The sequence below is a fragment of the Aulonocara sp. 'chitande type north' Nkhata Bay genome, unplaced genomic scaffold, assembly GCF_057382095.1.
Source record: "Aulonocara sp. 'chitande type north' Nkhata Bay isolate Kocher_YH1m ecotype deep benthic unplaced genomic scaffold, A_spYH_male_GT1.1 unmapped_scaffold_20, whole genome shotgun sequence".
NCBI lineage: Eukaryota > Metazoa > Chordata > Actinopteri > Cichliformes > Cichlidae > Aulonocara > Aulonocara sp. 'chitande type north' Nkhata Bay.
Window position 1 is genome coordinate 652,216 of NW_028234352.1, and position 72,089 is coordinate 724,304.

Here is a 72,089-nt window from a genome sequence, read left to right on the forward strand (position 1 = left end):
CTCAAACTCACACAGCTGGTCAAGAAGGCTCAGCAGCTGCTGTATTTCCTGAGGAGGCTGAGGAAATTTGGTATGTTGGCCAAGATCCTCAGCAGGTTCTACAGCTGCACTGTGGAGAGCAGCCTGACAGCTGCATCACTGCATGGTACGGCAGCACTACTGCAAACCGCAAACGCCTGCAGAGAGTGATAACAACTGTGGAGAAGATCATCAGGACCCCGCTGCCCTCTCTGCAGAGCAGCTACCATCACAGAGTCCAGAGGAGAGACACACCTCTGCCCTCGAGACGAAGGTTCAGAAGTGTGAAATGTAGAACATCCAGACTCAACAACTCCATCTTCCCCACTGCTATCAGACTCCTGAACAGCTGACCGACCTCAAACTGCAGTTTGCACATCAGGTCACTTTGCACACTAAGTTCATTTTGCACATTAAACTCCATGTACATCCATGTACATCGACATCTGCAGACCACACGTGTCTTCAGTTACTTATTTGTACTTATTTGCAGTTATTTATCTTTTTATTTTATTTTTTTAAGTTATTTCTTATCCTTATTTTATCTTTTTATTTATTCTTATCTTGTTCTTTTAACCCTTATCTAACTTGGCATTGTGCACGGTGTGTTTAGATTCAGTTTAAATTCAGGGACACGGAGCCCCTGTTGATCCTCTACCTAATCACACGAGCCACGGTGTGAGAACGGGTGTGGGTCACAATCAGCCAAGGTTTTGGGTGAACCCATTGTGAGATCTAGCCCCACCCCATCATGTGATTTCCTGTGATCAAATGTCCCAGGATGTGAGTGGGCGTTAAGACGTCCATGTCCCTCATCAAGCAACTTAAAGAAGTCCAGACGCTTTTCTTTCCAAGCTCCTTCGACAACATCATTCATAGAACAGCTTCCAGCTTCTTTTGCTCGGCTACAGTTTGGATGGATTTGCAGATGCAACAAGACTAAAATGGTTAGGGTCAGGAGGTCAAAGGTCAGAGCTCCTGTGGGTCTGAGGGCGGCCTCACGCTGGAGAAGGATGAAGGAGTCTGACCTGAGCCAGTGTTTGACATGAACACATCAGCACTGCTGTCAGTGAGCCTAACGACAGCCGTTAGCATCATTTCAGTGTTTCAGTCATAAAAACACTTCCTGTCTCTGTGGTGGTTACAGTGACATCATGCAGTTTGTGCTTTGACCTCCAGAGGGCGACAAATCAGCACAGACAGAGAGCTCCATTCAAACTTTGCTGCCATCAGGAATAATTCTTCAAATATAATCATCAGTGTTTGAGCAGTTATGATATCAGGGACAATCTAGACATGTGTGACAATACTGAACATGTCACATGACACACCTCAAACATCATGTGATCCACTCTCAGTCTGCACTTTCATTCATGACTTCAACAGGTTGAAATGAGCTTTGAAGAAACATTCAGTGAAATAAATCTTTCATGGATTCATGTGAGCAGCAGATGAACTTTGTACCAACAACATCTTCAATAACAGAGTCTGAATGAAGCTCAGGTGTTGATGCTGCTCACTGATTGGACGCTTGCTTTCAGCTCTGCTCTCAGTCTTTACTGCACATGTGAAGGTAGAAAGTGTGACTGGATCTATAGACTGGAAACAGAGAAACATGCTGAACATTTGAAGCTTTGCAGCAGAAATGTTCATGTTACAAATACAGCAGAGCTGATCTGGGATCAGTGTGTTCACACCTGCAGCTACAACAAGGTTTCATGTCTCCACACGTCAGCATGTGAACTTTACTCTGACTCAGTCTGAGCAGTCAGACGGCATATTTTTAAAGTTAACACATCAGCACACACAGAGCTGAGCCCCTCCCACCTGTGCTGAGTTTCAGGTGGAGCCCCGCCTCCTTCCAGGAAGCAGCTCACCTGTGTGTCCGTGTTTAGTGTCCAGGTGTGGAGTGGAGCTTGTTGTTGGTGTGAAGAAACTGTAAGTTTGCTTTGTTTCCTCCTTTAACAGTTTGTCTTTAGGAACTTTACTGTTTGTTCAGCTCGTGTTTGATTTCTTCACACAACAAACTGTGTGTGTTTGTATTTCCGGTCTCTCCATTAAAGTCAGTGTGTAATGTTTCCTGGCTAACATCAGCTGTGTGCAGCTTAGTTCAGCACAAATCTGCCGCTCCATAGTTCACGGTAACGGACTCACAGCTGGACCAACGAGGCCGAGTGTGTCCGCCACTCTGAGCTACGTTCGTGTTTGTGTACTTGTAGTTTGTACTTTGAGTTCAGTCAGAGCCCACAGAGGACGCAGCGTACGTGATGACGTCACAGCCCTTTACCTCCTTTACTGTCACTGTGATTAATATTTACACACGAGACACCTGCAGAGCTCTGACGCTAAGCTAGCACACAGCATGCTAACACTAAGCTAACGCTAAGCTAACACTAAGCTAAAGCTAAGCTAACACTAAGAGTTCTTACAGACACGAGTTAAAAAGCTGCTTTTAGTTTGTGATCAGAGTCCAGGACTGAGAGCAGCAGCAGAGCTGATGGATGATGAATTACTGGATGGAAGAAGCTTCTCATTAGCAGTGAATCAGTGTGTGTGCAGTTCTCTGCAAACTCAGCAGCAAGAATTAGTGTGAAGCTTTAACTCTGCTGATCCTCTTTGAATCCTGGATCAGCTGAAATGTTTAAACTGTTGTTCACACGTGTTGGACTGACTGAAGCTTCCAGTCACAGTGAATCAGTGTGTGTCAGTGAATGCATCGTGTGTGCTTCAGGCTCCATCTAGTGGACTGATAGCAGAGCAGCTGATGGCAGCTTCCTCTGCCTCACACTGCTGTCTGACTGCATCCAGCTGACACTGAGATGAAGCAGGAAAGAAGCAGCTGATATTTGGACAGCACACATGATGAAAGGAGGATTTCAGCTGATGTGCACATGAATGATTTGTGTTTCCTCTGCAGGTAGAAAGTGTGTGTGAGCTGAATTGAGCAGCATGGATCAGTGTGAGGACAGAGAGGAGGGAGTCCCTCCCTCTAAAAGCACTCTGTGTGGGGAACATGAGAGTCAGACCAAAGCTCAGAGGTGAGATGACCATCTCTAACTGTCCATGACTCTTCTCCATGTCACAGCTCAGCACTCACATCACTGCTCCATCATTATTCACAGGAACCCGCCTGGACCTCCACCCAGCTCTGTGTCCTCTAAGAGCAAACGGGTGAAGCATTTCTTTCGTAATTTAGGGCAAAAAAAGTCATCTGACGAAAAGTAAGTTCATGTCAGTATTAAAATGTTTGAAATTTTAATCAGCTTTTACTATTTAACAATTTATACTTTATTTATACTTTTTATGTAATGTATTGGACACATTGGATGTGACACATGTTTCATGTTCACTTACTTTTAGCGTCAATCAGAAACCACCCAGCTCTGTGTCCTTACAGAGTGATGCGTCTGCTGGTCGCTTCATTGATTTTAAAGTCCAGCCTGTGTCTGCTGCAGAGAGGTGAGCTGTTAGCAACATGAACTCTTTGATTAAACTGCTTGATGTTGTTGGATATAAACTACAAACACGTCGTTCCCTCAGTCCCATTTAAACTGTCTTTTAAAACAAGCCTTTGGTTTCTAAACAACTGAAAACCCACTTCAGCAAACAGGAAGTGATCAGAGCGTCCGTCCACTTCCTGTCAGGCCCTGCAAACATTTCATATTGAAGAAAAGTAGCTGACATCTCACATTTTTACTCCACCACATTCAACCATTTTGACATTTTACAGCATGAAACTCTTGTCACATGACTCCTGTTATGTTATAGAGTCATGTGACCACCAGGGAGGGATTTGTATGGATGAAACACATTCAGATCAATCTGATTCATCAATGGAAACATTTTTGGTGTAAATGCAGCAACACTGAAAACGCTGAAGATAAAAACACAACAGATGAAATATGAACAAATCGAGGCTTTGAATACACGTGTGTGTGTTTGAGACACAGAGATAAATGGATTGTGTGTCTGTCCTATTGCTGCGTGAGGGTTTTATTGTAGATTTTGTGCGTGTACACTTTTGACCACGAAGGTGTTGAAAGGGCGTAAAACAGTTGGAGGCACCAGAGTGAACACTAGTGCTGTCAGTAGATTAAAACATGACTAATTAATGACACAATCTTCTGTCATTAATCCTGATTAATCACAATTACTTGATCAATAGCTGCAGTTACATTTTCCAACTTTATATTTAAGCCTGTAACAGACGTTTACACCATATAATGAAGTCAATGCAGAATAAACACAAAGAATGTTAAACGCTTCAATTCAAAGAGACTTTGAATAGTTTTCAGTCTTTAACTCAGCTTCTCTGCTGTAAATACAACTTTGTAACAAACATATATACTAAAAGCTAAGTGTGCACTAATATATAATAATATATAATCTATATTACTGCTGTTAATGAAAATGTTTAATCAGACTCATCACAGGGTTACTGTGGATTCATTTGGATTAATCACCATTAAACATCATTTTTAATGTAAACGAATCAAAGTTCATTTCATGAGCAAACAGACTCGAGAGAAAAGGGCAAATTTACACACTTAACATGTTTATTGAACATGTAAACATTGATTAAGCTCCTGAATGAGCCGACCCCCCCAGGGACAGTCCTGCATGCTAATGATGGGCTCTGCTCTGTACCTGCAGGATTCTGTCAGCCACAAACTCCTCAGCTGATCCTGAATCTGAGCCCATCTGTCAAACAATCATTTTCTTCACAGGTCTGTGGAGGTGGCACTGATCCTGCAGCAGTCTAACACTCTCTGTCACTCTTCTTCAAGTCTTTGACACGAGGAACCAAAACTATGTTATTAACAACACTAACAGGTCTGCAGTTTGTCCACTTGGCAGTTGTGTCATCAGTGCTTTGCATTGTTGTGATATTTTAAGCTGGAAGTGCTTCGGTGAAAAGAAAATTCCTTCTGTCACGATGTGCAGAGTCCTTCATGTTGGTCGGCTGGTCCGTCTTGTTATTTTTTTAATACTCAAACTTTCCATCGAGAGGTCAGTGTGTGTTTGTCATCTTCCATATTGAGCTGATTGGTTCAGCTGCCGTCACTAACAGATGTGCTGCACATCTGCACGTGTGCAAAGGTAACTCTACTCGGACAAACTGCCCGAAGTGCGTTGATAGAAACATTTCAGGGATTTTGAGTCGTTCTGCTCTCCAGATGTGTCGTGTTAAAGGTTTTTATCATGTTAATCATGATAACAGATGAACCCCTAACCCTACATGTTAATGTTGACAGCACTGGTAAATCCTTTTTAATGTTCTTCTGTCAGATCATTGATTAGACTCTACTCCAAATACGAGACTCAGAAAACTCAAATGAAAACTCAAATCAAAGCAATGAGAAAAGGACTTCTTGTGTTAGAATGAAAACATGTGGAAGTGGTCAGGTTTCAAACACTCGTTGAATCTACTGCACAGTTACATTCAGGGACCTTTGGCCTCCTGAGAGCATTAGTTGATGGTTCATCACAGTTTTCTCAAAGTTTCCTCTGAGCTTCTGCAGCATCATCACTTCCATCACTGATGAAAGAAAGTTCATAGAAAACAGAAAATATATCTTCAGAATCTGAGAGTCTAAAACTTGACAGACTTGATTCAGATGAAGTTATTTGAGCAGAAACTCCTGGATCTTTATCCTGTGTTGATCTAATCCTTCATGGTTCCTCCACAGAGTGGAGCAGCAGAGCTCAGAGGTTCCCAGTGGTCAGTCTGCCCAGCAGCATCAAACACAGCTGGACTCCATATTTATGGTCTGTACATGTACAACAACTACTTTATTATTAATAATAATGCATTTATTTATAGGTCCCTTTCAGAACACCAAGGACTCTGTGGACTAAATGACCAAAAGAAAACAAACTTTGAAATCAGACGGTGCAAATGTGATCACAGGGAAACGTTTTAAACATCGAGGCTTTAAACAGAAACCAAAGTGAAACAGTTTGTAGTCGAGATCAGTGGGAATGAAGCTGAATAACTGTTTCTTCAATAACTTTGAGCTCTTAAAAAAGAAAAACTAGCTGAAAGTCTGGCTGCTCTTATGAAAAGTACAGAGAAATTATGGGTCGCTCAACACTTGTGCACAATATAAGAGTTTAAATAAATCTGAAGAATAACTCAAAGTCCTACAATCATACTGATAAAGTCATCTACAGCTAACTATCCAAGTGGATTTGTTTAAGACAGCTCCATCTGCTGGTGGCCCTCTGCAGGTGCATGAAAGGGGCGTGTTTATAGTGAAAGTAGTAGAGGAAGTAAACCCCACGGGAAGGAGGAGGACTCTCAGCGGCTTCCAGCTCATATTCAGACATTTGACTTCTCACTGAAAGCAGCAAGTTTGAGTGTCTGTACCTTAGTTAGAAGAGATAACATGGTCATAGTAATTAGAGTTGATTGAGCAATGCTGTCCTTGTAATGTTGTTTATGATTTTTATGGACAAGTCCAGTTTTTCTGTAGAGCCTCTCAAGTTGGTGACAGCAGCAGTGGAAGTTCACGTGTAAACCAGAGCAGCAAATCAGGTCCAAATGTGTTGTTCACAGTGAGTGGGATCATCATTGGCTGCTATGTTAACCTCCTGCAGCAGGATGTCTTTGGTCAGAGAATGGATAGATCACGAAGTCATTGTTGAGTTTAGGGAGACAGTAGACAGTTGCAGTAGGTTCAGCCAGTTGACACACAGTAGATAAAATAACTGAAGGCAGGAGCAGACACCTGTATGACTTTCCACCTCTCACATAGATTATTTCCCTGGGCAGCGCCACAGGGCTGGTAGATGTAAACAAAGCTGGAGGAGAGGATTTATTCATCTGAGAAAAGTCACAGAGTTGTGTCTTGATGCTCAATCATCCAGGTACGTAAATCCCAAAAAGCTTGATTCTGTTCATCTGGATGTTTTCAGTGGGAGAAACGTTTCATCATCATCAGGTGACTTCTTCAGTCTCAGCTGGCTGCAGGTTTCAATCTCATAAACATGACATTTGTATGACTGAAACCAGCCCACTGAAGGAACAATGGGCTGGGAGGTCAGTTCATTGATCATTGGTACGCATATTGTCAGGACCATTGATCAATGGTTGTTGATCAATGTTCATGAGTCCAGTTCACAGAGAGCTGGGGAATGGCTGCAATCACAGCATGTAAGATGGTGACAGTTGTACCCTTAGGCCCCTCCTCCATTCAGAGATGGTCTTTCCTTTTCACATAAATGGCCTCCTTGACTCCGCCCTCAAACCAGCGTTCACATTTACTCAGGACCTTCTTGATGTGAAGTTCTTCTGCTTCCCTGGCTGCTGTGTCTGTGGGGATGGTGTTTGTTCTGTGTTGTAGTGTCCTGATGACGCCCAGTTTGTGCCCCAGTGGATGATGAGAGTCAAACCTTAAATACTGATCTGTATGCGTAAACAGAGTGAACCTTTAAGACCAGTTGTCTGTACGATCAACTCAGTCACCTGAAACATCTCCAGGTTTCTGGCTTTGATCATCAACCTGTTGGTAGTTCAGCTCTGAACACCAGTGAAATGTTTCTCCCACTGAAATCGCTGCATTCATATGAACAGCATCAACGTTTTGGGATCATGGAGTTGTGGACAAAGTCTCAGTTAATCAGATAAAGTCAAACCTATAATTGGTAAAGAGTTCGTGGATGATATGCCCCTTGATCGTAAAGAAGTGGATGTTGTGTGGACTAAAGTTCAGAGTGGTGGGTCATTCATAAAGTATTCTGTTCCAGCTGCTGGAGGACAACATCATCACTTTTGTGAAGAACGAGCTGAAGAAGATCCAGAAGGCTCTGAATCCAAATAAGCCCCAGTGCTTGGAGTTTCAGAGGGAGGATGATGAGCAGAGGAGAAACAGCAGAGAGGCATTTGTGAAGATCACAGTGGACTTCCTGAGGAGAATGAAGCAGGAGGAGCTGGCTGACCGTCTGCAGAGACGTAAGAGGATTTATCTAAAGATTTAAGCTGCTGGATAAATGAGAGACTTGTGACACCATTGTGTTCAGTCATTTCTCAGTGGGTCAGAAATTGTCATCAGCATTTTGTAAAATGTGATTGTTAAAGTTGTATTTTTATTATTATTATTCAGAACTTCCAGCTGCAGTTTGTCATCGTAACCTTAAATCCACCCTGAAGAAGAAGTTCCAGTGTGTGTTTGAGGGCATCGCTAAAGCAGGAAACCCAACCCTCCTGAATCAGATCTACACAGAGCTCTACATCACAGAGGGAGGGACTGCAGAGGTCAATGAGGAACATGAGGTCAGACAGATTGAAACAGCATCCAGGAAACCAGACAGACCAGAAACAACCATCAGACAAGAAGACATCTTTAAAGCCTCACCTGGAAGAGATGAACCAATCAGAACAGTGCTGACAAAGGGAGTGGCTGGCATTGGGAAAACAGTCTTAACACAGAAATACAGCCTGGACTGGGCTGAAGACAAAGCCAACCAGGACATCCAGTTCATATTTCCATTCACTTTCAGAGAGCTGAATGTGCTGAAAGAGGAAAAGTTCAGCTTGGTGGGACTTGTTCATCACTTCTTTACTGAAACCAAAGAAGCAGGAATCTGCAGCTTTGAAGACTTCCAGGTTGTGTTCATCTTTGATGGTCTGGATGAGTGTCGACTTCCTCTGGACTTCCACAAAACTACAATCCTAACTGACCCTAGAAAGTCCACCTCAGTGGATGTGCTGCTGATAAACCTCATCAGGGGGAAACTGCTTCCCTCTGCTCGCCTCTGGATAACCACACGACCTGCAGCAGCCAATCAGATCCCTCCTGTCTGTGTTGGCATGGTGACAGAGGTCAGAGGGTTCACTGACCCACAGAAGGAGGAGTACTTCAGGAAGAGATTCAGAGATGAGGAGCAGGCCAGCAGGATCATCTCCCACATCAAGACATCACGAAGCCTCCACATCATGTGTCACATCCCAGTCTTCTGCTGGATCACTGCTACAGTTCTGGAGGATGTGCTGGAAACCAGAGAGGGAGGACAGCTGCCCAAGACCCTGACTGAGATGTACATCCACTTCCTGGTGGTTCAGGCCAAAGTGAAGAAGGTCAAGTATGATGGAGGAGCTGAGACAGATCCACACTGGAGTCCAGAGAGCAGGAAGATGATGGAGTCTCTGGGAAAACTGGCTTTTGATCAGCTGCAGAAAGGAAACCTGATCTTCTATGAATCAGACCTGACAGAGTGTGGCATCGATATCAGAGCAGCCTCAGTGTACTCAGGAGTGTTCACACAGATCTTTAAAGAGGAGAAACAACTGTACCAGGACAAGGTGTTCTGCTTCATCCATCTGAGTGTTCAGGAGTTTCTGGCTGCTCTTCATGTCCATCTGACCTTCATCAACTCTGGACTCAATCTGCTGGAAGAACAACAGACAACCTCCAAGAAATCTAAACTATTTAACAAACTAAAACTTCAATCTCTCCACCAGAGTGCTGTGAACAAGGCCTTACAGAGTCCAAATGGACACCTGGACTTGTTCCTCCGCTTCCTCCTGGGTCTTTCACTGCAGACCAGTCAGACTCTCCTACGAGGTCTGCTGACACAGACAGGAAGTAACTCACAGACCAATCAGGAAACAGTCCAGTACATCAAGAAGAAGCTCAGTGAGAATCTGTCTGCAGAAAAAAGCATCAATCTGTTCCACTGTCTGAATGAACTGAATGATTGTTCTCTAGTGGAGGAGATCCAACAGTACATAACATTAGGACTTGTCTCCAATGGCAATCTGTCTCCTGCTCAGTGGTCAGCTCTGGTCTTCATCTTACTGTCATCAGAAGAAGATCTGGATGAGTTTGACCTGCAGAAATACTCTGCTTCAGAGGAGGCTCTTCTGAGAATGCTGCCAGTGGTCAAAGCCTCCAACAAAGCTCTGTGAGTAAACATGTGATCAGGCTTTTATCTATAACATAAATAGTGTAATGTGTGATGGACCCTTAAAAACTTAAACATATTTATTTACATGATCATCAGCACTAAATATTAGGGGTGCAACGATACACAAAATTCACGGTTCGGTTCGGTTCGATACTTTGGTGTCACGGTTCGATATTTTTTCGATACAAAAAAAATGTTCATGCCTTTTTAATTTGTCATTTATTAAAATTATAAATATATATTTTAACTCAAAAGTACAGTTTTTAAATTTAACCCTAACCCTTGTGCGTGTTTTTTATTTTGACAGCGAATGCGCACCTGCGGACCACTTATGTGCAGCCCTGGTTATTTAGCTCGTCATATTGCAGCCACAGAAATAATTTTGTCCATGAAACCATAAAGCTGCACTTTCTTTTTGCCTTATAGTCTGATTTATCATAACTTCTCCTGCTGCTTTTACACACGCACTCACATAAGCTCAGCGATTCTCTGCGCGATCAACCTCTCACATGTTTAAGCTGCAGGAGATTTCACTTGTCATGTTTGCATAGTAAGCTAACGATTAATAAGACGATGTCAGAGGAATTGGTGCACAAATTATCATCACTCACAGATCAGTGCTGTCGCTCTCTATACACAGTTCGCACGATTGCAAAGTGAAAGCAAAAAAACAAGCGCAAATTCAAACGCGATTTCAATATGTCACATATTGACAGTGGCTCACCGATGCCAATGACATAATTACCCAGCTACATTTCTGAAAGAATGCAAAAGCATTGACATTTTTCCTACAATAGCCCGACGGGCAGGGAAGAGATAGATTTTGGTAGCCCGACTGAAAAAATCGCTAGCTCCGGGACGTCGGGCTAGCGATTTTGCGAGCCCTGTATCTGATTGAGGAATCACTCATATTTGGAAAAGAGAGTTTATTACAGAGAAATGGCGCTTTCCAAAATAAAAGCTATACTATCCGCTTCTTCTGGGCTATATTCTCAGCAGCATAAGGAGAATCATGTGCTAACAGCTGTCTAAATGACTCGGCTAAAGTTAGTAGCATGCTTGTTGTTTTTGTCTTTGCACTAGGATGATGTCGGCGTAAATGTGCAGTCATATTCGTTGTGTTCCCACTAGTGCTTTCAGGTTAATCTCGTTGAAAAGACCTTAACGCCACAACACGGCAAATCTCCGTTAACGAGCTACCGCCGATCGCTCCGTGCGTGGGGCTAGACGGCCAACACGTTAACGAGCTAACTGCGCTAACACACTAGTTCCCACCCATGTAATTGAGCATTGCATGGCACATCCAACATACTGTTTTACTTTAGTCCATGACTCGCTTACCTTCAGGGTCATACGTCACATGAAAACCAAAATAATTCCAAACGCCAGATCTGAATGAGAGTGGGGGAGGTCCATGTTGCTGAGAGCTTAACTTCTGTCTCGCTAGCTTGCCCTGCGCTCTTCCTCCTGACTATGCTGTCTGTGTGGAGCGCTCAGTGGATCTGCGCTCGACAGTACAGCCTAGGCGGAGTAGTCGAACACAGATTCACTGAGCGCTCAACACAGACAGCATCGTCAGAAGGAAAATTGATAAAATAAATTACAAATGTTGTATTGTTCGATACATATGCGTACCGAACCGAAAGCACTGTATCGAACGGTTCAATATCGATACGAATATCGTTGCACCCCTACTAAATACAGTATATTATAGTTAATGTTTGATAGCAGCAGTAAATGTCAGTGTCTTAAACATATCTGGGTGTCAGCTTTTATCAAAGTCATATCCAGAATCATCCTGTAAGTAAACTTTATTCATACAGCAGCTTTCACAGGTCAAAAATCACAAAGTGCTTTACAATAGAAACAGGCAATAAAAACATTAAACAGCAAACACTGAACATCATACAGCCTAAAACTAGTTAAAGGCCACTCTGAATACTAGAGTCTGAATAAATGAGTTAGTGGGACCAGTAACAGCCTTTAACTGGAAGATCTCAGATGTGAGAAGAGCTGTAGGATTGTAGAAAGTCAGAAATATAGACTGGGACTTAAAGTAAGGACTAAAACTTTAAATAAAGCCTAAAATGAACTGGTTACCAGTGTGAAGAGATTAAACTGGAGTAATGTCCAGTCTGTTTCATGTGCTGGTTAAAAGCCTCGCAGCATCATTCTGTACTGACTGAAGATGTTCAAAGACTGTGATGGAGCCATAGGTGATCAACTCCCTCATTCCTCCTCTGGTCTTATTGCTCAGCTGAAGAGGAGTTCACTTCTATATGTTACAATCAGCATCACCAGTACAGCTCCAAGGATCTGCAGCTGCTGGCAGATTCAGTCATGCATGCTTGATTGTTTTTCAGTCTCTCAGGTCAGATGAAGTCATATTCTTTATGAATCAGCATAAGAAGTCAATAAAAATTCAAAGCAAATCAAGATGAGCGTTTATTCTTGTTTTAACAAATATATGAGCGAGAGGGACCTTTTTGGTCTAAAGTTATAATCATCTGCCACATTTCTAATCTCTTTACTACGTGGACTTTTAAAATATTTTCTGTTCCCCCAGACTGAGTCTCTGTAACTGGTCAGAGAGTTCATTTAACTTGTCATTTGATAACAGTTTGTTATCAAATTACAGTTTTTCAAATTGTGTTTTTATTTTGTTTTTTAGCCTGAGTGTCCCTGACCTCTCAGACAGAGGCTGTGAAGCTCTGTCCTCAGTTCTCAGCTCCCAGTCTTCTACACTGAGAGAGCTGGACTTAAGTAACAACAACCTGCAGGATCCAGCAGTGAGGTATCTTTCTGCAGGACTGAGAAGTCCACACTGCAAACTGAATACTCTGAGGTGAGATCAAGTTATGTTGTGCTTTTCATCAATTGACAGAATTAACCAATAAGAATCCACTAAATGGGAAAAAAGTCAGTTAAACTTCTGTAATAGTTTTATGATAATTTAATGAGCAGAGTTATTGATTAATATGTCAGCTACTTTGGTGCTAATGCACTGCCCGGCACATGGAGCCCAATTGGCATTTGCAATAGAATACCAGAATTGATTGACCATTGTCAGTTAACAAATGTCAGCGTCATCCATTTGTTGACTCTCAGTAAAAAAACAGGATTAATTGCTAAATCTAATAACTCTTTAGTGCACCCTCATTGCAACTTAACAACAGTGTTTGTTTAATGTTTATCTGTCATTTTTCAGACTGAGTCACTGTAAGCTCTCAGAGAGAGGCTATGAAGCTCTGTCCTCAGCTCTCAGCTCCCAGTCCTCTAGTCTGAGACAGCTGGACCTGAGTAACTCTGACCTGCAGGATTCAGGAGTGAAGCTTCTGTCTGCTGGAGTGAAGAGTCCACACTGTAAAATGGAAACTCTCAGGTCAGGATTTAAAATTTTCCAATGATGATCACGTTAAACCTGATTTCTATTACTGCATAAACAGGAAATTGATTTTTAAAAAAGTCTTAATGTAGAAATTAGTGTCTGGGGTTTTTAGTGATATTTGTTCACTTTCTGTCTTTCATTTGCAATGAAATGTCCCATCTGCTCCTGAGTCCAAAATCTTTATTTTAGCAGTGCTTCATCCACCAAACCTTCTAGTTCGATTCCTGTATGCTGAAGGTTTTTACAGAGCTGTTTGTTCAGATATCAGAATTTGATTTTCAGAAACATTTAGTAATAAAAATATGATCAATTGATTATTTCTGACTGAAAAGATGAAATATACAGGGAGTGCAGAATTATTAGGCAAATAAGTATTTTGTCCACATCATCCTCTTCATGCATGTTGTCTTACTCCAAGCTGTATATGCTCGAAAGCCTACTACCAATTAAGCATATTAGGTGATGTGAATCTCTGTAATGAGAAGGGGTGTGGTCTAATGACATCAACACCCTATATCAGGTGTGCATAATTGTTAGGCAACGTCCTTTCCTTTGGCAAAATGGGTCAAAAGAAGGACTTGACAGGCTCAGAAAAGTCAAAAATAGTGAGATATCTTGCAGAGGGATGCAGCAGTCTCAAAATTGCAAAGCTTCTGAAGCGTGATCATCGAACAATCAAGCGTTTCATTCAAAATAGTCAACAGGGTCGCAAGAAGCGTGTGGAAAAACCAAGGAGCCAAATAACTGCCCAGGAACTGAGAAAAGTCAAGCGTGCCGCTGCCAAGATGCCACTTGCCACCAGTTTGGCCATATTTCAGAGCTGCAACATCACTGGAGTGCCCAAAAGCACAAGGTGTGCAATACTCAGAGACATGGCCAAGGTAAGAAAGGCTGAAAGACGACCACCACTGAACAAGACACACAAGCTGAAACGTCAAGACTGGGCCAAGAAATATCTCAAGACTGGTTTTTCTAAGGTTTTATGGACTGATGAAATGAGAGTGAGTCTTGATGGGCCAGATGGATGGGCCCGTGGCTGGATTGGTAAAGGGCAGAGAGCTCCAGTCCCACTCAGACGCCAGCAAGGTGGAGGTGGAGTACTGGTTTGGGCTGGTATCATCAAAGATGAGCTTGTGGGGCCTTTTCGGGTTGAGGATGGAGTCAAGCTCAACTCCCAGTCCTACTGCCAGTTTCTGGAAGACACCTTCTTCAAGCAGTGGTACAGGAAGAAGTCTGCATCCTTCAAGAAAAACATGATTTTCATGCAGGACAATGCTCCATCACACGCGTCCAAGTACTCCACAGCGTGGCTGGCAAGAAAGGGTATAAAAGAAGAAAAACTAATGACATGGCCTCCTTGTTCACCTGATCTGAACCCCATTGAGAACCTGTGGTCCATCATCAAATGTGAGATTTACAAGGAGGGAAAACAGTACACCTCTCTGAACAGTGTCTGGGAGGCTGTGGTTGCTGCTGCACGCAATGTTGATGGTGAACAGATCAAAACACTGACAGAATCCATGGATGGCAGGCTTTTGAGTGTCCTTGCAAAGAAAGGTGGCTATATTGGTCGCTGATTTATTTTTCTTTTGTTTTTGAATGTCAGAAATGTATATTTGTGAATGTGGAGATGTTATATTGGTGTCACTGGTAAAAATCAATAATTGAAATGGGTATATATTTGTTTTTTGTTAAGTTGCCTAATAATTATGCACAGTAATAGTCACCTGCACACACAGATATCCCCCTAAAATAGCTAAAATTAAAAACAAACTAAAAACTACTTCCAAAAACATTCAGCTTTGATATTAATGAGTTTTTTGGGTTCATTGAGAACATGGTTGTTGTTCAATAATAAAATTATTCCTCAGAAATACAACTTGCCTAATAATTCTGCACTCCCTGTGTATTTGGTCAGTGATATGACTCATTGCCTCACTTAAATATAAAATGTAAACAAAAATTCAAAACAATAGATTAATACAAAACAGAGTTTGACTGTCGAGCTTAAAGTGAGCTTGAATGTTATTCACTTCCTGTTTTATTTTGGTAGTTATCGTCTCTGATTTTTACCCCAACATTGTCTACATTAGTTTCAGCTGTAGAAGGTTTTATTGACTGTTTGATTTGTCACTTTTTTTAACTATAATTGTTGACTTATAAGCTATTGCTTAAAATGTATTTTCATTAAAATACCAAATAATTTATTACTTTATCATCTAATTAGATTATAATTCTGTAAATAAGAGCGATAGTGTGGCCTGTGTGGGTTGTCTTCAGGTTCTCTGCTTCCTCCCACAGTCCAAAAACATGCATGCTGGGTTAACTGGAGATGTGTGATTGTGAGCATAAATGTTTGTCTGTCTAGCTCTGTTTCTACCTGGCTACATCACCGTTACTGATGCTGAACCAATAACCTGGTCTGGATCAGGTTATGTTCAGAGTTTTTGTTTAAAATCAGCTGAAGTGCCTCATTTTCACTGATTCTTTCATTTACAGAAAGCTTTAAGTGAGATATAGATTCAGTCATATGTTACTAATATTACTTTTAACCTGAGTAGCGAAAGTCCGCGGTGATCTGAAAATGATGTGCCGGGAGTTGTGCCGTTCTCTGCGGCTTCAGTGACCCTCGAGCTCTCGACTAGCTATCGAGTTGGTGGGTAACAGACGTCGCTGAAAACGTCGAAGCACTTTTGCACTTTTGCAAATATGCGATATCTTGATAAACCGAGCGGATATTTGAAGTTTACACACCCACATTCTCCCCTGAAAATATGTTAAAAGTTTATTTTGTGACCCAGGAAGATTAATAAGAGTAATTTTAAAACTTAGTAGCGGTCGCCATTACTGGAAGCTGGAGTTTGGCTGGGCCGCACTATGAATTCTGGGATATGGTGGGCCACGAAGGACACACCCGACCCATCCTTCAAATTCGGGGAAAGGAGGACGCATTTGTCGGCTGCATTCGGAGGAATTTGGACAGCCTTCGGTGCGTCACTGTGACGTAATCGGTCTACAAATGTGTCCTCAGGAGGACGCAGCCCATGAATTTGTACACACCGAGCCTGCGTGCTGGTAGCACCTTAGCCACAGCTCGGGTGTGGAGGAGAAGCTGAAAAAGAAGGTTTTCTAGTTTTTAAGGAGGAAAAAACTGAGAGGACTAAGTGAAAGAGAGGCTGGAGAGTAACACAGAGCAGCAATGAATGCTGCTCACACAGTTTAGACAGTTTAGCATCAAATGTTCGAGTGAGTTAGCTCCCAGCTAACTAGCAGAGCAGCAAACTAGCAGAGCAGCTAACTAGCAAACCAGCTAACTGCACCCACAAGCTGCGACTGCGTCTTTCTAACAAGAGCATCAGACACTCAGACTGGTTTTCTTTGTGGATGATGATGTGTTCTCACACTGATCCTTCATGATGATGCTGTCATCCACCCACTGCTCCTGGTGTTGCCAATTCCTCAGTAAGGAAAATTGCTATTGGCTGTCCTAAAAGTCGCTGCAAGTCGCTAAATGATGTCATCGCCTAATTTGGATAAATGGTCATGCTAATGTAATTGTAACGTACGTTGTAGGACAGAAAAATAACATTGTGGAAGAGACATAACGTGAGTAAAAAAATGTCCTGGAATGCATTTAAATAAATAAATCATAGTTCTGTCTGTAACTATTACAACACTCTCACCACATTTGTTAACAATTCTCTCAACAAATGTTTTTCCTTGTTCTTTGTTATCCAGCTGCGACTTTGAGTATAAATGTGTCATAAACAGGATAAAGCAGTGCAGGTTCAATGTAATCAAACCTCAGACTGAGTTCAAAATCATCACCTGTCCCTGATACCACGTCAGCACCAGAACCATGATGTGTTTACTCACATTTAAAAAGGTGGAGGGCAGTGTGAATGGACTGTTGTCATTGGTCTGAATGTGCCTCTATAAACATGTGCTCTTCATTATTGATGTTTTCCTAATGAACAGAAAATGAGACTTAACAAAATCCTTCTGACTGTTGTTGGAGCAGGTTGGGTCCTGGGTTTGAGTCCCCCGCTGAACCACAGGGGCTTCTAGCTTTGTTTCACAGTGTATAGAACAACAAATAAAACCAAATCACAAAAAAACACATCAAACTTTGAGGGTTGAACCAAGGATGAGGAAGCAGACTCGGCCCCAAACATCTGGATATATGGATGGTGTGGAGCAGGGAAATTATTTTACTGCTATTGTTAAATAATTGTCATTATTACCATTGCATTAATAATATAATCTGGAGTTTATATTGCATTCAGGGGTTGAACAGTGTGTGTCTTTCAGAAAGGCTAAAAGTCACAGGCTGACAGGAAACAGGCTTGCAGAGAGTTTGCAGAAGCAGGAAGTTATTTTGAGCAGCAGTATGATCATGGCTTTAACAATGTAACAGATAGCTTTAAGAAGGCCTTAAGATGCTTATGCACACAGTTATTATGTTTAGTAGAGGTTCTTGATTAAAACATTTATTTAGTAAAAGTCATATCCATAGTTTCAGTTCGATTATTACATATACGAGAGTGGTTTCTGTCTCTCTGTCTGGTGAGGGGTCAGGAGCTAGTCGCGAGGTGAAACAGGGTGCAATTGTGGTTAGCACACAGACGCACACACACACACACTCAGTTAGAGAATCATTTATAGGTGAAAGTTTAATCATGTTTTGCTTGGGGTGGCAAAAAGAGCAGTTTGTCGCAGAACTGCCGCTGAGGTGTCAAGATGACAAGCGAGCATCCGGCAGTGACAGGATGCACCTGTTATGAAGATGGAAGACGATGTTCTTTTAAACTGTGTTAAAAGGTCATTGTGGTTTTGATTTGACGTATGTATATATCCTGTCTGTGACGTATGAAGGGGCGTCAGTAAACAAACCCTGATGCTATAAAATATCTGTTCATGCTTTGATTAAGTCGAGGACTACTGGCTGTCTGCGTACAGAGTGTCTTCCCGCACGTGTGTTCATTAAAATCATCGTTTGACTTCACCCGGCCGGATCGGTGTGGTTATTCTTCGATCACCTCTTGTACCCTTCCTCAATATTGAACCTTAACATTTGGGGGCTTCGTCCGGTTATTGAGGAGGGAGAGTTGGAGGTTTAGACGGAGAAATCCGGGGTCTTAGGTGGTCTGACGGGCAGACATGAATTCCAGTGGTCTAAGTGAGTGGGCATAAGCCGGCTTATCCAAAAGGTAAGGCACTACCTGTTGAATTATTTCCAAAGTGTGCCAAATTGGAAATGATAAAATTTAAGTCTACTCACTGAAGTTACTGGTGGATGTCTGTTTTGATTTTGATGAGAATCTCATGACAGTACTGAGGATTTAAAGCAGTTGGACTGCTGGAAAGGATTTAATGCGGTTGGACCGCTAAAAGGATTTAATGCGGTTGGACCGCGGGAAGCAGTTGGACTGCTGGAAATGATTTTAGTAGGTTAGGGAATTTGGTTATTTTTTGGTTATAAGGTTGGACCTGCTTCAGTCTTACACTTTGTTGGGTGTTTTACTGTTGTTCCAAAGTATTATAAATTACTCAAGAACGCCAGTTGGACTGGTAGGAAGCGCAGTTCTCGGAGGTAATGCTCCCTCCTGGCCGAGGACGCTTGGCCCTGACCTATCGGCGAATAGGGTTAGTACGGTCGGCAACCGGGGAGAACTTGGGAACCTCCAAAATAGCTAGTGGTTGGACCACTTTACCGTTTGGAACGGTAATCTGTGCTTTTTTGGGCAGCAAAGGTTGGACCTTGGGTGTTGGACACTCTTAAATTGAGTTAGGGATTTTAGAGATGAGGCCAGAAACTGTTGGACAGATACTGGTTAATTGATTACAAAAAAGTTGGACTTTATCGGTTAGACCGTTAACTGAAATTTGTCAAAATTGGTTAGGCGCTAAAGCTGACAGATCTGACAGTAGTTGTAAATATAAGACGTCTTTGTAATATAAAAAGATCTGTGTGAAAGGAGTCTGAGGCAATGCTGCTGCTATTTTTAGACGGTGTGTGTGTGAGTGAAAATGCAAATGAGTAAGCAGTGAACTGTTTAAACCACAGTTGGTTTTACAAATACTGCTGCAAGTGGATGTATAGTAATTGACTGAGTTTGGATGTAGATATATAAATATATTGAGTGCACTGTATATACTTAAGACTAACACATCACTTTCAGTAGTAACTTTTCTCCAGCATCAGTTGCTGGTGTGTTTTATTTTTTCAATTTCTTGTGTGTGCGGTGAGAATTAATAGGGGTTTCAATTGTTTTTGTTTACTTGCTCTTTTTTATTATGACAAGCATGTCTAAAATACTCTTAGGAAAGTGTGTTTTGAGTTATATTCCTCAATTCTGGTCACAGTTTAGGTGTGTGAATGCGGTGACTAGAAGGTTTTGAATGATGAATGAAGGTGTGAGAGGTATTTCTTTGGTGATGTAAAGTAGGAGGTTTTAAAGTTTGAAAGTGTTTTTAATTTAAGAGATGCATGAGTGATGTTATAAGAGTTTGAGTTTCTTTTTCTTTCAGTTTAAAACACATAAGTACATACACTTGGTACACCCGTTTACTCTTTGACTTTATTAAAACAGACGGTGTATTTGAGTTTGAATTTCAGTAATTGTATGTTGATATGGTAATTTAGTTTATGTTCAATCATTGTGTGAATGATGTTACATTTTAGATCAAAAGTTAGTAGAATTACAGAGGGTCTGTAGATTGTAAAATAAGTTTGATTAGCCTGGAGAAACAGCAAAGCAGCTTGAGCTGCTCTGAGCAGCTGCGTGCGGTGTGTGTGTAACAGGAAATGGTGTGGGTGACAGGAAGTTTGCATGCCCATATAAGGTGACGAGTGAGCACCCAGAGAGAGAAACAGATGAGTTAGACTTTAGGCAGATAAAGCGAATGGAGGTTTTGAGAAAAGAAATGAAAAGGATATTAATTGTATGTTTTAGTGTGTCAACACAGATTACAGATAAATAAAGGTGGACTTCTCTCAACCTGGAATTTTGAGTACGGCGTCAAAACCAGTAGAGTAGCATAATTGGGAGAAAACAGGCCAGATTTTGGCTTAAAATTTTACAGCTTGACCTCGCACTTGTCCCCATCCTGAGAAGAAGCTCAAAGGACAGTTAATCTCCTGATGAAGACCGACAGAACATCGTGGACTTGAGAAGAATTAATAGCAGGCAAAAGACAGTGCAACGGAAACCACACTGACGACACCAGCAGCAGCATGTAAGGAACCACGAGGTGGAAACATGTACTGTAAATTACAGGCTGGGCAGTTGAACAGTGGGACAATGAGCTGTGGAAAGCACTGGACATTGATTGTCAGATTTGCCATGCTTGGAGTAATCTTGAAAGAGATGACTGAGAGGATCAACAGAAAAGAAGAAACCACGTGATGAAACATGCACGGTGGACAGCAGGCTGGTAAGAACAGTGTGACATGACTGTTTAAAGGCACTGAATGTGGTATTTTGCCAGGCTGGGACTTGATCCAAAAGGAAAATACTGAAGAGAAACAGAGAAGAAACAGACTGTGTTTGCTGGAATTCAAGACAACAAAAGGACACTGAGAGAAGAGGACAGTGACCAGTGAGAGGTGAAGCAGGACGAGTTCGACTGTGAGAATACAGGGTGTAATTGGACTGAAAGTGAAGCTTGAACTCATGATGGTTTAGAGATGTCCACCGTCACAAACAAAGAGGTAAACAAGAATAGAAAACACACATACACAAAGTGTTACATGTGAAATTATTTCTGGAAAGAATCAGAAGTGAGATAGTTTTGAATTAAGAAATCAGGGAAAAGATGCATGAATTAAACCTGACTATAACATATAGAGGCAATGAAGAAAGCAGCTTACACTTACTGAACATTAACAAAACACATAGGAAAAGCAATGAAGACCTGCTTACACGTATATACATAACATAAGTTGGGATTTCTGACCAGAGAGAGGGAAACGGGTAGTTTAAGTACATATGAAAATAATGAAAATGTCTCAGTTGTGTTTCTATAGGGGCGAAACAGATCTGGATCAATTTTCCACGTGCAGCGGTCGGAAGAAACCTGTAGGTTAACTTGACTGGACATGCCAAGGCAAGTTTCTGGTTGAATTGTTCACAGCGCCATGCCTCCATAAACATGACAAGTGGGCCCTCACTTGTGGCTAAGGAGCAGGAATGGTGTTAATAAGGTGGGAATTTAGAATTTGGGTTAGCAGATTTGGGAAAGAAACTGACGGCTTAAGTGGAGAATTGTGCAGGAGTCTGACACACTGCAAAAGCAACATATGCAAATTCACATACACAAACAGAAAATGCATTAACCTTATGAAGACAAGACAAGCTCATGGGGATTAATGCATAGATACAGATTAAACCTGGCTAAGAACACAAACATATGCAATGAAGAACAGCTTGCTATTTTGTATGAATGATACAATGGTGTGAATGTTTAATAAAATACATTTGAGTTTGTAATTGAGGAATAGAAGAAGCCATATGACAAAGGGGGTTATGTTTTATGCTGAATTGAAGTATGTTACAGAGCATAAGGGGGTGATTTTTGTTTGCAAATTGTGTGGTTTTAATGAGACTTTCGGTGTATTGAGGAGGTGAAATTATGTGGTGGCAAGACTTGTGTGTTTAAGGTTGTTGTGGTGAGGGGTTGATTTTGTCAGTTAGGTTTGGGTTGGTGTTTTTGTTTTTAATAGAGGGAGTTTTAGGAAACATGGACATGTCTGGGAGGGGCCCATTATTTTGTAACAGTGCACTTAAAGAAAACCTGTCAGGTGATTTTGTTTTGTTTTTATGAGCTAACAATCAGCTCTATTTTTTTATTTCTGTTTTAAGCAGGCCTGCAACAGTGAATAACGGCGCTGAAAATATAAGGGGGCTTTCCAGATTACAATTGGCTGAGGAGAGCTACCTGTGGGGACTGATCAAGGTCGTAAGTCCCTGTAAAAAGGATTTTATGCGAGTCAATCCAGTCCAAAAGCATAAAGAAATATTTTCCTATGGAAAATAAAAAATGACTGAGCTCATTTTGCTGAGGGTGGAGAATCTGATCGTGCGGGAAGCTCCACTATCAGCAAATACATGGTGTGACTGCATGTGAGTGAATGTGTGACTGAATGTGAGTGAGGATGAATTAATGTGGACAAACAATTTGTTTTTACCAGAGAAAATTTCTGTTTTGTTTTGTTGACTGGGGTTAGATTATGGGATTATAGTATATTGTTGGGAGAATGCCAAATGCTAAAGGGGAAATATTTTTTGATGTAACTCAGTTACCATTAATTGAAGAAACACATGACTGATAACTGTTCTGTTTTAAGTTTATTTTTATGACATAGATTGGATCATGAGTGGGGAAAACTGAGCATTTTAAGTTTTGTATAGTATCTTGACACATGAAATGTATCAAGATAAAGGGGGGTTTAGGGTTTAATAATTTAATTGTTTAATAATTTAGGATCATTTCAGGACCTTTTGGGGTTTTTGATCATTTGGATATGGTAAAACTGAAACTGTTATTTTTAAGTTAAGGTTAAAGGATTAAAGTGAACTTGTCACGGTTTGCGGGGCAAGCCGTGTGGAGTTGTAGAAAAGGACCCAAAAGGCGGCAGCTCTGGTGCAGGTGAATATTTATTTACAACGGTGGGCACAAAACAGCACTGGTGGAAAAACAAGAAACCGGAAACCTAAACTGGGTAAGCTAATAACACAAACCAGAAACGAGACGCAGGGAGACCGAGGGGAAACAACACAGACAAACCAGCAACTACCATAACAGAAGACACAACTTAAATACACCCAGAGAACACAGGGAGATTACACACAGGTGGGAAACACAGGTGACACTGATAAACGAGACAGGGCAGGAGTGAACACAAGATTACGCATACGGACGAGAGACTGTCAAAGTAAAACAGGAAGTACACAGAGGTTCAGACAGGAGGAGAGAAAGCACGGGGAGAACACAGACATAACAGGCTGGGGGAAACATGGAATAAATACAAAGAGAGACGAGAGCTCATAAATACACAGAGGGGCACAAGGGGGTAAGAGTCACAAAGGGAAAAAACACTTAGGGAACACCACAACAGGACACCTCAGAAAACCTGGCCTAAATAAGGAGCGAAAATACAAGGAACCAAGAATACTGGGCCAACATGGCCCAGGACCATGACAGAACTGAATCCTGTTTAGAAGATACAATGCTGGTTTTTCAAAGCTGTGAATAATTCTTAGAGGGAAAATTAGTGAGGGTCGAAGGAGTAGAACAGCTTTGATTTCTTTTTTGATTTTTAGAAGAAGTGGTTATAATGTAGGCGTACACATACAGATATTACATAGGTTTATCTTTAGGATAAAGGGGGAGCTTCTACGTAGAAATGATTTTTATACATATTGCATTTTGTGCTTTTAAAGGAGTTGTGGCTCAAATTTGTCTCTGGAGGGTCACGAGCCTTTGGCTAGCGCTATGATTAGCCAATCTACTGTGAGGATAATATGAGTTCATGAAGGATTGCACACGCTTACAGACACAGAGTTAAGAAACACACATGACAGTATTGATTCCAGGCAACAGGCCTCAAATTCATTTAGCTTTTAACTGAACTTAAAGAAGGACCAAAGAGGAAGGAAAGCATATATTTTGGTTAAGTCTGATAAACTAAAATTAGGAGGTATTGTTACATTAAAAGGAGCAAAATGAAATAAAAAGGCTATACAAAAACAGGTTATAACATAGGAAATGTGAGGTTAAAATGCAGTTAACACATAGGAATTGTTTCAAGGCAGCATTTAGCTATGATGAAATGTATATAGGAGTAATTGCTTATATGCTTAAACTTAATTGATTAAAGTGGTTGTTTTCTTTTAGAGTAGAGGAACTTGCAGCAGCGACAATTTGTGCACAGGATGTTGATGATCAGATAAGGGAAAAATAAAGCGAGCAACCGGACGTGAAACCAGCGCTTAAAGAATTTTAAAGTGATGAGTAACGTTGAAGAGTATACATAAATACAAGTCAATAAGTTAAGAAGATAATTAGGGTCAGGCTTTTGATTAAAGAGTCTCAGATAGGATAAGTTAGGGAGGTGCAGGAAAAGGTGTTTTGTTTCTTTTGCAGAAGATCGATCTCGGCGTCCACAGGAGGGGCGAGGATCCTGGAGATCTCGAGGTCCGAGACCACCAGAGAGGGTCTGAGTGAGGACACAATGTATTGTGACCTCTGGTGTTCCAGAGGTCAAGAGAGGGAGTGTGGAGCAGGGAAATTATTTTACTGCTATTGTTAAATAATTGTCATTATTACCATTGCATTAATAATATAATCTGGAGTTTATATTGCATTCAGGGGTTGAACAGTGTGTGTCTTTCAGAAAGGCTAAAAGTCACAGGCTGACAGGAAACAGGCTTGCAGAGAGTTTGCAGAAGCAGGAAGTTATTTTGAGCAGCAGTATGATCATGGCTTTAACAATGTAACAGATAGCTTTAAGAAGGCCTTAAGATGCTTATGCACACAGTTATTATGTTTAGTAGAGGTTCTTGATTAAAACATTTATTTAGTAAAAGTCATATCCATAGTTTCAGTTCGATTATTACATATACGAGAGTGGTTTCTGTCTCTCTGTCTGGTGAGGGGTCAGGAGCTAGTCGCGAGGTGAAACAGGGTGCAATTGTGGTTAGCACACAGACGCACACACACACACACTCAGTTAGAGAATCATTTATAGGTGAAAGTTTAATCATGTTTTGCTTGGGGTGGCAAAAAGAGCGGTTTGTCGCAGAACTGCCGCTGAGGTGTCAAGATGACAAGCGAGCATCCGGCAGTGACAGGATGCACCTGTTATGAAGATGGAAGACGATGTTCTTTTAAACTGTGTTAAAAGGTCATTGTGGTTTTGATTTGACGTATGTATATATCCTGTCTGTGACGTATGAAGGGGCGTCAGTAAACAAACCCTGATGCTATAAAATATCTGTTCATGCTTTGATTAAGTCGAGGACTACTGGCTGTCTGCGTACAGAGTGTCTTCCCACACGTGTGTTCATTAAAATCATCGTTTGACTTCACCCGGCCGGATCGGTGTGGTTATTCTTCGATCACCTCTTGTACCCTTCCTCAATATTGAACCTTAACAATGGTTACCAGAGCAACCACAGCAGTGTGCTCTCAGTATATTTAGTTGTATAAAGGTGTTTGTGGTGTGTTGCAGCTGAAGCAGCCTCATGTATGTTGACACAGGGAGAAAATAGTGTGAGGACACTGTTCACAGCAGTCACAGCTCGCTGCCTTCAACAGTCTCTTCCTTCCTTGTTTGGATGTCACTGATATCATCTTCTGCTCTCACACTGACCACCTGTTGAAGCTAACATGCTAACATGGAAGCAGCAGGTATGCCACCTGTGGCAGCTGAGGTCACGTGACCTGAGTGTTTGAACCACACGTTGGAGCAGCGTTTCCAAACATCTGCACTTCAGAAGCTCCAAAGTGTGGAAATGTCACTGTGGAGCGTCTCGTCGCTATCTAAGAGATTTTCTTGCCTCTGCAAAGCGAAGCTTGCAAACAGCACCATAGTTTGTCAATCCCAACCAATCAGAGCGCTCCTTATGTCACGTCACATGACTCGTGTTTTCCTCTTTGATTAGCACCCAAAGAACTAAAGAAAGGCTAAAAGGACGTTCAGCCAATCAAATCCCTCCTAGGAACAGGAAGTCTAGAGAGGAAATGGAGCAGAGAAGGAGAATCACCAGTTTAAATGTCTGAGTTTTAAACTGGTGACCCTCTAAAGAGGCTTTTATTGACTCTTTCTGTTTTCTTTACAGCTTTTTTCACCATTTAAACTGTTTAATATCAGATTTAGAAATAACTTTTGGACAGTTTTTCTACATTTGCACTAAAATGTGACATAAATAATGACTTTCTGACTTTACGTTGGACTAATCTAACGACTCAGCCTGGCTATGTTGGACTGGGTGTGGCAGCAGCTCCCAGTTTGAGTTCAGGAGACAGACGCCCTCTCTACTTTGAAGATCAGCTGCAAACTTTCCTTTTTGATAAAGCTTATAGTTCGAGCTGGATCAGGTGAACCATCCCTTAGTTATGCTGCTATAGGCTCAGGCTGTTGGTGGACTTCCCATGATGCTCTGCTTTCTTCTCCCCTCTTTTCACTCCTGATGCTTTTATATGTCACTACTGCATGTCCTTAACTTTTGTCTCTCTGTTTTGTTCTTGTCTCTCTGAGCTCATCTCTTCTCTTTCCCCTCACCCTGCAACCAGTCATGGTAGATGCTCCTCCTGGAGCCTGTTTTCACTGGGAGGATCTTTGTGTCAAAGGGAGTTCTTCTTCCCACCATCACCAAGTGCTGCTCACAGTGGATTGTGTCGTGAAATCTATCAATGTAGAGCAGTGAGACAAACCACGGAGGCCCCAGAGAAGTGCAATCAAACGATGAGTTTATTAACACACAGGAGAAAACATCAGCCTATGTCTTCTGACAAAAATACATGTTGTGGACACTTACAAAGCAGTGGGGTACACGCCCCCCCTTGGCGTCAATAAAAATAGTCAGAGTAAAATAGGTTCCAGACATTAGTCACAGTTAATGGTACATCTTGTACATGTTTAATGGCTATAAACAGACACAGAACTTCTCTTTTCTGTAACACCTTCCATACAAGGTAATAAACTTCAAGCCCTCAGGGTCTCTGGGGCTAATTATTGACTCTGGTCATCTGTTGCCAAGTAGAGTAAAATATAGTGAGACACCAAATGAGTTAAGGCCTCAGGCCTGACACATTCCTAGATTATATGTGTTATATGTATTGTAAGCATCCATGCAATCATCCTGTTCTAGTTTCCCTCAGCATGGATCACCTGGACAGTCACGCCAGTGAAGCTTAAGACCCTTAATGAACCGAACATCAACTCGACATAAGCACAAATATGCAATGTGTATGAAATACTTCTGACCGTACTTGTAATAAAAGTTAACATAATGGAAGGATCCTCAAATGAACATGTTCAATAGACAACTTTAATGCAATATCAATACTGTGAGAAATATTATTAGATGGAATAATGCTGTAAAGAACATTATTAATGCAGTTATAATGATGCAGATTATATGGCAGCAATAAAAGAATTTCTGTATCTCCACAATTGTCTGATGGTTGGGGCTTTCTCTCTAATATTGGAGGCTGTTACCTTACACTGTTAAACAGCTTCAGATGACTGTTGTTGTCCTTTGGGAATTGTCACTTATAAATAAAGTTACATTGAATGGATGTAAATGGATAGATGTTATTGTGACAAAGAGAAAACGATTGTTGACAGATTGATTGTTGTTTTGTGTGTCTGCAGTCTGTCAGGCTGTCTGATCACAGAGGAAGGCTTTACTTCTCTGGCCTCAGCTCTGAGCTCCAACCCCTCCCATCTGAGAGAGCTGGACCTGAGCTACAATCATCCAGGTCCCTCAGGAATTAAGCTTCTGTCGGCTGGACTGAAGGATCCAGGCTGGAGACTGGACACTCTCAGGTATGGAGAGAATGTCTGATAGAGGAGGAAGAGCTGGAAACATTTCCTGTGTCCTTCACTCACTTCCTGTTTGTTTCCTGCAGATGAGACATGAACAATCACACATGCAGGAATATTTTCAGGGACAGACACACTAGTCTAGCTGGATAGTACATGGATATTTATGTAGGGGTCTCCAAGGAGTCTGTTTGCAGGAACATTTAGGTCACAGGTGTACCTGATATAGATACCAGTGTACCTAATAAAGTGTCAGCTAACATTTGGAAATGGAAGCTTAAATAATGACAAACTGTACATTCACAGCTGAATTCACAATAAATTTGTTCTGAAGTGCACATTTTTCTGTTATTGTTCTCAAACAACAGAATGAGAATGAAATATTGATTCTAACAGGGCCCATAAACTTTACTAACTAAACATTACTGTGAGCAGCTCCTCCATCACTTCAAAACTGTCATCAACACCACGGACATACATTGGGAGCTGGGCAGTGTCGGTGATGTCTGTGGTCTCATCAAGAGCGACTGAGTATACACTGAAACATTTGGCTTTCTCACACAGTTGGTCATAAATGTCACTTGACAGGTCAGAAATGCGATCTGCTGCGGTGTTGGCAGAAAGGCTGATGTTGCTAAACTGACCTTTCTTTCCCGGACAGACTATATTTGCAGCCTGCAATATGCACTTTTAGACAAATGCACCTTCTGTGAATGGCTTCCCTGCTTTAGCAATCATCTCACTAACCACGTGGCTCCGACTGCTGCATTATTCTCTTTGGTTGCTTTCTTGGAGAAATCTTGCTGCCTCAGTAGATCTGTTTTAAGACTGGCAACCCGGTTCGCTCTCTCGTCTCCCTGGTATTTTGCATCCAGCTCAGCATGTCTAGTTGTGTAATGACGTTTCAAATTGTATTCCTTGTGCAGCGCAACTTTCTCTGTGCAAATAAGACAGGTCGGGGTGCCCCTGTGCTCATCAAAGAAATATTGCATTTCCCACTTTTCCTGAAATTGTCGGTGCTCATCACCAACCTTTCTCTTCACCGCAGGCTTTGAAAAAGACATGTTTGGGGCTATGTGACATTTATAATTCTACTTGGTGTCACTGTCGCATTGAAGTTTCAATCAAGCGTTTAGCCGACGGACGGGGAACGTCTCAACGCGTAGAGAACGTCATTTCTGCTTCTTTTTCTTGCAACCGTAGCACGGCGATCGGCAGATAAAAAGCCGGTAGCAGTCTCCTTTGTTTTTACGCTCGATGTTCATGTCTTTCATGACGACACGAACACCGTGGCGTTTGCAGATGGTAGAAAGTGCAGGGATAGCGAGCGCAAAAAAGGCGACTGCTCACGGCGCCGGGCTGTTGTTACAGGAGAAAGAAGCGGAAATGACACCGTGACATATAACAAATAACATCAGCTGTTTCTGATGTTAGTTGTTTTGACTGCTTTTACATTATATTGAAATATATGTAATGTTCATGTTTGCTGCAATGCAAACGCAGTGATGCAAATAAAAACATGGAGCCACAAATTACGGTGCGACCCTATAATTAGTCCGGGTTACCGGGGACTGTTGTTGCCGATGAACAGGTGTCGCTATGTGACTGCAGACTAAATTGGGCTGCATTGAGTTCATGACTTTTCTTTTATCCCGCCGCCTACGCATCACTGTGAGAGTTAATATGAGATCTCTCTCTGTGGAAAAATAACTTTAAATCCCACTGACGTGTGTATAAATCTATATACGTATAATGTCCCGCTGGGCAGCAACTTAAAAAAACAACTTTTTTTGAAGTGTTGTGAACGCAGCGCGCTGGGGCGAATGTCGGCGTTTGCCCAATAGAAAGGAGGAAGCCAGCCAGGCACAGGAAAGAAAGAAACACTCCAGGGCAACGCTGCTGGAACTTTGACTCATTGAGAAATGTTTCCCTGCTTGCATCAAGCCCGGCTGGTGTCCCCTGAGATCCATATCCCACCCTGATTGGTGGGTTAATTCAGCTCCGCCCACAACACTGTAAAGTGTCATACATTATCAAACTAACATTACATTTTCATATTAAGGTGGGGCCAAAAACTATCGTCCTGCGGGCCGCAATAGGCCCGCGGGCCGCGAGTTTGGGACCCCTGGTGTAGGAGGACACCTACTCTGTGTCTGGTTAAGTATAAGAGCCCTTTGTTAGGGGGACCGCTGGACTCTTAGCACCAGCTTTGGGGTCACAGGGTCACATCTGGAACACACACACACACACACACACACAGACACACACACACACACACGCACACACACGCACGCACAGACACGCACACACACGCACGCACAGACACGCACACACACGCACGCACAGACACACACACAGACACACACACACAGACACACACACACAGACACACACACACACACACACACACAGACACAGACACAGACACACACACACAGACACACACACACACACACACACACACACACACACACACACACACTATGCACAGACTGGTACTCTTTGTTCATACCTGTGTAAGACGTCATAATGAACTTGTGCATATTCATGTAAGCTCAATAAAGAGCAGTGTTACGAGGGAGCAGACGAGAGCGACTGAGGTCAAGTGAAGGAACGGCGCTGTCACAGTTCTCTCCCTCATCAATTGTCTGGTTCCAGCGGTGGGTCTGTGCTAGACGACCCATCACCAGCTTTTTCCACTGGTTACCAGTACGTGGTAGAATCCACTTCCAGATCTGGTTGTCTTTAAATCTGTGAATGGATTGGCTCCATCTTATCTCTCTTTAACAAAAGAATCCAAGTGGAGCCCTCAGGTCTGCAGATAAGCAGCTTCTGACCAGAACTAGACGTAAAAACAGAGGTGAGCTTTATCGATGGCTGCAGCCAAACTCTGGAACAGTCGCCCTTCACATCAGGTCGTCACCAACACTGGACATTTTTAAAAGCCGGTTGGAAACACATTTGTACTCTGTAGCTTTCAATCCTGACCAGTCTTTATAGTCATTACTGTGTATGTTTCCTATTTTCTCTCTACTCTGTGCAGCACTTTGGCTCAAGCTGTTTTTAAATGTGCTGATAAATAAATGTAGATTTCTTTGAATAAAACAGTGGAGCCGAGCTTTGAGCTCAGTGTGTAACAGTGTGTGTGTGAGAGCCATGTAATGTCCATGTGTGCATGCTGACTGTGCTGCTCTGACCCCCCTCCTCCTTTCAGGGTGGAGCCTGCTGGAGTCCGATGGTTGAGACCAGGTCTGAGGAAGTGTAAGTGTGTTTTTAATGGGATTCATGAAAACAAAGCAGCACACATTCAACCATCTTCATCATGTCAGGAGTCATCATCAAAGTGTCAATCAATGAACAGATGATGGATCAATAACTGCAGCTGGATTGTGTTTGTTCTCTCCATCAGATTCCTGTCAACTCACAATCGACACAAACACAGTGAACACAAAGCTCCAACTGTCTGACAACAACAGGAAGGTGACATATGTGGAGGAGGTTCAGTCATATCCTGATCATCCAGACAGATTTGATGTTCGTCCTCAGCTGCTGTGTAGAAATGGTCTGACTGGTCGCTGTTACTGGGAGGTCGAGTGGAGAGGAAGCGTTGATATATCAGTGAGTTACAGAAGCATCAGAAGGAAAGGAGGCAGTAATGACTGTGTGTTTGGATACAATGATCAGTCCTGGAGTCTGTGGTGCTCTGATGATGGTCCTCAGTCTGTCAGGCACAATAACAGACTAACATCCATCTCCTCCTCCTCCTCCTCCTCCTCTGTCTCTAAGAGAGCAGCAGTGTATGTGGACTGTCCTGCTGGCACTCTGTCCTTCTACAGAGTCTCCTCTGACACTCTGATCCACCTCCACACCTTCAACACCACATTCACTCAAACTCTTTATCCTGGGTTTTGGTTTGGTTTTGGTTCCTCAGTGTCCCTGTGCTGAGTGGAGTGTAAAGAGTGTCTCCTGTTACAGAAACACTCTGACTGTTGAACAGATAGTTCAGTCTGTACATGTCTGTCTCTTTCACTCACAAACACGTTTTCAGATTCATGGATTCAATCAGTTGATGTTTGAAACTCTTCTAAATGATTCCTTGTAAACTTCTTCAGTCACAAACAAACAGGAAGTGATGTCACATGTGTTCCTGTCCACACAGCAGAATGAGTCTATTGCTGACAGTGATGTACAAACAGAGTGAGCATTTCTGAGGCCCAAAATAAACTGAGTAGTTCACTGAATGAACAATGGACTGTGAGCTCAGTTCCTTCATCATTAGTATGGATTATATATGTATATGTATTATATTAGTATCATATATATCAGGTGCTGCTGCTTTCAGTCATTGTGCAAATGTGCTGTTTGTAAGCTTGTAAAGCTGCAGTCAGCTGAGACTGAAGAAGTCACCTGATCAGTGAGCAAACGTTTCTGAAAACGTCCAGATGAACAGAATCAACCTTTTGGGATCAGCCAGCAATGCAGCATCATTGTTGTTCAGCTTCAGAGGTTTGCAGGAATGAACTGATGACCAGAAACAGCTGCAAAGTCCAAGAAAATACCAGCTGGAGTTCAGCTGCATTTGAAGAAGTCAAAGAAAAGTAAGGATGGCAAAGGGCGACGTTTTCTTCCAAAGAGCTGCAAACATGGTCGACGCCTCATTAGAAGAATCATCTGGACATTTGTGAGGAACTCTAACCAAGAAAGCAACGTCACACAGATCCAACAGACAGTTTCCATGACTGCAAGTGTTGAGTGGAAAAATGCTACATTGCATTATTGCATCCTCTCACCACAGGAGGCGCTGTTGGCACCACTGATTGCTGATCAGCTGTTCTCTGATGATCTGATTGATACTGTGAATAACGGGACTCACTGAACTCTGTGACACAGTGAAGATTACAGAGTTTAACTTCACCCTTTAAGACTGACCACAGAACCAAGTCCGCCAGAGCTTTTGTTATATTTTTACATGCTGTGGAGCCATTTGTGGGAGCATTTCAAGTTGCTATACATCAATACAACTGTTATAGCCCTAATTTTAATAATATGTATGCATTAAGTCCATAGTAACTACATAAACTGCAAAAAAAACCTCTGCTCATCCATCTCTGTGTGTATCAGGATACATTTGGTTCATAATACACAGAAAAATCAGAGTTATTACCTGTAATAAATGTGAAAGATTCCTGCAGTGATAACCAGGCAGGACTGAAACACATCCAAGCTGTCACCACGGTAACAGCACCGCCCATCCACAGGTGAGGGGAGGAGCAAAAAGAGGGACTTTGACCATTTTATACTAAAAACACTCAACTAATGTTTCTAATATGAAACAAATAAGCCCACATTAATGTGAGCGTTTATTAAATAATAATAATGATGATTTCCTCCTGATCTCATTTCCACAGCAGAGAAAACTGTGGTGTATATTGAGGTGGAGGGTGTGGTCTGTGGCTCAGGTGTAGAGTGAGGGTGGGGTGCACCACAGCAGCATGCTGGGACTGCTGAGGGTGGAGGAGGGAGTGATGATGACATCAGAGCTGCAGCACAGAGACCAGTGAACACACAGTCTGTTCATCTTTGCATAGATACAATATACAGCACAATATTGAATGACAGACACGCTGTGGGAGCTTCCACAGATACACTGACGTCAGCATCCAGAGTCCTCCTGCTGCTCCCCCCTCAGAGCCCCGTGATCAGCACCAACACATTCAGTTAGATGACAGAGTCCAGCTGCAGCTAGAATCAGCTCCCCTCTGTGAACAACAGCACAGCGTCAGTGTTTCACACTCAGTGAAAGGAGGAAACAGCAGAAGAACACCATGTGTGCTACGTTTCCCAGGACACACTACAAACTGCACAAATACAGAGCAGCACGTGGAAGGACCTGGAGCTGCATTTACAGAGCTGCAGACAGCGTGATGTCCTGTATGGACAGGTGGAAGGAACCAAGTCCTCAGCTGGAACACTCGTGTTTGTCCACAGACAGGAAACACAGCAGGAAACTTCCTCACAGAAGTGCAGCTCATGGATAACACACTTCCTGTCAGTCAGAATGAGGCTGCAGCCAAACACAGAAAGGTGTTTTTGTCCAGATGAGCCCAGAGAAGAAACACGAGTGTTCACAGACATCAGAAGCTCAGAGAGGTGAAACATGAGGTTGGAGTCCTCGTCAGCATCCAGAAGAGCTGCTGTGAAACCCTGAGTACTCATGACAGACTCTGATGGCACAAACACATCATGATTCAAACAGAAAGACAAACATGGAGCTCCTGATCCTCCTGCATGAGAACAAGCTGACATGAGCGCTGTGTCTGAGAGTGTCTCCCTGTCACAGTGACAATAACACAGCTGCTGCTCACAGTCATTAAACTGACCTGAGGTCAGCTGTGCTCCTTACATATGAACCATGTGACCTCACATCAGTGCTGTGGATGACTGTAGTCATAGAAGAGTAGAGCTGTAGCAGGTGGTGTGAGGAGGAGGTGGTGTATTCTAGTTAACGCAGTACTGAAACACTCCAGCAGAGGGCGCTGTTAAGTCCTTATTGTAACACAGTTACTGTGTGCAGTTAGACTTCATACATAATCTGCACTTATTTCCATCAGACATGCTGTCAGTAAATGATTGGTTTCTATTGATTCTACTTCCTGTTGACTCGTTTGATGACAGTGAAACAATCACAGCTGATTGTGTGATGATGTAAACTGTCACTGTTACATTCAGTGTGTGTGACATAATGTTAGTGCAGGCTGATAACAGCCTGGTTCTGTTAGAAACACATGAACGTGTCCATAGATCAGTGTGTGTTTAACATGAGAGCTTCAGCCCTGCTGATGTGTTAAATAAAGACATGCAGGAAAACTGATGAGACTCTGAAATAACTCTTTATATTTATAATGTAACTCTGCATCAAAAGAACAACAAAGGATCCCAGACAGGTTTCTGTGAACAAAGACCATTCTGATGTTTCTGTGTTTCTAACACTTTGACATTATTAGTAAACAGACTGCAGTGAGCAGCATTTATAAAGAGCTTCTATATAAAGATATGACAGCTGTTTGACAAGTTTATCACTCTGTGTTTGGACCTGATCAGTCCAGCTGTTTACTTGAAACATGTTCATTTACCTGTTCTGTTATATTCATGTTCTTGTCTCTGTTGAAAACACATTTTAATGTCCCTCAGATTTTTCTCCCAGATGAATAAATATAAAAATGACACAAACTGACTGCAGCTACTTTTTGTCCTTTCTGTCCAAAACCTTCATGTGACTCATGAGAGACACGTTTCAGCTGTTTGTGACAGATCAGAGGCCAACAAGTCATTTATAACACTTTCCATCATTGTTTAAAGTTCTCAGTGTTTCTGTGTTGCTGCGTATAGGATCTCCCAGCATCATCACTGTGCTGTCCAATCATTGTGTGCGAGGTTACCCTTATAGTGCGATGTGTGTTTGCACAAAGAGAAGCATGTGTGTCAAATATAAATAAGCACAGAACAGAAACAGCTGCTCGTTTCTTCTGTTTAGAGTCAAGTTAGTGTTTTGTGTCTTTGTTTGAGGCCTGATGTCGAGCAGAGGTGTGTGTAACTGCACTGGTCTGTTATATGTGTGAAGTGTGTGCTTCTCTTCAGCATCATCTTTGTCACTGCTGATTCCTTTGTGTCATCATGTGTTGAGAAGAGAGAACAGTTATAACGGAGGAGCAAAAGGAAGCCCTGAAATCTGCATCAACAAGGAAGTGTTGGCTCACCAGTGATCCCAGCAGAGCCACTGGTTTGGCTCCAGTTGTTCTAGATTCAATGATGTTGTTGCTACAGATACATGTCAGCATCTTTATTGAATTTAATATGAAGCAGAAATGGTGTCATTAGGAGAAGAAGAGGAGAACAAGTCCGGCGAGGAGGCAGCAGCTCTTAAAGATGAAACAGCAGCTCAGCCCTGAGCTCAGAGAGCTGCACATGAAAAAGCTCCTCAAGCAGATCCTGTCAGAGGTTTGTCATCAACAGGAGGAACTGTTCACATCATAGGATGAAGATGCTGTCAGCTGGATGAAGAAGGTTATTTAATGCAAACGTTCACACTGAAGTCAAATTGTTGTCGTGTTGAACAGATTCATGTACTGATCGTCTCCAGAATGTTAGAAGAGCTTCAATGAATCATTAGAAACAACTTACAGCTGCACAGCTGTGTCAAACACATCTGTGTGTCATTGTTGTGTTTCTACATGTGACACACGTCTAAAACATGCACACAATCTGAACACAAACAGGGACTCATGTGTTCCCACAGCCAGATGCTGAGAGCCATTTCCTTGTAGTCCTGTGTCTACATACATGAACCATTAGATGTTATTGGAATGATTGTCAGCTCTGATAGTTTCATGTGTGTTTAGCTGGACGCTGTTTGATCCTCGACATGTTTAAAGGTGTCCAGTCCTGAGACACTGGGGCTGGAAACAGCTGTGATGTCATTGGACTGTCACACAGACAGAAGTGCATGAAGTGAGCAGCCGAGGAGCCGCTGATGTTTTGGATTCAACAGCATTTGAAAGGTCGACACAGACACATTTGCACACAGAAAGCTGAATCTGTCATATGCCACAGTGAACTCACTGTTCAGTGTTTTTCAGGAAGCTTCTTAACTGCCTCTGCTGCCAAACAAGCAGCTGATGTCCTTGAGAAGAAGCTGAAGAAGTCTTCAACAACAAATACAGGATACCAAAATACCAAAAAGTTCTACTTTGGTTTCATCTGACCACATGACATTCTCCCAATCCTCTGCTGTATCATCCATGTGCTCTCTGGCAAACTTCAGACGGGCCTGGACATGCACTGGCTTCAGCAGCGGAACACGTCTGGCACTGCGGGATTTGATTCCCTGCCGTTGTAGTGTGTTACTGATGGTGACCTTTGTTACTTTGGTCCCAGCTCTCTGCAGGTCATTCACCAGGTCCCCCCGTGTGGTTCTGGGATCTTTGCTCACCGTTCTCATGATCATTTTGACCCCACGGGATGAGATCTTGCGTGGAGCCCCAGATCGAGGGAGATTATCAGTGGTCTTGTATGTCTTCCATTTTCTGATGATTGCTCCCACAGTTGATTTTTTCACACCAAGCTGCTTGCCTATTGTAGATTCACTCTTCCCAGTCTGGTGCAGGTCTACAATACTTTTCCTGGTGTCCTTCGAAAGCTCTTTGGTCTTGGCCATGGCGGAGTTTGGAGTCTGACTGTTTGAGGCTGTGGACAGGTGTCTTTTATACAGATGATGAGTTCAAACAGGTGCCATTCATACAGGTAACGAGTGGGGGACAGAAAAGCTTCTTACAGAAGACGTTACAGGTCTGTGAGAGCCAGAGATTTTCCATGTTTGAGGTGACCAAATACTTATTTTCCACCCTGATTTACCAATAAATTCTTTACAAATCCTACCATGTGGATTCATGGATTTTTTTTTTTCACATTCTGTCTCTCACAGTTGAAGTGTACCTCTGGTGCAAATTACTGACCTCTGTCATCATTTTAAGTGGGGGAACTTGCACAATCGGTGGCTGACTAAATACTTTTTTGCCCCACTGTGTATATATATATATATATATATATATATATATATATATATACATACATACACATACAGTGGGGCAAAAAAAAAAAAAAAATATATATATATATATATATATATTTTTTTTTTACATACATAGTTTTTTGTTGCCTTATTGTTCCAAGCGCTGTCACCAATCTTTGCATTTTGTTATTATCTCATGACACTTGTTTAATCAGCTACCATCTCTCCTGTGGACTTTTTAATGTCTACAGTCTCAGACCAACACAGCCCTGCCCTTCCCATATTAGATTCTTGATGAATGTGTGTTGTTGTTATTCAGCCTGGTTCAATGTGCCCCTTTTTAACTTTGAGCACCCGCCCCTTTAAACCTCTCTGCACAGCCCTGCACTGAACTCACTATCTTCTCCCTCTAACAGCCTCCACATGTTCTCACTGTAATTTCCCCTCATGAATGAATTTATGCTGCACTAATGTGAATGTTTGCAGGGAAATCAAACGCATTTCACACGCAGTACTCGAGCTGACTTACCTTTGTTTGAATGACGACTTGTACGCGCTGACTCCACAGATAAGGTACGAAAATATATCAGGCTACGTCTTCAGGGTTTCTACTCCACGGCCGTATTTCATACGGGTCCACATTTCCACTGCACGCTATTTTCTGCAAGTACCGCCGCTTCGCCTCTGGACGCAATCGGTCTCTATAGAGTCCATTCTCTTTTGAGCTGCTTTTAAGCATCTTGTAATCGTCGTTCCAACACAGTGTGTTTGTTTTGATTCGTAGACCTCGAAAATGGTGCCGCGCTCCCACAATGCATTGCGGCGTGACGTCAACTCCAAAGCCCTATAGAACATGTTCTTTTTCATTGTCAAAATTATCCGGAATAAAGAAGAAAACTGATTCAAAACCTGTGGAACCTGCCAAAAAACAAGTTTTACTGCAAAGGATTTCTAGATGTGAAGGTTTTGTGGCTTTTTTCAGTTTCTAAAACAAACTCATTTGTACAGAAGGATATGAGGATGTATATGTCCGGTGGTGGGTTTTTTTCTTCTTGATTTAATATATTCATTTATCTCTTCACTTAATCTTTCTTTATGTTTTTTTTTTTTTTGATTTGGCATGAGCGATTTCCGGTCCTCACTCCAAGCCAGTTGGTGGCGGTAATGCACCACATGTTCTATCACAGCTGCGTCCGAGAGGACAGGAAACGTCTGTATGCGTCTGCAAACCAGGTAACTACACTCAGCTGAGCCTCTCTGCTAGTCGTTATTAGTTGGAGGGTTTTGCGTCACTTTCTCTCGGCTTGATAAAGGGCTGTATAGAAATCTCTGGTACGTAACACGTAACGTCATTTTTAGGGAGCGTCGCAGAGAAGTGAGGCTGTTTCTTTGTTTTTGTCGAGTTTTGATTGAAGACATGTTTCCAGTCCGTTTTTTACTCGTTTGTTTTTTCATTAATAACTTTACATTATCACCGAGAACAAGAAGGCGCTTTGTTTGTCACATTCACCTTATGTCTGTGAAGGTTCTCAGTCATCCAGGTCATCGTAGTCAAAGGAGCTTGCAAAGAAAAGCGTCTGGACTTCTTTAAGTTACTTGAAGACGTTTCACCTCTCATCTGAGAAGCTTCTTCAGTTCTAAGGTCAAATGGTGGAGAGTCCCAGATATAAGCCTAGTGGGAGTGACCCCCCACAGAGGGACAAAAGGACCCCCTGATGATCCTCTAATCACCTGAGCCAAGGTGGGAAACTGGGTGTGGGCCCCAATCAGCCAGAGTTTCGGGTGTGTTCATTGTGAAACCTGGCCCCACCTTATCATGCGAATTCCTGAGATCAGATGGCCCAGGATGTGAGTGGGTGTTAAGGCGTCTGGGAAGGATCTCAAAACTGGATTATAGATGGCAGAGAGTTGGTGTCGTAAACCCCGCCTCTGTTCAAAGATGGTCGCTCACAGTGGACATAGATGGCTTCTTTCACTCCTCTTTCAAACCATCTGTCCTCTCTGTCCAAAATGTGAACATTAGCATCCTCGAAAGAGTGTCCTTTATCCTTAAGATGCAGATGGACTGCTGAGTCTTGTCCTGTGGAGGTGGCTCTTCTATGTTGTGCCATGCGCTTGTGAAGTGGCAGCCACTTGGCAGCCACAGTGATAAATGGCTGAGATGGCTGCAGCTGTACGTGTGAGGTACCTACATGTTTCAAGATGAATTTGCAGAGATGTCATGTTTGGTGCTTACAGACATCACACTGCATTTTGTGATTTCGTAGCTATTGTTGTGATATTTCGGAGCTTCCCATGATCACCGTGACAGTCATTCATTCTAACATAACCTTTCTATTCCTTTCAGGGATCCTCATTTTTTTGGTGAGGAAGATCAGCAGCTGTGTCGACAGGCAACAGGTAACGGCATGCTTTTCTGTTAGTACTGTAGACCTTGGTCTGGTGCTCTTTTTTAGTTTAACACAGTATTTTCATTTGCCGAAGTGTAAAAAGCTTGTTCCAGGAGAAACAAACTTTAGTGAGTTCTGCAAAATGATTCCCACCATTGCACACTCTGTCAGCCTCCAGTGTGCCCTTTTTTTGTCCTTTAACTGAAGAAAGTCGGTAGTCAGAACATATGAGATAAGTGAGATCCTCATTTTGCCTGCTTATTTCAAGATACAACATTTTCACAAACTGCTGTAGGATAACCTTGCTATTTGTCTTTTCCAACACTTCTACATTCATCCATATTTCCTTGTCTGCTTCTTTCCAGGTGAAAAGTACCTGAAATGGGTGAAAGATTTTGTTTCCAAAAACAAAAGCATGTGCGTTCACCTGAAGAAGCCAAGTGGTGCTGACCTGTGGATAGAAGAGCTTGAGAACACCAAATACAACGGGGATGATGATGAAGTTAACGCCTGGGGAAAATTCTACCTTCCCGAGATTGTAAAAATGCAGGTTATTGGTGTGGTAAAGGGCACCTCATGTCCATGTGACGAGCTTGTGCTGATGACGCGTGAGGACAAAAAGCTGTACGGCTATGACGGAGAGGAGCTGCATCTGGTGGCTTCCAGTTTCCTGGAACTATGTGACAAAACGATAGAGTATCCAGCATCCAAGCGCTACTACAATGGAGAGGCCTTCAAAGATATGGTGAGAAGTTAGACTGCTAAGAATAAGACTGGGGATGCCTAGTGTTAGAGATCAATCACCTGAGCTTTTCTTTGTATTGTTGTGTGTTCTGTTTAGACTGAGGAGGACTGGAAAAAAGTTAAGATGAGTGATGTGGGGAGGAAACTGCAGGAAGAACATAAAAAGCTGGTAAATGAAACCCAGTCAGCGTTCGTCAGCCTAATATCATAGGTGGGTATTGGAGCTGAGTATCATCACTGATTTCTAGAACCTGTTCAATTCCAATTCACAAGGTCCCAATTAGATTCCATTTAATTCTTACTCAGAGAGTCAGAAACATTATAATTCTGATCATTTATCAGTACTGACACTTGTGAAACTTCATCAGAGGTGTGAGCATCACAGCAGATGCTTTTGTGTCAAAGTAACTGAGGATAAAACACAAAACCATGAAGCAGATTTTCCTGGCCTAGCTTTTTACAGTAGATAACCTTAAAAATATTATTCTGCAGTAGAACAAAAGCAGACGAGAACCACGACTCAACAAATGTACATTGGCTGATGCTGCTGAAGTGATTCAGAGGTTTTAATAAGAGGTTTTAATAGAGACACAGCAGAGCATTTTGCAGTTTCACTTAATTTGAAAAAATAAATAAAATTTGGTATTGAACAGCAGAAATGAGGCTGTCTTGTCGGAAGTCATTAAAAAAAAATGGCTGTAAACAACGGTAGACTGCTTCATAACAAGCAAGCGAATAATGCCAAAAACAGAGATTTGAGATGGGAAACGGTGTTCTTAAAGTACACTGAGAGAGGCAGAGAGCTGTGCTGTGTTGTTTTTCTGTGTGTGTTTTAATGGTGGTGGAAGCAAACCAGCAAAAGTAAGAGGGAATTCATGACAATGTTTATGTCAAGCGAAATGTGTCTTCTTTTGCTGCTGGTTTGGTTAGAGAGAGACAAAACGTGCAGCTTCAGGATCTGAGCAGCTTTCAGCACCAACGGCATCACAGCTCAGACTTGGATTCAGGATTAAGCCCTTTATGTTTGACTGTAGTGATTGTAGCTCTGTCCTTGTTATTAATCGCTTTAGTCAAACACAGCTATTGTTTGCTGGGATGTGTATATCCTTGACAGTTTGTATCTCAGAGTTATCAAAGACACTGTGGATAATCATCAAGAGATTGTTGTTCTCTTAATAATGACCTATTTGATTGTTTGTTTCTTCTTCTTCTTACAGATTCTGGTATTTGGCCAAAAGAGAGCTTCACAATTCTTGGCTTCACCTGTGGTAGAAAAATGACTAAAGTTATGCAACACTCTCTAAAATTAAAGCTATGCAACGCTTTAACATGAATGGCGAAGGAGTGCATCTCTTTCACCGTCTCTTCCTGTCCTCTTCTCAGTCTTTGTTGTGGCACCTCTGCTATGTGTTATAGAAAGCACTTGGAATCATGTTCAATACAAAAACACCAAACTCGTGGGATTGCCCTAGCAAGCAGTTGGTAAAAACTAATTAAAACTGATATATATCAGCTTCACTTTCTAGCTGCAAAAGCACGTTTCTGCAAAAGCATGCAGTTTCCTGTCAGCACTTTTTGGCACAGAGTGTACTCAGAGTTAGGCCTTTCTTATATAAAGCAATATAATCAGCATATAAACATTTAAGATGATAAATTTAAAGCTCAACAGTAACTGCTATAAATATTATAACTACACATGTAGTGCTTTTGCTTAAGTAAATTATAGTTGGGATCATAATAAGAAAACATGTGTTTTTATTTTCTGTGTACCCTGGGTACAGACCAGTATAAACATGGGATTCTTCCCAATAAATGCTGTCTGATAATGCTTCACATTGCATTAAACACTAGATATGTAAGCAAACAAACAAAAACCCATAGAAGCCAGTTTTAATTATTAAATGTGACAATTACATGGAGATGGAAAGTAAACGTGCTTATACACGTCTCTGTGATTACAGAAAATCCACACAGATGCTGTCAGAGCAGAGAATCTTTGATTTATCAGAATGATGAATGCAAATGATTTCATGAAATCTCACTCTTGTTCTGGGTTGTAAAATTCACCTGTCCAGTTAAACCGAATCCTTTGCAACACGGTTCTAAGAACCCTACCAACCTCATCCTCAGCTCTCTGCCTGTTATCCTTTTCAGCTGAGTATTCATCCACATGTGTTTCAACTTCTCTCTCATTTTCAAGCAAATTGCTCAGGCTCTCAGCTTCAGCACAGTTACCATATGGCCACTCTCTGAGGTCTTCTGTGTTCAAGCCAAACAAATTCTTACATGATCTGCAAGGCTTCATTCTGGCACCATCACGGAGACAAAAAGCCTCACACCTGATATTTCCAGGTACTTCAATTGTTCCATCAAAGTAATCTTTCTGGACTGTGTTTGGATAATAGGTCATCACCGCACCAGATACATATTTATGCCATTTGCTAAGACAGGAGGCAGCAATCATAATTTTCCCAGCGTTAGGACCTTTGGTGGACATGGAGACTCCGCAGTACCTTTCTGATTTGTTGGTTTGGGATTTTTGAGAAATGCAGATGGTGGACGAGACGAAAGCTGTTTTTTTATTATTCTCTTCTAAGTCCAAGTCTGTGAGGAGATCTTGCAGACTCTGCTTTATTTGCTCTTCATTCTCTGAGTTATTTTGCAGGACGATCTGAAAACAGTTACAGATCTGGTCAAAGTGTTGCACCTGATTATATAGTTGTTTTTCATAGAAAGTTGATCAACATGTTTGTTTCGCTGCTTGACTTATTTAACTATGCAGGACCATTGGATGCTTTTGGTTTAGACATTTTAAGATAGGGGGTGAAACAAGTCACAAAAATCTATTTAATTTTAAATCAATAAGCAAAAATCCATCTTTGTTCTCACTAATTTATAATTAAATTTGCTAATTGACCTTTTTTTTTCTATTTTGCTATGCCGGGCTGTCAAAACACGCTGAATTTAGAGTCTTTGAGCTTAACAGATCCAGCAGCTACACAGTGACAGCATCATATACGCCTTGAAGACTGTAAGCATCTCCAATAATGAGTCTGTTAGACATTATTTAGAACTAACAAATTCTGAAGCAAGTCTCCAGCTCTCCTGCAGTCTCTGTGTTTGGTGGAGAAGTATAGCTAGAAGCATATGTTGAAGTATAAGGTACAGTATGGATTTTCTTTGGATTTCTCAGTAAAAAAGCACTTTGCATTATACTTTCCTAAAACCTGGAAGTTTGTCAGATTGACTGAAAATGTGAGAAGAGTTATCTTACCATGTCGAGCACACAGGAGAAGGGACTTCGCCTGGGAAGCTGAGTCGAATACAACTTTAAAGGCCTGGGATATCTTCTCATTAAAGAACCCAACACAAAAGGATTAGGGAAGATTTCTTCTGGAGAAAAGGGGATGTTGTTGATTTTGCCCAGAAACAACATGCTGTGAAGGATCTGTTGAGTGAAAACATATTTGCTTATTGTTAGTAGTGATAAACAGGACTGTCTTAAAAGTGTCAAAGGTAACACACCTCATCCACCAAGTGTTGACTTCCCGGAGTCATGTAAGAGCCCCGAACCATCCTCTTGGTAATCTTGTAGGCATTAGTTTTGAACCTCCTTTGAGAAATTGTTGTCTTCTAAAATGATAATGATCGAGCAGTTAGGGATTTAAAGACACAGGAGATCTGATAACTTTGGCTACAGCAGAGTCTGCAGACATTCCTATTTTGCTCTTGGTCGGCCTATTTTAAACATGAGAGAAAACATAGTTAGTGAAATGTTGATAACATACAATGACTATCATTGGTGGCTGAAAAGATGCCAGGTAACAAGTGAAAAGCTGCTACTTACCATCGCCACAGTCTAAGAATGAAACAGGAAACACTGAGCGAGTTGCCTCCATCTTAAAGCTGTTGATCATGTGATTTAAAGGAAAGCCACACCCAGCTCTTTCCTGGAATTTTACTCGACTGTAGAAAACTGCTCCATTTGCCCCGCCCACCCATGATCTTTAATATCTACCAAAAACAACCTTTTGGTTGTCAGTAACCAGTCGATCGTTTGCGCGATTAAAAAATGACTTTGTGCGGCGGCGTTCCCACCACGAGCAGAACTCCGGCTCAAAAACCGCTGTTTTTGAACACTTTTATTTACTTAAGCATTTTAATGGGCTTACTTTGAAACAAAGTGCGATTGAATGATTATTGTTATGTGTTGCCTTGAATTCGGCTATGCTGTCTGTTAGACAGTTGTTTTCCTTTATTGTTGTTTTTGTATTGTTTGTAGCGAACGCTACTGGAATGTATAGATTAAGCTACGTAGCCAAGATAATTAATAATTTAACTGTTGTACATTGGTTGATGATGATTTGCATTGTTACATAGGCTTGCAGAAAAATACATTTGTTTACCGGTAAACTGAATCGAACTTGATGTGCTAATGGACGTTTTTCTGACCTACAGGTCAGGTTTTGTTCCCTCCCTTTGAATTAATCTTCTTCATATTGAAGTGGCGAGCCGGTAGGACCATTCTTTGTTTCCCCTCTTTCCCCCACTTAGCCGTCTTTGGATTACGGACATATTTCCCCATTTGTATGAAGCTGGACTCTAAGGAGGAATACCTTAAAAGCGAACTTTAAAAAGAAGAGGACCAAAAAGGACTTTTGCACAGAAAGATCACAGCATTGATTTATTATTTAATTGTGGGCATTTATGTTGTGTGTTGTATTAATTATTTTGTTCCATTTCCCCTTTCCTCCATTTATTCAATATATTTTTGGTACAAGATATTGCAGTCTTTGGTCTCATCATTCACACCATCTCGGCTCCATAAAGAACTATTTCTTCTGCGCGTCAGTCAGTAAACTCATCCATTGAAATAAACTAGTCCTTAAATAACTTTGAGTTACACAGTGGCAAATGTAATAGAGAAAGACACAGGGCCACCTGAAATCTGTCGTCCTATCTGATTCAAAACCAACATGTAGGAGAATCTGGAATCTTTGATTTTGAGTTAAAAATAAAATATGGGTAAAATGCAGAAATGTTTTTACTAACATGTACTAACAGAGACTTGGAGGAGAGAGACCTAATGTTTAATAATCCACATTTCACTGTTTTACTCTTTGGTTCAGATGTGGATACTGTATTGTTCTTTCTTTGTGATTGTTTATGTTTAAGTTGTTTGTTGCTGGTTTTTAGTTTGTTTTTTTCTGTTTGGAAGCTGACACAGTCTCTATGGAGATGGGTTTTTGGGGGGTAGCAGGAGGAGAGAAGCTGCAGAGAGGCGTGTAAGACTGCAACTCTGCTTCCTGGTCCCAACTCTGGATAGTCATATTTTGGGGGGTTTAATAAACTACTACTGCATGATGTAAAGCTGAAGTATTACACAGCTTTATGAACCTCCTGTTATCCTGGTAGACGAGTACAGCAATAAATCTTTTACTTGAACATCTTCTGGCTCCAATAAGCTTTGAAATGTGACCATGAAGTTAGAGACACACTGACTGAAACCCACAGCTGTGACTGTGGATCACATCCACACACAGTGTAGCTGCTGTCTCTGTGTGAGGTCTGTGTATATATGTACATATTTATGCTTATATTCATATTCTCTTATTCCCCTTTATTTGATATCCTAATTCTGTGCTGTGTAAAGATTTGTCGGTGTTCTGCTGCTACAAACTGGATTTCCTGGAGGATAAACATGAGGGATTCATAAAGTTCTATCTCTCTGTTAAAATCCCCCAAAATAAATGAAATGTGAATTTCAGGCAGACGTGTTTTTAAAAGAGTCTCTTTAATGGAAAAATGTGTTTTTAAAACCAGCCAATAGGAGCGTCTGTGGATATCAGCTGAGGCTGAACTCAGGAACACCATCACATATAAATACACAGAATTAAATCACTAGATAAAAGACGTCATTAAATAAGGATCGAATCAACATGTCAGAGGTCAAAGGTCAGTCAGAAGAGGTGTGGTTAAACACTGGCAGTGCAGTGACCTAATGCAGTTTGGTTACCGCCACGGGAAAAGCCCCGCCCCCTCTGAGCCTCCGCTGTGTCCTCAGCACATCCAGGAGCAGCAGGTCAGAGGGGGCGGGGCCATGTCAGGACTTATTTTAAGTAAAATTTAAAGTGGAGCGACGGCAGGAGTCACACAGCAGTAACCAGCTCTGTCTGCCAGGGTCAAAGGTCAAACAAGTCCTGCAGCTGACCCACACACAGACTTACACTGATCCACAGAGAGTGATGAATCCACACATCACTCGGCTGGAGGAAGCTCGGTTTCCACACCGTCCAATCAGAAACCAGTGTTGACGCTGAGACCTGTCTCTGTAACAGGAAGTCCATGAACAGGCAGACCCTCTGCAGCAGGCTGACCTGTGACCTCTGAGACAGAGGGAGGAGTTTGTGTCAGCAGGGGGCGCTGCAGCATCGCCTGAGAGCTTTAAGAACAACAGCAATAAACAGGAAGTGAAAGTCACACTTCTGTTGGTGTGCGTTATCAGCAGACTCCACCCTCTGCAGGAAGCTGAGATAAGAAGCAGCCAATCACAGAGCAGAGAGCATGTGACTTCCTGTTCCTGCTGTTACTGTGACAACAGCTCCTGGGACAGAGAGCAGCTTTCTAAAGAGGAAAGATGCTGCTGTCACCCCCGGGTGTCATGTGACCCACCTGATGTACCGATTTAAGACTGTAAGAACAATAATAACAACATGTTTTAGTCAGGTGATCCATGCAGAGCAGATCCATGTGACCAAACACAGCTGGATCACATGTTTCCTCTCCTGGAAACAGAAAGCCTTCATGTATAAAGGCTCATGTACCCACTGAGCCCTGCTCTCAGATCTGTGAGGCTTTAACAAACAACAGTTTAAAGTCATGTTTAGCATCTTCTGTCAGTGTGGAAGGTCACACACTTTCCTGAGTGTTGAACCCTGAACTACTAGCTGTTCATGTCAGCCTGGACATAAATACAGACCTGCCTGCTGTCATAGACCCCAGCACTCACATGTTACTTATAAGTGACTCATATGTATGCATGTATATATTGTGTATATTGTGCTATTTCTTACTTAGTGTGTTGTGTCTTTGTTCCTGTTTGTGCTGCAGCACTGTAACCTAAATAATTTCCCCTGGGGATCAAAAAAGTATTCTGATTGTGATTAAATGAAAGCAGTCAGAGCAGAGGACGGTGATGTAAGGAATGGGATTTTAATCAGCCAGTCTCCTTTAACTCTCAGCATCACAAAGTAATGTGGTAACATCTGGACTGATGTGTTTACTGTCAGCTAGTTTAAATGCTGTAGGCTGCAGCCGCTGCTCTAACACTATAACTGTAACAGGGCTCAGTGCTGCTTCTAACAGTCTGAGCTGCTTCAGGCTTTATTTGTGAGGAGCACAGCAGCTTACAAACACGTGGCTGGGCCTGGACCCAAAGGAGTGTTTGTTAAAGCCTGCAGTGAATCCAGCAGCAGAATGATGGAAATGCAACACAGCAATGATGAAGAGGAGCAGCATTAAAGCCAAAGTCCAGTTCATACAGTTAGGTCCATAAATCAAATAAGGGAAAATAAAATGTTGTTGGATGCACCTGTCTGCACCCTTAATGCTCTCTGGTCGCTATGGTAACGCGTAAACATTTCTTTCAAAATAAGACACACGACTACAACACGGGAAAAGACCCAGGGAAACGAAGGTAACGATAAAAACCCTGAAAACCATTGTTGGATTTATATTTATCATTGTCATTGTTATTGGGGAATATCTAACCATATATGCTCAGAGGTGTAGAACCAATTGTGTAATGATAGTAGTCTTTAACACTAGCATCCCCAGGCTTCTACCTTTCTACCTATAAAACCCGAGAGCAGTCAAATGGTGGAAGTGGAAGCTAAATTGGCTAAATTGACCGCGGAGTCATCATTTTGCGTTTCTACCTTTAAAAGCCGGAGAGCAGTCAGTCAAATGCTGGAGTCGTTCATATGTATATTAGGTCGTTACCTAGGAATTCTGGAGGGAGGGGAGTGGGGGTGAGTGATTGAGGGGGTGGGGGAGTGGAGTGTTTCAGTTTGCCATCTTAGGGAGAAATCAACACATGTCCTTTGTATGTCCTTTGTTGCTGACATTTATTGATGAAAACAGTACAAAAAACCAACCATTTGTACACATATTTACAAATAATGATAAAAAGTGAGTGAGTACATTTCAACATTTTCAGCAATCACTCACAATCCTGGCACTGCCACGGTATCTGTCGTCTGCATTTACCACATGTGTACCTGTAGCAGTGAACACATCGCACAGTGGCCTGATTTTTTTTGCATCTGTGTACTTGGATTTTAGGTCGCAAGCCACCCAAAACTTGCTCCATGCACCACTCAGCAGGCCATTTGTAAATATGTGTACAAATGGTTGGTTTTTTGTACTGTTTTTATCAATAAATGTCAGCAACAAAGGACATACACCCATGTGTGTTGATTTCTCCCTAAGATGGCAAACTGAAACACTCCAAGTGGGTGACTTTTGGAGATTTGTTTCCCTGCATGATTGAGAATGCATCAAGATGAAACACAAAAGGAAGCTCACCGCTTTTAGCAGCTCCCCCACCCCCTCAATCACTCACTGAGTGATTGAGGGGGTGGGGGAGTGGAGTGTTTCAGTGTTTCAGTTTGCCATCTTAGGGAGAAATCAACACACATGGGTGTATGTCCTTTGTTGCTGACATTTATTGATAAAAACAGTACAAAAAACCAACCATTTGTACACATATTTACAAATGGCCTGCTGAGTGGTGCATGGAGCATGTTCATTGGTTCATGGACCTCCCTGAACTAATGGCATTTATGGCAGCAACAAAAGCGGTGAGCTTCCTTTTGTGTTTCATCTTGATGCATTCTCAATCATCCAGGGAAACAAATCTCCAAAAGTCACCAACTTGGAGTGTTTCAGTTTGCCATCTTAGGGAGAAATCAACACACATGGGTGTATGTCCTTTGTTGCTGACATTTATTGATGAAAACAGTACAAAAAACCAACCATTTGTACACATATTTACAAATGGCCTGCTGAGTGGTGCATGGAGCATGTTCATTGGTTCATGGACCTCCCTGAACTAATGGCATTTATTGCAATTGTCATCTTGCGGGGGGTTTACAGGGTTCCATCGGTAAATGACTGCTGGTCAGCAAACCTGGGAAACCCACAGATAATTGGAACTATGGCACGAAACCGCTTCCAAGACATCATGCAACACTCCACTCCCCCACCCCCTCAATCACTCACCCCCACTCCCCTCCCTCCAGAATTCCTAGGTAACGACCTAATATACATATGAACGACTCCAGCATTTGACTGACTGCTCTCCGGCTTTTAAAGGTAGAAACGCAAAATGATGACTCCGCAGGGGTCTAAGGTAGAAAACCAAAATGACTGCTCTCCGGGGGTCTAAGTGTTAAAGACTTTGTGTGACTCCAGAGCGTTCTGGCATTCACACCCACGTCCTGGGATCATGGGAGAGGTGCTACCTTCTTATTGTTTTGTGGTAGGATGTCTGTTTTAGTCTAAGTGCCTTTTGTTTAGATGAACTGCTGGACTTCCAGACCAGCAGGTTTAGGGAAGTCGTTTATGGGGTCACACTCTGACTCCACACACACACACACCTACATAACATACAGACTGGTACCTTTGTTCACGTGTATGTTAATGAACCTATGTATGTTCATGTAACCTCAATAAAAGAGCAGTGTTACGAGGGAACGGACGAGAGCAACTGTGGTCAAGCGAAGGAACGGCATTGGTCCAGTTCTCTCCCGTGCACGAGAAACAAAGAACTACTCGTGTCTTGGGTGAACCCATTGTGAGATCTAGCCCCACGCTATCATGTGATTCCCTGTGATCAAATGTCCCAGGATGTGAGTGGGCGTTAAGACGTCCATGTCCCTCTTCAAGCAACTTAAAGAAGTCCAGACGCTTTTCTTTCCAAGCTCCTTCAACAACATCATTCATAGAACAGCTTCCAGCTTCTTTTGCTCGGCTACAGTTTGGATGGATTTGCATTTAAAGATGCAACAAGAAAAAATGGTTAGGGTCAGGAGGTCAAAGGTCAGAGCTCCTGTGGGTCTGAGGGCGGCCTCACGCTGGAGAAGGATGAAGGAGTCTGACCTGAGCCAGTGTTTGACATGAACACATCAGCACTGCTGTCAGTGAGCCTAACGACAGCCGTTAGCATCATTTCAGTGTTTCAGTCATAAAAACACTTCCTGTCTCTGTGGTGGTTACAGTGACATCATGCAGTTTGTGCTTTGACCTCCAGAGGGCGACAAATCAGCACAGACAGAGAGCTCCATTCAAACTTTGCTGCCATCAGGAATAATTCTTCAAATATAATCATCAGTGTTTGAGCAGTTATGATATCAGGGACAATCTAGACATGTGTGACAATACTGAACATGTCACATGACACACCTCAAACATCATGTGATCCACTCTCAGTCTGCACTTTCATTCATGACTTCAACAGGTTGAAACGAGCTTTGAAGAAACATTCAGTGAAATAAATCTTTCATGGATTCATGTGAGCAGCAGATGAACTTTGTACCAACAACATCTTCAACTAGAAAGTGCATTTTCTGAAGAAACTGCAGTGTGAATGCTTGAATCTGAATGTATGCACTGAAATGAATTAATTACTGAATTTAAGTTAAAAATCTTGAATGAGATAAAAAAAAAAAACCCGAATTTAACCTGAAAACAACAGTGCTGAACTGCTAAAAGCTGAAGGTTACACAGAAGAAGAAGTTGGAAAAAAGCTGAAAATGTTTTAATTGTAAATTAGAAAAACCTAAGAAATGAGAAAAGAACATTTAGAGTCAGAAAACATCTGAATGAATATTAAAAGGTCATATTCTTTGAATCACTGAATGACTAAAATGTGATCCCTCCACTTGGATCCACACAGTTTAAAAAGTTTACATCTCTGAGCTTTGAAAGACAAGATGTTGGAAAGAGAACAACGATGGCGACGTTTTGAGGGTAAAATGATGGCTGTAACACTGTGGAGACAGCAGCAGTTGAAAGAGAAGTGTTTCAGATGAATCTTGGCAGAGTGAGAGAGAGAGCTCGTTAAGCAGGCAGGTGTGAGCCTGGTTGCTATAGTGACTGCACCCAATGGCTCCATACACACGGACACAGACATGCACCTCACTTTTGCTGCTTAAAATGAACAGAAAAGTCAGGCCGAAACAAATCGTTCCCATATGAAAAGTACAAGTCGTATTGACGAAATTCTTTCACCGTGAGCGACAGCAATGTCTAGTCTACTGAATTCTCAGTTTCCATGCCTGTGGAGTTTATTATATGGACGTGGTGACAGTGGAAAGACACCATGCTCTTCTGATTTTCAAAAGAACCTTCTGAGCCATTTTAACATTAGAGTCTATGGAAGAGTTGGAGGGAGGAGGCTGTGCATTGGTGACATTTATGAAAGAACCATAACACCTAGGACAATAGTAAACACATTGGATGAAAGAGGACAGCGATGGCTACGTTTTGAGGGTAAAATGGTGGCTGTAGAGCAAACGCTGTGGACACAGCAGCAGTTTTAAAAAAGATTTTAAGATTAATTTTTTTGCTCCTCTCACTCTAGCAGTTGAGCTCTCTCACTCTAGCCCCAACATTCCGTCCCATACACACCCATTATAAACTTTGAAACGGCTGAAAAAACATCATGAAACTTAAACTGGAACTGAAGAAAAAGTATAATAGATATTGAAAAGATAAATACAAGTTGAATAGTTGAATGTCTTGTCTTTGTTTTAAAGTTTGAATGGTGGCTCTATGTCAATGTATGTGGAAGTAGTAAGAGTTTAAAAATGAGTAAGTTGAATGAGGATTTGAAGGGTCTCCCCATTGAAATACATTATAAATTTTTGTTGAATAAAGTTGAATAAAATTAAAAATATAAATGTTAAAAATATGAAAAATAGAAGCAGTGTTGTCCAAAAGAATAGGAATCTAACGGTGTTTGAATGGTTTTTCTAAGTTGAACGGTTTTGAAGGAGTAGGATTACAAAAAATGTACGGAATAGATAAAATATAACTAGAAAGTGCATTTTCTGAAGAAACTGCAGTGTGAATGCTTGAATCTGAATGTATGGACTGAAATGAATTAATTGCTGAATTTTGAGTTAAAAATTTTGAATGAGATAAAAAAAAAAAAAAAAAAACAACCTGAATTTAACCTGAAAACAACAGTGCTGAACTGCTAAAAGCTGAAGGTTACACAGAAGAAGAAGTTGGAAAAAAGCTGAAAATGTTTTAATTGTAAATTAGAAAAACCTAAGAAATGAGAAAAGAACATTTAGAGTCAGAAAACATCTGAAAGAATATTAAAAGGTCATATTCTTTGAATCACTGAATGACTAAAATGTGATCCCTCCACTTGGACCCACACAGTTTAAAAAGTTTACATCTCTGAGCTTTGAAAGACAAGATGTTGGAAAAAGAACAACGATGGCGACGTTTTGAGGGTAAAATGATAGCTTTAACACTGTGGACACAGCAGCAGTTGAAAGAGAAGTGTTTAAGATGAATTTTGGCAGAGTGGCAGAGAGAGCTCGTTAAGCAGGCAGGTGTGAGCCTGGTTGCTATAGTGACCGCACCCAATGGCTCCATACACACGCACACAGACATGCACCTCACTTTTGCTGCTTAAAATGAACAGAAAAGTCAGGCCGAAACAAATCGTTCCCAAATGAAAAGTAAAAGTCGTATTGACAAAATTCTTTCACCGTGAGCGACAGCAATGTCTAGTCTACCAAATTCTCAGTTTTCATGTCTGTGGAGTTTATTATATGGACATGGTGACAGTGGAAAGACACCATGCTCTTCTGATTTTCAAACGAACCTTCTGAGCCATTTTAACATTAGAGTCTATGGAACAGTTGGAGGGAGGAGGCTGTGCATTGGTGACATTTATGAAAGAACCATAACACCTAGGACAATAGTAAACACATTGGATGAAAGAGGACAGCCATGGCTACGTTTTGAGGGTAAAATCATACCTGTAGAGCAAACGCTGTGGACACAGCAGCAGTTTTAAAAAAGATTTTAAGATTAATTTTTTTGCTCCTCTCACTCTAGCAGTTGAGCTGCCTCACTCTAGCCACAACATTCCGTCCCATACACACCCATTATAAACTCTGAAACGGGTGAAAAAACATCATGAAACTTAAACTGGAACTGAAGAAAAAGTATAATAGATATTGAAAAGATAAATACAAGTTGAATAGTTGAATGTCTTGTCTTCGTTTTAAAGTTTGAATGGTGGCTCTATGTCAACGTATGTTGAAGTAGTAAGAGTTTAAAAATGAGTAAGTTGAATGAGAATTTGAAGGGTCTCCCCATTGAAATACATGGGAAATTTTTGTTGAATAAAGTTGAATAAAATTAAAAATATAAATGTTAAAAATGAGAAAAATAGAAGCAATGTTGTCCAAAATAATAGGAATCTAACGATGTTTGAATGGTTTTTCTAAGTTGAACGGTTTTGAAGGAGTAGGCTTTCAAAAAACGTACGGAATACAGAATAAAATATAATAATAAAGATTAGAAGAACAATACTGTGAATGCTTTTCAAGCATTCACACTAATAACTAGAAAGTGCATTTTCTGAAGAAACTGCAGTGTGAATGCTTGAATCTGAATGTATGCACTGAAATGAATTAATTACTGAATTTAAGTTAAAAATCTTGAATGAGATTAAAAAAAAACACAAAAAAAAAAACGAATTTAACCTGAAAACAAAGGTGCTGAACTGCTAAAAGCTGAAGGTTACACAGAAGAAGGAGTTGGAAAAAAACTGAAAATGTTTTAAATGTAAATTAGAAAACCCTAAGAAATGAGAAAAGAACATTTAGAGTCAGAAAACATCTGAATGAATATTAAAAGGTCATATTCTTTGAATCACTGAATGACTAAAATGTGATCCCTCCACTTTGATCCACACAGTTTAAAAAGTTTAAATGCCTGAGCTTTGAAAGATACGGTGTTGGAAAGAGAACAATAATGGCGACAATTTGAGGGTAAAATGATGGCTGTAACACTGTGGACACAGCAGCAGTTGAAAGAGAAGTGCTTAAGATGAATTTTGGCAGAGTGGCAGGCAGAGCTCGTTAAGCAGGCAGGTGTGAGCCTGGTTGCTATAGTGACCGCACCCAATGGCTCCATACACACGCACACAGACATGCACCTCACTTTTGCTGCTTAAAATGAACAGAAAAGTCAGGCCGAAACAAATCGCTCCCAAATGAAAAGTAAAAGTCGTATTGACAAAATTCTTTCACCGTGAGCGACAGCAATGTCTAGTCTACCTAATTCTCAGTTTTCATGCCTGTGGAGCTTATTATATGGACGTGGTGACAGTGGAAAGACACCATGCTCTTCTGATTTTCAAACGAACCTTCTGAGCCATTTTAACATTAGAGTCTATGGAAGAGTTGGAGGGAGGAGGCTGTGCATTGGTGACATTTATGAAAGAACCATAACACCTAGTACAATAGTAAACACATTGGATGAAAGAGGACAGCGATGGCTACGTTTTGAGGGTAAAATCATACCTGTAGAGCAAACGCTGCGGACACAGCAGCAGTTTTAAAAAAGATTTTAAGATTAATTTTTTTGCTCCTCTCACTCTAGCAGTTGAGCTGCCTCACTCTAGCCCCAACATTCCGTCCCATACACACCCATTATAAACTCTGAAACGGGTGAAAAAACATCATGAAACTTAAACTGGAACTGAAGAAAAAGTATAATAGATATTGAAAAGATAAATACAAGTTGAATAGTTGAATGTCTTGTCTTCGTTTTAAAGTTTGAATGGTGGCTCTATGTGAACGTATGTTGAAGTAGTAAGAGTTTAAAAATGAGTAAGTTGAATGAGGATTTGAAGGGTCTCCCCATTGAAATACATTATAAATTTTTGTTGAATAAAGTTGAATAAAATTAAAAATATAAATGTTAAAAATATGAAAAATAGAAGCAGTGTTGTCCAAAAGAATAGGAATCTAACGGTGTTTGAATGGTTTTTCTAAGTTGAACGGTTTTGAAGTTATAGGATTACAAAAAACGTACGGAATACAGAATAAAATATAATAATAATAATAACTAGAAAGTGCATTTTCTGAAGAAACTGCAGTGTGAATGCTTGAATCTGAATGTATGCACTGAAATGAATTAATTGCTGAATTTTGAGTTAAAACTTTTTTAATGAGATAAAAAAAAAAACCAAATTTAACCTGAAAACAAAAGTGCTGAACTGCTAAAAGCTGAAGGTTACACAGAAGAAGAAGTTGGAAAAAAGCTGAAAATGTTTTAATTGTAAATTAGAAAACCCTAAGAAATGAGAAAAGAACCTTTAGAGTCGGAAAACATCTGAATGAATATTAAAAGGTCATATTCTTTGAATCACTGAATGACTAAAATGTGATCCCTCCACTTGGATCCACACAGTTTAAAAAGTTTACATCTCTGAGCTTTGAAAGACAAGATGTTGGAAAGAGAACAACGATGGCGATGCTTTGAGGGTAAAATGATGGCTGTAACACTGTGGAGACAGCAGCAGTTGAAAGAGAAGTGTTTAAGTTGAATCTTGGCAGAGTGAGAGAGAGAGCTCGTTAAGCAGGCAGGTGTGAGCCTGGTTGCTATAGTGACTGCACCCAAGGGCTCCATACACACGTACACAGACATGCACCTCACTTTTGCTGCTTAAAATGAACAGAAAAGTCAGGCCGAAACAAATCGCTCCCAAATGAAAAGTAAAAGTCGTATTGACAAAATTCTTTCACCGTGAGCGACAGCAATGTCTAGTCTACTGAATTCTCAGTTTTCATGCCTGTGGAGTTTATTATATGGACGTGGTGACAGTGGAAAGACACCATGCTCTTCTGATTTTCAAACGAACCTTCTGAGCCATTTTAACATTAGAGTCTATGGAAGAGTTGGAGGGAGGAGGCTGTGCATTGGTGACATTTATGAAAGAACCATAACACCTATGACAATAGTAAACACATTGGATGAAAGAGGACAGCGATGGCTACGTTTTGAGGGTAAAATGGCGGCTGTAGAGCAAACGCTGTGGACACAGCAGCAGTTTTAAAAAAGATTTTAAGATTAATTTTTTTGCTCCTCTCACTCTAGCAGTTGAGCTGCCTCACTCTAGCCCCAACATTCCGTCCCATACACACCCATTATAAATTTTGAAACGGGTGAAAAAACATCATGAAACTTAAACTGGAACTGAAGAAAAAGTATAATAGATATTGAAAAGATAAATACAAGTTGAATAGTTGAATGTCTTGTCTTCGTTTTAAAGTTTGAATGGTGGCTCTATGTCAATGTATGTGGAAGTAGTAAGAGTTTAAAAATGAGTAAGTTGAATGAGAATTTGAAGGGTCTCCCCATTGAAATACATGGGAAATTTTTGTTGAATAAAGTTGAATAAAATTAAAAATATAAATGTTAAAAATGAGAAAAATAGAAGCAGTCATGTCCAAAATAATAGGAATCTAACGATGTTTGAATGGTTTTTCTAAGTTGAACGGTTTTGAAGGAGTAGGCTTTCAAAAAACGTACGGAATAAGAAAATATAATAATAATAAAGATTAGAAGAACAATACTGTGAATGCTTTTCAAGCATTCACACTAACTAGAAAGTGCATTTTCTGAAGAAACTGCAGTGTGAATGCTTGAATCTGAATGTATGCATTGAAATGAAATAATTACTGAATTTAAGTTAAAAATTTTGAATGAGATTAAAAAAAAAACCCGAATTTAACCTGAAAACAAAAGTGCTGAACTGCTAAAAGCTGAAGGTTACACAGAAGAAGGAGTTGGAAAAAAACTGAAAATGTTTTAAATGTAAATTAGAAAACCCTAAGAAATGAGAAAAGAACATCTAGAGTCAGAAAACATCTGAATGAATATTAAAAGGTCATATTCTTTGAATCACTGAATGACTCAAATGTGATCCCTCCACTTTGATCCACACAGTTTAAAAAGTTTAAATGCCTGAGCTTTGAAAGATACGGTGTTGGAAAGAGAACAATAATGGCGACAATTTGAGGGTAAAATGATGGCTGTAACACTGTGGACACAGCAGCAGTTGAAAGAGAAGTGCTTAAGATGAATCTTGGTACAGTGGCAGGCAGAGCTCGTTAAGCAGGCAGGTGTGAGCCTGGTTGCTATAGTGACCGCACCCAATGGCTCCATACACACGTACACAGACATGCGCCTCACTTTTGCTGCTTAAAATGAACAGAAAAGTCAGGCCGAAACAAATCGTTCCCAAATGAAAAGTAAAAGTCGTATTGACAAAATTCTTTCACCGTGAGTGACAGCAATGTCTAGTCTACTGAATTCTCAGTTTTCATGCCTGTGGAGTTTATTATATGTACGTGGTGACAGTGTAAAGACACCATGCTCTTCTGATTTTCAAACGAACCTTCTGAGCCATTTTAACATTAGAGTCTATGGAAGAGTTGGAGGGAGGAGGCTGTGCATTGGTGACATTTACGAAAGAACCATAACACCTAGGACAATAGTAAACACATTGGATGAAAGAGGACAGCGATGGCTACGTTTTGAGGGTAAAATCATACCTGTAGAGCAAACGCTGCGGACACAGCAGCAGTTTTAAAAAAGATTTTAAGATTAATTTTTTTGCTCCTCTCACTCTAGCAGTTGAGCTGCCTCACTCTAGCCCCAACATTCCGTCCCATACACACCCATTATAAACTCTGAAACGGGTGAAAAAACATCATGAAACTTAAACTGGAACTGAAGAAAAAGTATAATAGATATTGAAAAGATAAATACAAGTTGAATAGTTGAATGTCTTGTCTTCGTTTTAAAGTTTGAATGGTGGCTCTATGTCAATGTATGTGGAAGTAGATACAGTTTAAAGAGGATGAAGTTGAATGAGAATTTGAAGGGTCTCCCCATTGAAATACATTATAAATTTTTGTTGAAAAAAGTTGAATAAAATTAAAAATATAAATGTTAAAAATGAGAAAAATAGAAGCAATGTTGTCCAAAAGAATAGGAATCTAACGGTGTTTGAATGGTTTTTCTAAGTTGAACGGTTTTGAAGGAGTTGGCTTTCAAAAAACGTACGGAATAGATAATAATAATAAAATATAACTAGAAAGTGCATTTTCTGAAGAAACTGCAGTGTGAATGCTTGAATCTGAATGTATGCACTGAAATGAATTAATTGCTGAATTTTGAGTTAAAAATATTGAATGAGATAAAAAAACAAAAAAAAAAAAAAACGAATTTAACCTGAAAACAAAGGTGCTGAACTGCTAAAAGCTGGACGTTACACAGAAGAAGAAGTTGGAAAAAAACTGAAAATGTTTTAAATGTAAATTAGAAAACCCTAAGAAATGAGAAAAGAACATTTAGAGTCAGAAAACATCTGAATGAATATTAAAAGGTCATATTCTTTGAATCACTGAATGACTCAAATGTGATCCCTCCACTTTGATCCACACAGTTTAAAAAGTTTAAATGCCTGAGCTTTGAAAGATACGGTGTTGGAAAGAGAACAATAATGGCGACAATTTGAGGGTAAAATGATGGCTGTAACACTGTGGACACAGCAGCAGTTGAAAGAGAAGTGCTTAAGATGAATCTTGGTACAGTGGCAGGCAGAGCTCGTTAAGCAGGCAGGTGTGAGCCTGGTTGCTATAGTGACCGCACCCAATGGCTCCATACACACGTACACAGACATGCGCCTCACTTTTGCTGCTTAAAATGAACAGAAAAGTCAGGCCGAAACAAATCGTTCCCAAATGAAAAGTAAAAGTCGTATTGACAAAATTCTTTCACCGTGAGCGACAGCAATGTCTAGTCTACCAAATTCTCAGTTTTCATGTCTGTGGAGTTTATTATATGGACGTGGTGACAGTGGAAAGACACCATGCTCTTCTGATTTTCAAACGAACCTTCTGAGCCATTTTAACATTAGAGTCTATGGAAGAGTTGGAGGGAGGAGGCTGTGCATTGGTGACATTTATGAAAGAACCATAACACCTAGTACAATAGTAAACACATTGGATGAAAGAGGACAGCCATGGCTACGTTTTGAGGGTAAAATCATACCTGTAGAGCAAACGCTGCGGACACAGCAGCAGTTTTAAAAAAGATTTTAAGATTAATTTTTTTGCTCCTCTCACTCTAGCAGTTGAGCTGCCTCACTCTAGCCCCAACATTCCGTCCCATACACACCCATTATAAACTCTGAAACGGGTGAAAAAACATCATGAAACTTAAACTGGAACTGAAGAAAAAGTATAATAGATATTGAAAAGATAAATACAAGTTGAATAGTTGAATGTCTTGTCTTCGTTTTAAAGTTTGAATGGTGGCTCTATGTCAATGTATGTGGAAGTAGTAAGAGTTTAAAAATGAGTAAGTTGAATGAGGATTTGAAGGGTCTCCCCATTGAAATACATGGGAAATTTTTGTTGAATAAAGTTGAATAAAATTAAAAATATAAATGTTAAAAATATGAAAAATAGAAGCAGTGTTGTCCAAAAGAATAGGAATCTAACGGTGTTTGAATGGTTTTTCTAAGTTGAACGGTTTTGAAGGAGTAGGCTTTCAAAAAACGTACGGAATAGATAATAATAAAATAGAATAACTAGAAAGTGCATTTTCTGAAGAAACTGCAGTGTGAATGCTTGAATCTGAATGTATGGACTGAAATGAATTAATTGCTGAATTTTGAGTTAAAAATTTTGAATGAGATAAAAAAAAACAAAAAAAACAACCTGAATTTAACCTGAAAACAAAAGTGCTGAACTGCTAAAAGCTAAAGGTTACACAGAAGAAGAAGTTGGAAAAAAGCTGAAAATGTTTTAATTGTAAATTAGAAAAACCTAAGAAATGAGAAAAGAACATTTAGAGTCAGAAAACATCTGAAAGAATATTAAAAGGTCATATTCTTTGAATCACTGAATGACTAAAATGTGATCCCTCCACTTGGACCCACACATCTCTGAGCTTTGAAAGACAAGATGTTGGAAAAAGAACAATGATGGCGACGTTTTGAGGGTAAAATGATGGCTGTAACACTGTGGACACAGCAGCAGTTGAAAGAGAAGTGCTTAAGATGAATCTTGGTACAGTGGCAGGCAGAGCTCGTTAAGCAGGCAGGTGTGAGCCTGGTTGCTATAGTGACCGCACCCAATGGCTCCATACACACGTACACAGACATGCGCCTCACTTTTGCTGCTTAAAATGAACAGAAAAGTCAGGCCGAAACAAATCGTTCCCAAATGAAAAGTAAAAGTCGTATTGACAAAATTCTTTCACCGTGAGTGACAGCAATGTCTAGTCTACTGAATTCTCAGTTTTCATGCCTGTGGAGTTTATTATATGGACGTGGTGACAGTGGAAAGACACCATGCTCTTCTGATTTTCAAACGAACCTTCTGAGCCATTTTAACATTAGAGTCTATGGAAGAGTTGGAAGGAGGAGGCTGTGCATTGGTGACATTTATGAAAGAACCGTAACACCTAGGACAATAGTAAACACATTGGATGAAAGAGGACAGCCATGGCTACGTTTTGAGGGTAAAATCATACCTGTAGAGCAAACGCTGAGGACACAGCAGCAGTTTTAAAAAAGATTTTAAGATTAATTTTTTTGCTCCTCTCACTCTAGCAGTTGAGCTGCCTCACTCTAGCCCCAACATTCCGTCCCATACACACCCATTATAAACTCTGAAACGGGTGAAAAAACATCATGAAACTTAAACTGGAACTGAAGAAAAAGTATAATAGATATTGAAAAGATAAATACAAGTTGAATAGTTGAATGTCTTGTCTTCGTTTTAAAGTTTGAATGGTGGCTCTATGTCAATGTATGTGGAAGTAGTAAGAGTTTAAAAATGAGTAAGTTGAATGAGAATTTGAAGGGTCTCCCCATTGAAATACATGGGAAATTTTTGTTGAATAAAGTTGAATAAAATTAAAAATATAAATGTTAAAAATGAGAAAAATAGAAGCAGTCATGTCCAAAATAATAGGAATCTAACGATGTTTGAATGGTTTTTCTAAGTTGAACGGTTTTGAAGGAGTAGGCTTTCAAAAAACGTACGGAATAAGAAAATATAATAATAAAGATTAGAAGAACAATACTGTGAATGCTTTTCAAGCATTCACACTAATAATAAAGATTCGAATAACAATACTGTGAATGCTTTTCAAGCATTCACACTAATAATAAAGATTAGAAGAACAATACTGTGAATGCTTTTCAAGCATTCACACTAACTAGAAAGTGCATTTTCTGAAGAAACTGCAGTGTGAATGCTTGAATCTGAATGTATGCACTGAAATGAATTAATTGCTGAATTTTGAGTTAAAAATATTGAATGAGATTAAAAAAAAAACAAAAAAAAAACGAATTTAACCTGAAAACAAAGGTGCTGAACTGCTAAAAGCTGAAGGTTACACAGAAGAAGGAGTTGGAAAAAAACTGAAAATGTTTTAAATGTAAATTAGAAAACCCTAAGAAATGAGAAAAGAACATTTAGAGTCAGAAAACATCTGAATGAATATTAAAAGGTCATATTCTTTGAATCACTGAATGACTCAAATGTGATCCCTCCACTTTGATCCACACAGTTTAAAAAGTTTAAATGCCTGAGCTTTGAAAGATACAGTGTTGGAAAGAGAACAATAATGGCGACAATTTGAGGGTAAAATGATGGCTGTAACACTGTGGACACAGCAGCAGTTGAAAGAGAAGTGCTTAAGATGAATCTTGGTACAGTGGCAGGCAGAGCTCGTTAAGCAGGCAGGTGTGAGCCTGGTTGCTATAGTGACCGCACCCAATGGCTCCATACACACGTACACAGACATGCGCCTCACTTTTGCTGCTTAAAATGAACAGAAAAGTCAGGCCGAAACAAATCGCTCCCAAATGAAAAGTAAAAGTCGTATTGACAAAATTCTTTCACCGTGAGCGACAGCAATGTCTAGTCTACCTAATTCTCAGTTTTCATGCCTGTGGAGCTTATTATATGGACGTGGTGACAGTGGAAAGACACCATGCTCTTCTGATTTTCAAACGAACCTTCTGAGCCATTTTAACATTAGAGTCTATGGAAGAGTTGGAGGGAGGAGGCTGTGCATTGGTGACATTTATGAAAGAACCATAACACCTAGTACAATAGTAAACACATTGGATGAAAGAGGACAGCCATGGCTACGTTTTGAGGGTAAAATCATACCTGTAGAGCAAACGCTGCGGACACAGCAGCAGTTTTAAAAAAGATTTTAAGATTAATTTTTTTGCTCCTCTCACTCTAGCAGTTAAGCTGCCTCACTCTAGCCCCAACATTCCGTCCCATACACACCCATTATAAACTCTGAAACGGGTGAAAAAACATCATGAAACTTAAACTGGAACTGAAGAAAAAGTATAATAGATATTGAAAAGATAAATACAAGTTGAATAGTTGAATGTCTTGTCTTCGTTTTAAAGTTTGAATGGTGGCTCTATGTCAATGTATGTGGAAGTAGTAAGAGTTTAAAAATGAGTAAGTTGAATGAGGATTTGAAGGGTCTCCCCATTGAAATACATTATAAATTTTTGTTGAATAAAGTTGAATAAAATTAAAAATATAAATGTTAAAAATATGAAAAATAGAAGCAGTGTTGTCCAAAAGAATAGGAATCTAACGGTGTTTGAATGGTTTTTCTAAGTTGAACGGTTTTGAAGGAGTAGGCTTACAAAAAACGTACGGAAAAATAAAATATAATAATAATAATAAAGATTAGAATAACAATACTGTGAATGCTTTTCAAGCATTCACACTAATAATAAAGATTAGAAGAACAATACTGTGAATGCTTTTCAAGCATTCACACTAATAACTAGAAAGTGCATTTTCTGAAGAAACTGCAGTGTGAATGCTTGAATCTGAATGTATGCACTGAAATGAATTAATTGCTGAATTTTGAGTTAAAAATATTGAATGAGATTTAAAAAAAAACAAAAAAAAAAACGAATTTAACCTGAAAACAAAGGTGCTGAACTGCTAAAAGCTGAAGGTTACACAGAAGAAGGAGTTGGAAAAAAACTGAAAATGTTTTAAATGTAAATTAGAAAACCCTAAGAAATGAGAAAAGAACATTTAGAGTCAGAAAACATCTGAATGAATATTAAAAGTTCATATTCTTTGAATCACTGAATGACTCAAATGTGATCCCTCCACTTTGATCCACACAGTTTAAAAAGTTTAAATGCCTGAGCTTTGAAAGATACGGTGTTGGAAAGAGAACAATAATGGCGACAATTTGAGGGTAAAATGATGGCTGTAACACTGTGGACACAGCAGCAGTTGAAAGAGAAGTGTTTCAGATGAATCTTGGCAGAGTGAGAGAGAGAGCTCGTTAAGCAGGCAGGTGTGAGCCTGGTTGCTATAGTGACCGCACCCAATGGCTCCATACACACGGACACAGACATGCACCTCACTTTTGCTGCTTAAAATGAACAGAAAAGTCAGGCCGAAACAAATCGTTCCCATATGAAAAGTACAAGTCGTATTGACGAAATTCTTTCACCGTGAGCGACAGCAATGTCTAGTCTACTGAATTCTCAGTTTTCATGCCTGTGGAGTTTATTATATGGACGTGGTGACAGTGGAAAGACACCATGCTCTTCTGATTTTCAAAAGAACCTTCTGAGCCATTTTAACATTAGAGTCTATGGAAGAGTTGGAGGGAGGAGGCTGTGCATTGGTGACATTTATGAAAGAACCATAACACCTAGGACAATAGTAAACACATTGGATGAAAGAGGACAGCGATGGCTACGTTTTGAGGGTAAAATCATACCTGTAGAGCAAACGCTGCGGACACAGCAGCAGTTTTAAAAAAGATTTTAAGATTAATTTTTTTGCTCCTCTCACTCTAGCAGTTGAGCTCTCTCACTCTAGCCCCAACATTCCGTCCCATACACACCCATTATAAACTCTGAAACGGGTGAAAAAACATCATGAAACTTAAACTGGAACTGAAGAAAAAGTATAATAGATATTGAAAAGATAAATACAAGTTGAATAGTTGAATGTCTTGTCTTCGTTTTAAAGTTTGAATGGTGGCTCTATGTCAATGTATGTGGAAGTAGTAAGAGTATAAAAATGAGTAAGTTGAATGAGGATTTGAAGGGTCTCCCCATTGAAATACATTATAAATTTTTGTTGAATAAAGTTGAATAAAATTAAAAATATAAATGTTAAAAATATGAAAAATAGAAGCAGTGTTGTCCAAAAGAATAGGAATCTAACGGTGTTTGAATGGTTTTTCTAAGTTGAACGGTTTTGAAGGAGTAGGCTTTCAAAAAACGTACGGAATAGATAATAATAATAAAATAGAACTAGAAAGTGCATTTTCTGAAGAAACTGCAGTGTGAATGCTTGAATCTGAATGTATGCACTGAAATGAATTAATTACTGAATTTAAGTTAAAAATCTTGAATGAGATAAAAAAAAAAAACCGAATTTAACCTGAAAACAAAAGTGCTGAACTGCTAAAAGCTGAAGGTTACACAGAAGAAGAAGTTGGAAAAAAGCTGAAAATGTTTTAATTGTAAATTAGAAAAACCTAAGAAATGAGAAAAGAACATTTAGAGTCAGAAAACATCTGAAAGAATATTAAAAGGTCATATTCTTTGAATCACTGAATGACTAAAATGTGATCCCTCCACTTGGACCCACACAGTTTAAAAAGTTTACATCTCTGAGCTTTGAAAGACAAGATGTTGGAAAAAGAACAACGATGGCGACGTTTTGAGGGTAAAATGATGGCTGTAACACTGTGGACACAGCAGCAGTTGAAAGAGAAGTGTTTAAGATGAATTTTGGCAGAGTGGCAGAGAGAGCTCGTTAAGCAGGCAGGTGTGAGCCTGGTTGCTATAGTGACCGCACCCAATGGCTCCATACACACGCACACAGACATGCGCCTCACTTTTGCTGCTTAAAATGAACAGAAAAGTCAGGCCGAAACAAATCGCTCCCAAATGAAAAGTAAAAGTCGTATTGACAAAATTCTTTCACCGTGAGCGACAGCAATGTCTAGTCTACCAAATTCTCAGTTTTCATGCCTGTGGAGCTTATTATATGGACGTGGTGACAGTGGAAAGACACCATGCTCTTCTGATTTTCAAACGAACCTTCTGAGCCATTTTAACATTAGAGTCTATGGAAGAGTTGGAGGGAGGAGGCTGTGCATTGGTGACATTTATGAAAGAACCATAACACCTAGTACAATAGTAAACACATTGGATGAAAGAGGACAGCCATGGCTACGTTTTGAGGGTAAAATCATACCTGTAGAGCAAACGCTGCGGACACAGCAGCAGTTTTAAAAAATATTTTAAGATTAATTTTTTTGCTCCTCTCACTCTAGCAGTTGAGCTGCCTCACTCTAGCCCCAACATTCCGTCCCATACACACCCATTATAAACTCTGAAACGGGTGAAAAAACATCATGAAACTTAAACTGGAACTGAAGAAAAAGTATAATAGATATTGAAAAGATAAATACAAGTTGAATAGTTGAATGTCTTGTCTTCGTTTTAAAGTTTGAATGGTGGCTCTATGTCAATGTATGTGGAAGTAGTAAGAGTTTAAAAATGAGTAAGTTGAATGAGGATTTGAAGGGTCTCCCCATTGAAATACATTATAAATTTTTGTTGAATAAAGTTGAATAAAATTAAAAATATAAATGTTAAAAATATGAAAAATAGAAGCAGTGTTGTCCAAAAGAATAGGAATCTAACGGTGTTTGAATGGTTTTTCTAAGTTGAACGGTTTTGAAGGAGTAGGATTACAAAAAACGTACGGAATAGATAAAATATAACTAGAAAGTGCATTTTCTGAAGAAACTGCAGTGTGAATGCTTGAATCTGAATGTATGCACTGAAATGAATTAATTGCTGAATTTTGAGTTAAAAATATTGAATGAGATAAAAAAAAAACCAAAAAAAAAAAACCGAATTTAACCTGAAAACAAAGGTGCTGAACTGCTAAAAGCTGAAGGTTACACAGAAGAAGAAGTTGGAAAAAAACTGAAAATGTTTTAAATGTAAATTAGAAAACCCTAAGAAATGAGAAAAGAACATTTAGAGTCAGAAAACATCTGAATGAATATTAAAAGGTCATATTCTTTGAATCACTGAATGACTCAAATGTGATCCCTCCACTTTGATCCACACAGTTTAAAAAGTTTAAATGCCTGAGCTTTGAAAGATACGGTGTTGGAAAGAGAACAATAATGGCGACAATTTGAGGGTAAAATGATGGCTGTAACACTGTGGACACAGCAGCAGTTGAAAGAGAAGTGCTTAAGATGAATTTTGGCAGAGTGGCAGGCAGAGCTCGTTAAGCAGGCAGGTGTGAGCCTGGTTGCTATAGTGACCGCACCCAATGGCTCCATACACACGCACACAGACATGCACCTCACTTTTGCTGCTTAAAATGAACAGAAAAGTCAGGCCGAAACAAATCGCTCCCAAATGAAAAGTAAAAGTCGTATTGACAAAATTCTTTCACCGTGAGCGACAGCAATGTCTAGTCTACCTAATTCTCAGTTTTCATGCCTGTGGAGTTTATTATATGGACGTGGTGACAGTGTAAAGACACCATGCTCTTCTGATTTTCAAACGAACCTTCTGAGCCATTTTAACATTAGAGTCTATGGAAGAGTTGGAGGGAGGAGGCTGTGCATTGGTGACATTTATGAAAGAACCATAACACCTAGTACAATAGTAAACACATTGGATGAAAGAGGACAGCCATGGCTACGTTTTGAGGGTAAAATCATACATGTAGAGCAAACGCTGCGGACACAGCAGCAGTTTTAAAAAAGATTTTAAGATTAATTTTTTTGCTCCTCTCACTCTAGCAGTTGAGCTGTCTCACTCTAGCCCCAACATTCCGTCCCATACACACCCATTATAAACTCTGAAACGGGTGAAAAAACATCATGAAACTTAAACTGGAACTGAAGAAAAAGTATAATAGATATTGAAAAGATAAATACAAGTTGAATAGTTGAATGTCTTGTCTTCGTTTTAAAATTTGAATGGTGGCTCTATGTCAATGTATGTGGAAGTAGTAAGAGTTTAAAAATGAGTAAGTTGAATGAGGATTTGAAGGGTCTCCCCATTGAAATACATTATAAATTTTTGTTGAAAAAAGTTGAATAAAATTAAAAATATAAATGTTAAAAATATGAAAAATAGAAGCAGTGTTGTTCAAAAGAATAGGAATCTAACGGTGTTTGAATGGTTTTTCTAAGTTGAACGGTTTTGAAGTTATAGGATTACAAAAAACGTACGGAAAAATAAAATATAATAATAATAATAATAATAAAGATTAGAATAACAATACTGTGAATGCTTTTCAAGCATTCACACTAATAACTAGAAAGTGCATTTTCTGAAGAAACTGCAGTGTGAATGCTTGAATCTGAATGTATGCATTGAAATGAAATAATTACTGAATTTAAGTTAAAAATTTTGAATGAGATTAAAAAAAACAAAAAAAAAAACCCGAATTTAACCTGAAAACAAAAGTGCTGAACTGCTAAAAGCTGAAGGTTACACAGAAGGAGGAGTTGGAAAAAAACTGAAAATGTTTTAAATGTAAATTAGAAAACCCTAAGAAATGAGAAAAGAACATTTAGAGTCAGAAAACATCTGAATGAATATTAAAAGGTCATATTCTTTGAATCACTGAATGACTCAAATGTGATCCCTCCACTTTGATCCACACAGTTTAAAAAGTTTAAATGCCTGAGCTTTGAAAGATACGGTGTTGGAAAGAGAACAATAATGGCGACAATTTGAGGGTAAAATGATGGCTGTAACACTGTGGACACAGCAGCAGTTGAAAGAGAAGTGCTTAAGATGGATCTTGGTACAGTGGCAGGCAGAGCTCGTTAAGCAGGCAGGTGTGAGCCTGGTTGCTATAGTGACCGCACCCAATGGCTCCATACACACGTACACAGACATGCGCCTCACTTTTGCTGCTTAAAATGAACAGAAAAGTCAGGCCGAAACAAATCGCTCCCAAATGAAAAGTAAAAGTCGTATTGACAAAATTCTTTCACCGTGAGCGACAGCAATGTCTAGTCTACCTAATTCTCAGTTTTCATGCCTGTGGAGCTTATTATATGGACGTGGTGACAGTGGAAAGACACCATGCTCTTCTGATTTTCAAACGAACCTTCTGAGCCATTTTAACATTAGAGTCTATGGAAGAGTTGGAGGGAGGAGGCTGTGCATTGGTGACATTTATGAAAGAACCATAACACCTAGTACAATAGTAAACACATTGGATGAAAGAGGACAGCCATGGCTACGTTTTGAGGGTAAAATCATACCTGTAGAGCAAACGCTGCGGACACAGCAGCAGTTTTAAAAAAGATTTTAAGATTAATTTTTTTGCTCCTCTCACTCTAGCAGTTAAGCTGCCTCACTCTAGCCCCAACATTCCGTCCCATACACACCCATTATAAACTCTGAAACGGGTGAAAAAACATCATGAAACTTAAACTGGAACTGAAGAAAAAGTATAAAAGATATTGAAAAGATAAATACAAGTTGAATAGTTGAATGTCTTGTCTTCGTTTTAAAGTTTGAATGGTGGCTCTATGTCAATGTATGTGGAAGTAGTAAGAGTTTAAAAATGAGTAAGTTGAATGAGGATTTGAAGGGTCTCCCCATTGAAATACATTATAAATTTTTGTTGAATAAAGTTGAATAAAATTAAAAATATAAATGTTAAAAATATGAAAAATAGAAGCAGTGTTGTCCAAAAGAATAGGAATCTAACGGTGTTTGAATGGTTTTTCTAAGTTGAACGGTTTTGAAGGAGTAGGCTTACAAAAAACGTACGGAAAAATAAAATATAACTAGAAAGTGCATTTTCTGAAGAAACTGCAGTGTGAATGCTTGAATCTGAATGTATGCACTGAAATGAATTAATTGCTGAATTTTGAGTTAAAAATATTGAATGAGATTAAAAAAACAACAAAAAAAACCCCGAATTTAACCTGAAAACAAAGGTGCTGAACTGCTAAAAGCTGAAGGTTACACAGAAGAAGGAGTTGGAAAAAAACTGAAAATGTTTTAAATGTAAATTAGAAAACCCTAAGAAATGAGAAAAGAACATTTAGAGTCAGAAAACATCTGAATGAATATTAAAAGGTCATATTCTTTGAATCACTGAATGACTCAAATGTGATCCCTCCACTTTGATCCACACAGTTTAAAAAGTTTAAATGCCTGAGCTTTGAAAGACAAGGTGTTGGAAAGAGAACAATAATGGCGACAATTTGAGGGTAAAATGATGGCTGTAACACTGTGGACACAGCAGCAGTTGAAAGAGAAGAGCTTAAGATGAATCTTGGCACAGTGGCAGAGAGAGCTCGTTAAGCAGGCAGGTGTGAGCCTGGTTGCTATAGTGACCGCACCCAATGGCTCCATACACACGTACACAGACATGCGCCTCACTTTTGCTGCTTAAAATGAACAGAAAAGTCAGGCCGAAACAAATCGTTCCCAAATGAAAAGTAAAAGTCGTATTGACAAAATTCTTTCACCGTGAGCGACAGCAGCTTCTAGTCTACTGAATTCTCAGTTTTCATGCCTGTGGAGTTTATTATATGGACGTGGTGACAGTGGAAAGACACCATGCTCTTCTGATTTTCAAACGAACCTTCTGAGCCATTTTAACATTAGAGTCTATGGAAGAGTTGGAGGGAGGAGGCTGTGCATTGGTGACATTTATGAAAGAACCATAACACCTAGGACAATAGTAAACACATTGGATGAAAGAGGACAACGATGGCTACGTTTTGAGGGTAAAATCATACCTGTAGAGCAAACGCTGCGGACACAGCAGCAGTTTTAAAAAAGATTTTAAGATTAATTTTTTTGCTCCTCTCACTCTAGCAGTTGAGCTGCCTCACTCTAGCCCCAACATTCCGTCCCATACACACCCATTATAAACTCTGAAACGGGTGAAAAAACATCATGAAACTTAAACTGGAACTGAAGAAAAAGTATAATAGATATTGAAAAGATAAATACAAGTTGAATAGTTGAATGTCTTGTCTTCGTTTTAAAGTTTGAATGGTGGCTCTATGTCAACGTATGTTGAAGTAGTAAGAGTTTAAAAATGAGTAAGTTGAATGAGAATTTGAAGGGTCTCCCCATTGAAATACATGGGAAATTTTTGTTGAATAAAGTTGAATAAAATTAAAAATATAAATGTTAAAAATGAGAAAAATAGAAGCAATGTTGTCCAAAATAATAGGAATCTAACGATGTTTGAATGGTTTTTCTAAGTTGAACGGTTTTGAAGGAGTAGGCTTTCAAAAAACGTACGGAATACAGAATAAAATATAATAATAAAGATTAGAAGAACAATACTGTGAATGCTTTTCAAGCATTCACACTAATAACTAGAAAGTGCATTTTCTGAAGAAACTGCAGTGTGAATGCTTGAATCTGAATGTATGCACTGAAATGAATTAATTACTGAATTTTGAGTTAAAAATATTGAATGAGATTAAAAAAAAAAAAAAAAAAAAAAACGAATTTAACCTGAAAACAAAGGTGCTGAACTGCTAAAAGCTGAAAGTTACACAGAAGAAGGAGTTGGAAAAAAACTGAAAATGTTTTAAATGTAAATTAGAAAACCCTAAGAAATGAGAAAAGAACATTTAGAGTCAGAAAACATCTGAATGAATATTAAAAGGTCATATTCTTTGAATCACTGAATGACTCAAATGTGATCCCTCCACTTTGATCCACACAGTTTAAAAAATTTAAAAGTGTGACCTTTAAAAGACACGGTGTTGGAAAGAGAACAACGATGGTGACGTTTTGAGGGTAAAATGATGGCTTTAACACTGTGGACACAGCAGCAGTTGAAAGAGAAGTGTTTAAGATGAATCTTGGCAGAGTGGCAGGCAGAGCTCGTTAAGCAGGCAGGTGTGAGCCTGGTTGCTATAGTGACCGCACCCAATGGCTCCATACACACGACACAGACATGCACCTCACTTTTGCTGCTTAAAATGAACAGAAAAGTCAGGCCGAAACAAATCGTTCCCATATGAAAAGTACAAGTCGTATTGACGAAATTCTTTCACCGTGAGCGACAGCAGCTTCTAGTCTACTGAATTCTCAGTTTTCATGCCTGTGGAGCTTATTATATGGACGTGGTGACAGTGGAAAGACACCATGCTCTTCTGATTTTCAAACGAACCTTCTGAGCCATTTTAACATTAGAGTCTATGGAAGAGTTGGAGGGAGGAGGCTGTGCATTGGTGACATTTATGAAAGAACCATAACACCTAGTACAATAGTAAACACATTGGATGAAAGAGGACAGCCATGGCTACGTTTTGAGGGTAAAATCATACCTGTAGAGCAAA

General features: G+C 40.2%; 3 protein-coding genes across 3 annotated transcripts; 2 read left to right on the forward strand and 1 right to left on the reverse strand.

Moving 5' to 3' along the window:
• Positions 1–1,867: 1,867 nt before the first annotated feature.
• Positions 1,868–6,152, forward strand: LOC147300650 (uncharacterized). Its single transcript, XM_086285018.1, has 5 exons — positions 1,868–1,956; positions 2,936–3,056; positions 3,141–3,239; positions 3,379–3,477; positions 5,709–6,152. The coding sequence occupies exons 2-5, from the start codon at positions 2,968–2,970 to the stop codon at positions 5,875–5,877; spliced, it is 456 nt and encodes a 151-aa protein (XP_086141144.1). The 5' UTR covers positions 1,868–1,956; positions 2,936–2,967; the 3' UTR covers positions 5,878–6,152.
• A 1,528-nt stretch (positions 6,153–7,680) lies between these two features.
• Positions 7,681–32,123, forward strand: LOC147300651 (protein NLRC3-like). The gene is made up of 8 exons (XM_086285030.1): positions 7,681–7,698; positions 7,768–7,972; positions 8,124–9,924; positions 12,599–12,772; positions 13,136–13,309; positions 27,699–27,872; positions 31,084–31,130; positions 31,279–32,123. The coding sequence occupies exons 1-8, from the start codon at positions 7,681–7,683 to the stop codon at positions 31,812–31,814; spliced, it is 3,129 nt and encodes a 1,042-aa protein (XP_086141156.1). The 3' UTR covers positions 31,815–32,123.
• A 10,371-nt stretch (positions 32,124–42,494) lies between these two features.
• On the reverse strand, positions 42,495–43,302 carry LOC147300652 (uncharacterized; the record flags this gene model as incomplete). Its single annotated transcript, XM_086285031.1, has 1 exon — positions 42,495–43,302. A coding segment is annotated over one exon (693 nt), but the record flags the coding sequence as incomplete, so codon positions are not given.
• Positions 43,303–72,089: the final 28,787 nt, after the last annotated feature.

Coding starts and splice junctions, on each gene's coding strand:
- LOC147300650 (XM_086285018.1), top strand. CDS start 2,968: ATGGATCAGTGTGAGGACAGAGAGGAGGGAGTCCCTCCCTCTAAAAGC. Junction 3,240..3,378: donor AAAAAGTCATCTGACGAAAA/GTAAGTTCATGT, acceptor ACTTACTTTTAG/CGTCAATCAGAAACCACCCA. Junction 3,478..5,708: donor CCTGTGTCTGCTGCAGAGAG/GTGAGCTGTTAG, acceptor GTTCCTCCACAG/AGTGGAGCAGCAGAGCTCAG.
- LOC147300651 (XM_086285030.1), top strand. Junction 7,973..8,123: donor GGCTGACCGTCTGCAGAGAC/GTAAGAGGATTT, acceptor ATTATTATTCAG/AACTTCCAGCTGCAGTTTGT. Junction 12,773..13,135: donor TGCAAACTGAATACTCTGAG/GTGAGATCAAGT, acceptor GTCATTTTTCAG/ACTGAGTCACTGTAAGCTCT.